The 72089-nt window shown below is 39.2% G+C and overlaps 2 protein-coding genes across 6 annotated transcripts; both read right to left on the bottom strand.

Annotated features, from left to right (window-relative positions):
- Positions 1-3084: 3084 nt before the first annotated feature.
- Positions 3085-11245, bottom strand: chrna9a (cholinergic receptor, nicotinic, alpha 9a). The gene is made up of 5 exons (XM_007889186.2): positions 11242-11245; positions 9821-9966; positions 8943-9097; positions 7858-8390; positions 3085-3734 (listed from the first exon to the last, which is right to left on the bottom strand). The coding sequence occupies exons 1-5, from the start codon at positions 11243-11245 to the stop codon at positions 3085-3087; spliced, it is 1488 nt and encodes a 495-aa protein (XP_007887377.1).
- A 36797-nt stretch (positions 11246-48042) lies between these two features.
- On the bottom strand, positions 48043-69566 carry rhoh (ras homolog family member H). Of its 5 annotated transcripts, XM_007889135.1 has the most exons (3): positions 69295-69566; positions 64402-64551; positions 48043-49364 (listed from the first exon to the last, which is right to left on the bottom strand). In XM_007889135.1, the coding sequence occupies exon 3, from the start codon at positions 49176-49178 to the stop codon at positions 48603-48605; it is 576 nt and encodes a 191-aa protein (XP_007887326.1). In that variant the 5' UTR covers positions 49179-49364; positions 64402-64551; positions 69295-69566; the 3' UTR covers positions 48043-48602. The 5 variants fall into 5 exon arrangements, with proteins under 5 accessions (XP_007887326.1, XP_007887325.1, XP_007887328.1 ...); XM_007889134.1 differs by lacking the exon at positions 64402-64551; XM_007889137.2 differs by lacking the exons at positions 64402-64551; positions 69295-69566 and adding an exon at positions 64312-64374.
- Between the last annotated feature and the right edge of the window lie 2523 nt (positions 69567-72089).

Below are 72089 nucleotides of genomic sequence, written 5' to 3'. Positions count from 1 at the left end.
TGCAGGCAATGCTGAAACTGAGAAATGAATATGCACACAACAGTGATGGTGCTCCTGCTGTAATGCATGGTGGATTGAACTAAATCATTTATAATCCTGTCAATACAAACAGATAGGCTTACAATTCAGACCAAACAGACAATATAGTCCATTAACAATGTAGTACATTAGTAATGACACCTTATGTTCGTTCCTTTCGATGTAGTTCTGAAATTGTTATTCGATCTTTGGCAGCAGTGTAACACTCTATCTCTTGGATGTTTTGGATGCATTCTTGTCACTTTCAAATGATTTATAAACTGATCAATTTGCAAAAATAGGAATAGGAAGCTTTTCAAAGCTAAAGTCTCATGGGAGTTGGAAATATTGTTCTTGTGGAAAAGATTATTCCAGTGTGTAAGGAATCAAGCAATAAAGAAGCTTTCTATATTTTATCATATGCTATTTATCAGTTACTCAAGTTCAGTCAAGCTATTCCATTTAGCAGCTTAAAATTACTTCACTAATTCAGCATGGTGTTTAAAAAATTGATGCATTTGTACCTTGAAAATTCTGCCACCATTTTGTCTTATAAGTATATAGTATGGCAGTATAGTTTGCTCGTAAACCTGCAGTTTATCCTATCAATTTAATCCAAAGAAACCTTTGTTGGGGAACTATTGAGAGATTCAGTGCAATCATGAGTCCAAATGTGAAGATTAGTATTTGACAATGATTCAACCGCATGAGCATTGTCACAATAATCCATTTATACATCTCATACACTGAAAGCAATGAAGGTTAGCAAACAAACAGCAAACAACCTCCATTGAATTTACACATCAGATAACAGAGTCTGAAGCCACAGGATAATGCCTTCATATCAAAAGATATCATCAGATGCACGTGCAATTGCCCTAGTTTTTTTAACCTACATGTTGCATTTATTTATTCAAACACATTTAAGTAAGAAATTTATTAATCAACACTTGATATGCTCTGTCAGGCCATGCCTAGACCATTATTTCCCTTTATCCCAGGAAGAGCCATACTTCACTATAATAATAATAATCTTTGCATTTGATATGGCGCCTTATAACATCATTGAGACGTCTCAAAGCACTTCACAGCATACACAGTAAAGTGCAATGAGTTCGTATTTCGTGGACAAAACGTAGCAGCCAATTGCACACAGTAATGTCTCAAAAATAGACATGGAGTGAATGAACAATTTTTGGTGAGGGATTGTTGGCCAGGACACCCAGAGAAACTCACTTTTCTTTTCGAAAAGTGCCATGGGATCCTTAATGTCCATCTGAATTCTGTGCCATCCATTTCTATGGTTCTGCATGTTGTTCCTACCTCTAAAACTGATGGGATCCAAGAGGTTCAAGATCAAAGTTGTGCTTCTTGAGGTTTTATTAGAAACACCATCAAATTGATAGACAAAGGTGCATTTATATAGAAATAGAGTAAAATGAACATTAAAATATTACCGAATAGAGAGAGAAGGAAAGAAAAAAATAATTAAACAAAAATGCAGGCAAGAAAATAATAAGAATAATAAGTGTTTCACTGAATATACTGAATGTGAAGTGAATTGGCTGTATATTTTGTGGGAAAAACGCAGCAGCCAATTGCGCACAGCAAAGTTCCCCAGTCATGGATTGAGTGACCAAATTATTATTATTATTTTTTGAAGGCAACATTACCCCTAGTCGACTATCAACTGAGTTCCAACTTACTGCTAGGTAAACAGAGGTGTGTGGGGTAAGGAAACTTGAGTAAGGTTTTGCCCTGTCCCATAATTGAACCCAGGTCCTCTCGCTTGAGAGGCGAGAGCTCTTACCAATACGTTACAGGACTCCACAAGAAGAAAAGTGCCCGTTTTATTTAAATGGATTTTAACATTTTAGTTTAATGTTGCTGTTACAATAATAAAACTACTTCTGACATCTGGTAGTTCTATTACTGTAGAATTAGAGGTGATATTGGCATCACATTGTGTGAACTGAAGAGTTTTTTTTAAAAATAGCCACTGCTGGGAAGCTGGGATTTCCCTGGATCAGTCAGCAGTGATGTTCATTGATTCTGATTCTACAGTCTGTGGCAACAGGTTCTCCTTCACATAACACAGTGACCACAGCCACTATATCGGATACACTGACCAAGTACACCTCTTGCAAATATAGGCAAACAACCCGAAAGGAAAGGAAAAATATTTTTATTTCACTGCACAAAATACAAGTTTGCCTTTCAACCCTAATTTAAATAATGTTTTTCAGGTCTCTTTATTCCGATGAGAGTAACTTTGTAATAATATGAGTTAAATCAGTCAATGATACCAGAGGATTTCATGAGACTACACAAACAGTGTGATGGCTGAAAGAGAGACACTAGGAATTTCCAACAAGTAACCAACTGTGGACAGCTAGAGAGGCACTGCGGCTATCATGGGAACAGAAATGATGAAAGTTAAAACCATGATTTGAATTAACTTGATGCATTTAAACGGGTATCAAACCCCAAATCCTCCCAAGAGGGTGGGAAAGAAACAATAGTTGATTAAAAACAAGCATTGCGAACATTACTTGGGAGCTGCAGTTATATTCATACAGAGCAGCTGCTGCTGAGAAAACTGCTCCTCCCAGATTGTTGTACGACATCAGTAATGTGTTCCTGCTCCTGCAAATTAGATTTGGGGATGTAATATTTTGGAAGACTTACTCTGCATCATGTAATAATGTAATAACCTGTATGTGCAGCTCCTGCTGGGTTTTACATATACATGTGTATGTATGGATTGTATGGTATGTGCATGTTTAGAATAGCCAAAATGATCTTTTTAGTGATGCATTAACTTGGTGCAGTGACCATTCCGAACCAGTTGCAATTGTAGAGTTTGTCACTTTCAAGCTTCACTTGCATCAATATTAAAATGTTACTGCAGAATAGCACAGTAGAAATAAACAGCATATAAAATCATATTCCACAGGTATTGTTTACACTATGCATTGTGCGTTTTTTGCACAAAGGTAACCCTTTTTATATTGCAAGGTAAGAAAAGATTATATTTAATACAGAACAGGAACAAATAAAATAAAGCTAGGTTGCCTTTCCTATGATCAGAAAGCTCATGAAAAACACCATTACAAAGAATATCCACATGAAGAATCGATCAATGACTTTGGCCACTTTCTTCCACTCTGCGGATTTAGCATTGGTCGCCTTTTGCTCTCTGAAGCAGTTAGCAATAAATTCAATATTTTTTGCCACTCTGCCTTGATGAAAGGAACAGATGCAGGGGGTCAGGTCAACATCTTCTTCACTGGCATAGCTGTCCGCAGCACCTCTGTTAGATTGGCCATTGGACTCTTTCTGATTGCAAACTGGACAGCGCTGTAGTGGTATCACAGACCGAGACTCTTCCTCCTTCAGTGTCATCGTGTTGCTATGGTATTCTTTGGAAAACTGTGCCTTTATTCTCATCTCCTGTTCCTTTCTAAACTTTGCATTTGTTTTAGAATTATTAATTTGCATCTTATAGTCCCGTTTTTCCTCTTTTTTTTGTGACATTGTGCAGTTTTCACCAATTTCATACACAAAAAACATCTTTGACATATATTGCAATATGATCACTTTTGCCCATTTTGGAACTGGTTTGGCATCTGGCCCACAGTGGTGAATATTCATGATGATAATGGTCAGCGCAGTGGAAGCAGTGATCATTGTCATCGTTGCTATATAGTATTTACCTGAATAATAATAATAAAGAAAAGGGACAAACATTGGAATAGGTTGTCATTTTGGAAGAAAAAATTCTTATAAGGTTAGGACGACAACTTTTTTTAGCATAATCGAAAACATTAGGAAGGATAGAATTGGAAAAGGGCATTTGGTCCTTCAAATACTTATTTGGTCTTTCAAATACTTTCCTTCTACTTTGCAAACTCTTCCCTTCACAAGCTGCAGATCATCCAAAACTCTGCAGGTCGTGTACTCTCACGCACCAGGCTCCGTGACCCCATCACTCCCACCCTCGCCCGATTCCACTGGCTCCCCATCTCTCAGAGGATCGAGTTCAAGAGTTCAAGATCCTCGTCCTCACCTTTAAGGCCATCCATGGCCTTGCTCCCCCCTACCTCTCTGACCTGCTGACTCCCTACCAACCTGCCCGCTCCCTCCGTTCAGCGGGTTCCGGCCTGCTCCGTGTCTCCCACCCGACCCGCCCTACCATCGGTGGCCGGGCTTTCAGCCTCTCTGCCCCCACACTCTGGAACTCCATCCCACGGTCCCTTCGCCTCGCTTCCTCCCTTGCCTCCTTCAAGGCCGGCCTCAAGACCCTTCTCTTCGATCGTGCCTTTGATCTCCCTCCCACCTCTGTGCCTTTCCTCACCCCTACCCCACCCCTCCCCCATGCTCGGGCCCCGACACCTGACTGTTCAGCACTTTGGGACGTCCTCTTGATGTGAAAGGCATTCTATAATTGTAATTTTGTTGTTGTTGTCATGCTTATGCTAAAATATATCTTACTGAGGACCATCAGTCCAGCTCAATCTTCTTTCATAGATAAATGTTTCAGTAAGATAAAGTTCTGTGAGATTTCTCAGATCCCCAGGGTAACCAAGAAAAAGCCCAGAAGTTTATAACCAATACTAGACACATTCCACAAGTCACATCTGTGATATCAGCCGTTCAGGAAACCAAGCCAATGCTATCCTTTAGGTCCAACTGCATAACCTTTGATCCCATTCTTAAACAAATATTTATTGAGTGCTTTTAAAAGGAGCTGATTGGCGTATTATTCATTTTTTTTAATGTGCGTACGGTATATTTTATATGCTAATGATAAGATCTTCCACCAGCTACGCTCATGAGTAACAAGTTTCCTCTCGAATCGCTAACTTTACTATAAATTGATGCCTCATTCTTTGACTGTTTTCAGCTCAAGAAGATAAAGGGCTCATTTTGCTTCCCGCTTTATTCCTTCCTTAAATCAATGGCCTGTTCCAATCCCAGTTCAAACTGATCCTATTTATTGTTGATGATTCTATGCCACAATCAACAAATTCCTTCAGATTGGACCGTCTCAAGTGCACACAACTGCATTCCCCTCGCAGTACAATAAGCAGCTCACTAAACGTTGATCTCCTCTATGTTCTTTCATACGGCAATGGAAATCTTGCTATTTTTCAATTCCTAGAAAACACGGAGTGAAATCATTCTTCTCAGTAAAGGTCTTGGTGTTTGATAATAACAACAACAAGATTCCATTTAATTGAGCGCCTTTCACGTCGGGAGGACGTCCCAAGGCGCTGAGTTTCCCTTTAAGTCCACAGCATCAGGCTTGGTAACTGCTGATCAACAGAAGTGTGTGTCCACAGTTTCTTCACAGCTACAAGTTTGACCAACAGCTACCACTTCTTGCCTTTGTTAACTTCACTCAACTCTTTTTTTCAGGCTAGAACTCTTAACTTTGCTATTAGTTCTGAAATGAACTCGCATAATAATAATAATAATAATAATAATAATCTTTGCAGTAGATATAGCGCCTTATCACGTCATTGAGACATCTCAAAGCACTTCAGAGAATATACTGTAAAATGAATCGGCTGTATATTTTGTGGACGAAACATAACACAAAAAAAATTGGTACTTCAATCCACGACTGTTTGTGGGACACTGCTGTGCGCAATTGGCTGCCATGTTTCACCCACAAAATATACAGTCAATTCACTTTAGAGTATATTCTGTGAAGCGCTTTGAGACGTCTTGAAGACGTGATAAGGTGCTTTATCAAAATCAAGGATTATTATTATTATCTCTTCCATTGTTAATACAGCCTCTAAGAAGCTTGCTTTACTCTTTTGTGCGAGGTCCTTCTTTATCCCTCAAAAATCTCTTGATTCTCTTAAAAGCCCAAGTCCATCCAAAATGTCAGTGCTGTTGCCCTTTCTGGGCAGCCTGTTCTAGCAGACCACACACAATTCTGGGCAGGGTACAAGAAATAGCTTGTCTGACAAGTCAGCTTTCTGTTATCTCTAACCTCCAACCTCTCTCTTTCACACCTGGGCTCTGCACAGGAAGTGGTATGGCTTAATTCAAGCTGACACAAAGAGAACTTTTAAACTTAAAATGTCAAGTTCAAAGAGTTCTTGAGTGGTCCACCAGGCTGCCCGTAAGATTGTAAATATTAATTATTAATGCAGTAAACTTCACGTAAGTCATATCATTTGGGAGCATACATTTACTACAGTGTTAATAAAGAGCTGTCAGGTCCAGTGTTCCTTTATTAATGTTAAACTTTTAACTGGCCTTCAGGCGTAGGTTTACTGGAGCTCTGAAGTTTATTAGTATGCATTCACAGACTGCATAACTTACAATTAGCCTAGGGTGAGATCTACATGAAGCCTGCAATGTAATCCTGTCTAATTAACTCACATCACTGTACTACAAGCACCACATCTACACTGTAACCACCATATAGAGATACTTTTTAAAATTCCTCCAAATACAGCTTTAAACACAATAATATAAATTCTATATAACAATTATACTGATAACACTTACATGCTAAACTAGAATATTGATGTATTAAAGCGATCCCTCAAATGGTATAAGAAATTGATTCAAAAACATATTTTGCCGCATAGCTATTTCATACATTTCTTTTCATTTCAGCAATGGGATTTACGGTTGAAGTTTGAGACTAAGAGGTCATGTTATAATGCTGAATACTATATTTTTACAGAATGTCAAAATGAGTGGTCAGTCATACAGTAAAACAACAACAAAAGTAACAACAACAACAAATTGCATTTATATGACACCTTTCACGTCAGGAGGACATCCCATTGCTTTTAAACTAAACATGACAAGTCATGGTAAATTACTGTAAATTAATCTTCTCAGTGCTCTATATGAACATAATACCACAAAATCCCTTTAGGATACTATGCATTTACATTTCACATGGAGCAGGTATCTTTTAGTTAACTTAATCCATTTTCAGTACATAGAAATCTATCCTCCCTTGGTGGTAAGTTACTGACCTTTGCCAGTAAGTGTTCATTATTCTCTGCTTGTCGACCTTTAACAGTATGTGCTTCTAATGCAGTTTCTACTAATGGGGTTAAAGTAAGCAGACTATTTAACTTGGATGAGTTGTGGTGGACTGCAGGACAAGAATAATAAATTCACATGCTTTGAGCTGGATTTCCTCCCCATCCCCAGAATAAGTCGATCAGTCACTCACAAATGTGAGTAGTTCTGAAGCAATTGATCCCTTTAAACCAAAGCTGGATCAATATCTGCTGGGAAAGGGAATTGAGTCTTATGGGGATATTAACACCTCTGCTTATAGGATCCTTGAAGTTAAGGGATCAATGATAGATCGTCCTGTGTGGGCTGTGGGTGAAATGGTCTTGACAAGCCAAAAATTGCCTTTTGTCATTGCAGATTTATCCTTACATTTGATATTGCACATTGTTATGATGTTTCAAAGTGCTTCATAAGATTACTGTAAAATGTATTGAATGTGTATTTTTAGGCAATAACAGCAACCAATTTGTGCACAGTGATGCCCCACAAACAGCCATGAAATGAATGACTAATTTTGCAAGGAGATTGTTTGCCAGGACACAGGATAAACTCCCTTCTCTTCTTGGAGAGTGCCTTGAAATCTTTAATATCCACCTGTACAGGCAGTTAGGACTCAGTTTAACATCTCATCCAAAGGGCAGCACCATAACAATGCAGCGCACCCCCAACACTGCATTGGAGTTTCAGCCTATTCTTCATGACTTCATGTTTTTCTAATGTTCTTATATTTGTGTCTAAATATAAGAGCATTGTTAAAATGGGAAGCAAGTCACTTACCAATCAGTGGGACGCTGTCTGAGGGAGGCATGCTTTCTGCAACCATCAACTGAAACACAGTCAGAGCCAGAAGCACAGTCACGCCCAGTGATACTTTCTCTCCAGAATCTGCTGACAGATAAAACCCTAAAGGAGCTAGGGATGAGATCATTACACAGGGGAGCAACAGGTTAAAAATGTAGAAGGACGACCTCCTTTTCAGGATTAATGTGTATGTGATATCTGGGTATGGATCCGAACAACATCCATAAATTATTACGTTCTTTGTGGCTGGCATCCCATGTACTTCCCATTCAACATTCTCCACAAAATCAGTCAGGTCTCCACTGTCGAGTGCATCATCGATGTCTACCTGGTTTCCATTGTACGTCCATGAGCCAAATGTGAGGTTGCACCTCTGATTATCAAATGGAAAATAAGAAACATCGACCACACACGAGCTCTTAGTAATCGCTGGTGAATCCCATGTTACCCTCCCATCATACCTCAGCACCACATTTGTCTCCATTGATTCTCCGGATTGATCATCTGCCCTGAAATAATAAGTCACCAAAAGTTAAGGCGTCTTCGGAAAAAAACAAAATCTTAACGGGTAAATGGGAAAATATTCAGCAACAGTTTTAAAACACATGTCAACAAGCAAACAGCAACCTACATTTTGAAAGAGTTGTTTTTTAATATAGCTGTTTCCTATCCCCTTCCATCTAGCTATTCTCAATTTCAGGAAGGGAAGTTTCTGAGAGGGGAAAGTGATAGCTATAGAGAGAGAGAAGGAGAGGGAGGAAGGGGAGAAGTACCAAAGGATGTTGAAAGAGCATAATTCCAAGGGGAAAGAGGGACATAGAAGAGTCAATCAACTGAATTATCGCATGATCCTAAAACGTGTTATAAACAGAGAGATCTGTACCCTCAATGGGGCTTCTTGGTAGTTTTACATGTTTAAGTTTTAACACTGCTGGGCAGAGCAGTGTGATCACTAACCTTGTACTTATTCAAAAAATTGTATCTTTAGCATCCATCTGAACTTTGGTTTAACTTAAACATTATGGCAATTGACAATGTGAATCAATGCCATTTTGACCTACTTATTATATAAGACAATGTCGGGTCTCCATAAGTAGGAACTAGGTATTCGGATGGAATCAAGCCCATCATATTTATCTCTGTCCCACGTAAGGAAAGCATCAAACCAAATTTGTCGAATCCACAGGTAAGCAGTCAGAATTTGGTTCCTTTCATCCTATGAGAATGAAAAAGTAAAATCACATAATTGAAGAGGATAATAGTTTAATCACTATTGAAATGCTTATTTTTTCATTACAGAATGTCCTCTTTCTTAAAGTCACATTATAATTTAAATGTTGCAAAGATATACGTCAGGGGAAGGGGGGAAATATCAAGTGCATTCTTTGCCACAACGTGGAACAAAATTTAACCTAAAATTAGGACCAAGTAAAATTTAGCCACCAACGTTTTCAAAACCTTTTAAATAGATAAGGAGCATTACATTGTGCAACAATGATGAATGACCACTGAAATAAAAAAAATTGCATGTTTTAGGTCAGGTGATATTGTTCCAGTAGAAAAAAAAATCAAACTTGTCCACTGACACCTTTCTCATCAGGAATACAGTATTGGTATCACAAAGGGACACCAACCCAGCATCATGCTTAAGAGTATCCAAACCAAACTACTGAAAGTTCCATATGTATGGCACTGTCTGGAATGGAGTATGTGGTGCAACCCCTCAACAGTGGACTGTGTTTACCAAATCCCACAAAGTTTAGGTGCTTATTGACAAGAGCTAAGATTTGGGGATTTCAAGCCTTGAACGGTTATAAATTCTAAAATAGAAATAGCTATTTGAATTAAGCTCAATTATATTCTTATAATTACATTTTGCATGCTTATACAGGCAAATTCGAAGGACACAGAGAGACAAAGACGTATAGGTGGATCTTACTATATCTTTAATTTGGGAGAGTGTGACCTTCAAAGTGACATTAAGCGCTCGATCCGTATCTTCTACAGGCCTGAGAGCATTCGTATAGTCCTCAAATAAGGTCTTCAATAGCAGATGAGCGTACCTTCCATCTGCTGATTCAGCTTCTGTTCATACAGCCAAGGTAGTCATTAGTTAATAATCATTTGAATAGAAAGAATACAAGTGAGCAGGAATAAAAGCATTTATTTTCATCACATTGTAGATCACCAACTACTACAAATATTGTGTCTACCAATTTGTTTGGAATCCTGGCAAGCCTGACTATGTATAGCCTCAAGTACAGTGAAAAATGATGTTTTGTCTGCCTTAACAGACTTCTCGCAGCACTTGAGTGTGTTAACTGATGTTTTGAACAGTGTACTAATACCACTAAGATAAAACTTACATCTTCCATTTTATAACAGACTCGCATATCTGCACTGCTCAAAATCCAAATTTTCTTCTATAATAATAAACCTTGCATTTAATAAAGTGTATTATCACATTGATGAAAAGTCTCAAAGCTCGTCACAGGATTTTATTGTAAGGCGAAATAGAGAAGAAATACATGTGAAATTGGTAATGTCTGTTGGATAAGCCAAAGTGTATAACACACTCTGTCAATGGAACAGGCAGAATGGTTGGCCTGGTGAACACAAAACCCATAAGCTCAAATTTAAATTGTTTAGCTTAAAAAAAATCGATTTTTTCACCCAAATTAATTTGGTACAGTAAGGAAAGGAATAAATATAAAATATATAGCCACCGAAACTCACAAAATATAATCATCAGTGTCTAGATTTAACAATTGACGCAATGAACCTGTAACAACAACAACAAGATTTCATTTATAGAGCGCCTTTCACGTCGGGAGGACGTCCCAAGGCGCTGGACAGTTGGGTCAGGACCCGAGCCTTGGGGGAAATGGTCAGGGTGAGGGGGGGGAAGGGAGGGAGCGAGGAGGGGTAGAGAGTCGAGAGGGGAGCTGAAGGCACGGTCAAAGAGAAAGGTCTTGAGACCGGCCTTGAAGGAGGAAAGGGAGGAGGCGGCGAAGGCACTGGGGATAGAGTTCCAGAGCCTCGGGGCTGAGAGGCTGAAGGCCCGGCCACCGATGGTAAGGTAAGAAACAAGCTGGGCAGCTTTGTATGAAAGCAAAGAGGGGTTTTAGTAGGGTTCAAGTTCTGTTTCTCTGCAGTCTAAATGTCTCTATTAACAGTTACTAATTTTTAATCAATTTCTCCTCTTCTACCAAGAAAAGTTTATTCATATTTATTATTTACTGTCCAAGTTGTGGAGTACAATTCAGTGAAGTCAAATGACTCACTTAAACCTAGGTACTGTGATAGAAAATTTAAAACACGCGGAGAGAGGATTCAGTAAAGAAACAAAGCCACCCTTACCCATGATGAAGAATGCGTTTAAAAGCAACTTTAATCCCATAAGACTTAGACACAGCTTCATGTTGGAAACCAGTGATCCTCAAGAGCAGAATGAAAGTCACACACCTGCAAAATGCAATCATGCAAACGTTACCAGCAATACATTATCCATATCACAGACAAGTCACAATGTGATGGTCAGCGATTTATTGGTATAAATACACTCTGGGTTAATGTAACGTTACCGCATGTGGAAACCAGCAGCGATCTCCGCAGCTTCACTCGAGCTTGCTGCAAGTGTTGAGCTGACTTTTCCAGTACACGTAGCTTCACGGGTTGAATGACACTACGCTGGAGGCTCACTCATCCAGAGAGTTTATTACATCGGGAGATTAAACATTAAAAGGATACTTCCCCAATGTGCCCATCACTGCCTGGTTCAGCTGCTACTATCACTGTGCATGCATTAATGAATAAATTAGTTAAGGATTCAGTGACAGGGAGTTTAACTGTGCCACCAAACAGGCTGGAGCTTTGGGGAGATATTCCACCTTAGTACAGAGTTTCATTATTTTCCTGGTATTCCAAATCATTGCGTAATTTGGCCAATTCTTAAAAAGCGGCCTTAAAATTGAATCGTTTTCCCAAAAGGTTTGTTGAAAAGCTACTGAAAACCATGTCAAAATTAATGCAGAATTTAAGAATTTAAGACCAAATTCTGCATGCACAGAACTGCTGAGATGATGGTAAAAGTCTACAGCAGGGTAATCTTTCTCCCCGCTCTAAATCAATATTAGTGCAAAATCCCTGCTTTATCTGCATTGCACACCAAATCCACACATTTGTGTTAAATGATGGAAAATTTGAACATTATGCTATTGAATTAGAATCATTGAATACTGTGTTGAGAATAACAAATTTACTTCACATCATAGAACCTTTGTAGGGAACCTTTATAGGGAGGGAGGGATATGGAGATCTTATTCATTCTGGGGAGGGTGAAGTGCCCAAAGTACTGGGAAGGTACTGTTTCAGTTGAGATGTTAAACAGGTCCCGTTCAGAAGGACATTAAAGACACCAGTCAAAAAGAGAATGGATTTCTCCCAGTGTCCTGACCAACAATCCAGATTAATTGATCATTCATCTCAAATGTCTGTGCATGGGAACTTGCTGCTACAATTACTTGTGAAGCATTTTGAGATGTTTCGAAATGTTAACGTATTTGCTTTCTTCTTAACACATTTTAAAATCCAAGAAATTGTTCAAAGTGAATGAATGAATGTCAGAGCATTGGTTAGACTTGGGTTTAGCACAGGAAAGGAATTAACACAATTAATCCTTTGATGCTTTGAAAACAATCTAAGTAGGCCAACAGAAGGAAATACTGTGGCTTGGTCTAGTATGTGTGGCATGCTAAATCTTCTATTGATAATTTGTGGATGTTGCTCCCTACTTAGTTTTATCTGATCTATTCACTTGGTAGCATTCTTTAATATTTTATACCATTAGTGGAATATTTGGTTCAGGATAAATAACTTTCTACCAGAAAACCACACTGCACACAGTATGTGATTTTGTCAAATGTTGGCGCCAAGCACTCTTGTCTTGATTCTGCTTCAGTAGGTTGTGGATTCATGCCCCGTATCAGGTCTTGAGCTCAATGTCTACATTCTAATCTGAGAGGTGAACTGGTTCCAAGGCCAGATGTTTGACAACAGGATGTCAGAATCAAGACAGCCCTCTGTGGCGATCTCGGTAGTCTAGTTCCTGACTGCCAAGTGGGTCCAGAGTATTCCAGGGCATTGCTGATGATGGACCAGCCAGTCTGGGTCATCAGCAGGACCTGGAAGAGCAGACCAGTCACTGGTGCAGGGTATCTTCCCACTCAGCTCCCATTAACCCTGCAAGCCAAAGCCCTAACAAGTAGAGTGGTCCTAGCTGGACAAGCAATAGAAAAGCTTGCCAGACAGTACGCTCAATGGGAAGCTTTGTGGTTTTAGCTGGATGGACTCCAGCAGTATCCCAACACACACTCTGGGGTCCCCAAGCCTTGGCTCTTGCCAACCTGTGCCTAATATTTTCTGGAATTAGGTAAGCAGGGTGTGTCCCTCCAGGGAGAGAGTGCGCATTACATTCCAACAATTTCCATGTGTAGGTGGGATGCATGAAATTCTCAGTTGGTTTGGATACCCTGAAGTATGGTGATGGGTTTATGTCTGTATCAGACACCTGGCTAACACCCCCACCCCCCACTCCCCCACTCCCCCCACCAAAACTTGCTGGAGGTGCCTTTCTTTGGATGAGATTGTTAAGATGAGGTCCTGTTTGCCAAGTAAATGTTAAATGTCTCCTGATATTATTCATGAACAGAAGTTAGTTTCTTCCATTGTCCTGACCAGCTCCTCCAGATTCATTCATTATACAACTTATAGTTATTTGTGGGGCTTTGCAGGTGCAAATTGCTGCTGAGTTTGCCTATAAAAAACAACTACAGCATTTTGGCTCGTGAGTCCGTGACGAAAGCATCGATTTAATAATAATAATAATCCTTGCATTTGATATAGTGTCTTATCACGTCTTCAAGACGTCTCAAAGCACTTCATTTACTAACTTAAGATAGTCAGTAAATGAGCAAATGGGGCGGTTCGGTGAATTTGTTTCACGTACAGAGTGGTTAGAATATGGAATACCCTGTGGTTGAGGCAGAATCTATATTCCAAGTTTTCAAAGGACACAAATGGACTGAATGACCCTCTTCTGTGCTGTAAATGTCTAAGCTTCTGTGGTTCCATTCGACAATAATTACTTCTACAAGTGCTTTTTGACATCGTAAAACACTATAAAAATGTAACATCTTTAGTATGAATGAACTTTATTGGCTTAGGGGAAGAAGGTAACAATAATAATCCTTGCATTTGACATAGCGCCTTATCACATCTTCGAGACGTTCTCAAAGCGCTTCACAGAATATACTGTAAAATGGATTGACTGTATATTTTGTGGGCGAAACGCGGCAACCAATTGCGCACAGCAGTGTCCCACAAACAGCCGTGGACTGAGTGACCAAATTATTATAACCTTCTTTAATACATTTGTGTGTAACACTCCAAGAAAAGATTATCTGCCATTTTCTTTAGATACTTGTCTGGGGAAACCTCAAGGTATATGTTTTTCCTGTTGTTAGTTTTAAAAATGCTTGTAAAAACTTTGCTGACCAAACGTATGGGTTGGATACTCAGCTACTAGAAGCCACAATTGCAGATGAGTCACCACCATTGGATTTAAGTTCTTAACCTAAAGCCGAATACCATTCTTAGGCAAACACCTGAGGGGCTAAACACAACACACAGTGTCTGTTAAGTGGCAAGTTACCCATTGAATCACTTCTCACATCACAACCACTTTCAGTTCTGACAATAGGTTGTTGACCTGAAACTTTAACTCATTTTCCTCCATAGATGCTACGTGACCTGCTGCGTGTTCCCAGCGACTTCTGTGGTTACACCAGATTTCCAGCATCTGTAGTACTTTGCCCTCAGCTTTGTCTGTCCTGAGTGAGAAGTATAATTTGCAACATTTCTTAACAATTCACATGCAATAATTATTGCAGATTTCACCCTATTGATTTCACCCACCTAATTCCTAATGACCCTCTATTCCGTTCTCCCTCTTGTATATATCAATTTTCTCTTAAATACATTGCTGCTTTCTGCTTGAACCATAGTGTCTGACAGTGAGTTCTCATTCTCTCTACCTGTTATGTAAAGAGGTTCCTCCTAAACTCTCCTTTAGATCTGCTAGTGGCTATCTTATATTTATTCCCCTTGTAATGGACTCGCCAACAAGAGGAAACAGCTCATTTTTGTTCAGTTTATCAAACAGTTTCATAATTTTAAACACCTTTATCAGGTGCCCTCTCAAACATCTCATCTCCAGAGATAAAAGCTCTAAATTGCCCAATCTTTCTTGATAGCTGTAGCCTCCTATCGCTGGGAATATCTTAGTAAATCTATGGTGCACTTGCTCCAAATCTGGATCCATATGTGCCATTTAGTCTTCTAATAATAATAATCCTTGTATTTGACATAACGCCTTATCACATGTTGGAGACGTCTCAAAGCGCTTCAAAGAATATACCATAAAGTCAATTGAATGTATATTTTGTGGACGAAACATAGCAGCCAATTGCTCACAGCAGTGAATCCCAAACAACAACAATAACAACTTGCATTTATATAGCACCCTTCACGCCAGACAGTATCTCGGAACGTTTAGACCCCAGAATGCTCCCTCTATCCTTTATTTGTATTATAAGATCTGCTTATGAAATAAAGATTCTCTAACTTTTCAGTTAGAAATTAAACTTTGTTGGAGACTCAGGGACACTATAAGTAGCGGTGATGTTAAGCATGTAGCACCCTGGTGTTCTACAAGTGTAATCATGGTAGAACGTGATACTCTTTGCAGAGATGACTGAATTATAAATGAACCTCACATTCTCACTTCAACAAAACAAAGTCACTTCTATCTCATTCCCTTAATGCAGTTTCTACTTGTTTACTATAGATCTTATCACTACCTGCCTGATGATACCATTACAAAAATTGATTAAATTACCTCCTCAAGAGTTGTATAAGAATTTGCAATGTGATATCCACTGTACATTAGTGAGACACTGGCTTGAGTGGCATATGTTGAAAGTTTATAGTTCTGCTTAGAAAGAATGCCGTGTATTTTATCTCTGGGTTTGGTTAATTAGTATTCACTTCACGTGCTTGGCAGAGGGTGATGCTGTCCATTAATACAGATTGAAAACAATGTGTACCAGTCTGTAAAACCAGAAAGGTTTCTTGTTTTATGCTGAAATGAGTGAAGGAGAAGCTGTGTTTTGCCTTAGTTAAAGTCTCTTTTTATGGGTTAAAAATTGTAATGTGTGCATTACTATCGGTGTTAATTATCATATCATTGACAAAATGTAGGTGTGGAATTGTCTTCTCTTTCAATTGGTTGGGCCCAAAGGCACCAGGGCAGCCATTTCACATACATTGTGCATACAAAGTGGAGTCACTGTTCCCAGATATGATCATAACTGATTTTTTTGTTGAGTTACTTCACTATTTGGATTTTTACCCCAGAAAAGCAATCTGCCATTCGACTAACAATCGGGTTCCATATACAGAGGCGTTTGGAGTAAGGAAACCTGCCTAAAGTTTCGCCCTACCCCAGAATCAAAGACGGTCCTCTCGCTTGGGAGGCAAGTTCTCTAATAAATACTCTACAGGACTCCACAGTACTTTAGGATAGACCAAGAAGTAGAACAAGAGGATTTAGTTTTGCATTGCAAAGGGCAATTTCAGGACAGAAGACAAGTGTTACATTGAACCAAGATAATTAACGACTGGAACAGATTACTAGGAAGGGTGGTTTAAGACAAGACACTGGACTCATTTAAAAAATAGTTTCATGTGTGATGGAAGCATGGTAAGGTATGTGTTGTGGGAGGATGAGATCAAATGGACTGAAGGACGTTTTTCTTCTAAACCAATCTTGTGTTCTTTAGTGATCCACTGACTCGGACCCAAATTTGATAAAAATGAAAAGTGATGCTTTCAATTCGCAACATTCCAATTTTCAGTGAAAAAGTACACTGAATTTCCTTGAACATCAAGTGCAGTGACTTTGACAGTGTGCATATACAGCTGGAAAATCCCATTCAAAGCACCCACTATCAAAGTCACTGCGCATTTTGAAAGTGAAATGTCACAAGGCCAAGAGCTTGCATATGCATACTCTCAAATGTTAGGATCAAATGATTGTGCACACTTGTTATTGTGAAGATAAAAAATCAAAGCCTGTTAGGGGTAAAGAAAATCTCATATGTACAATTTGTAGTTTGTAGTTGTTCTGTTCTCATTTGGATCCTGTTAGCACATTGTTCATACTAGATTCAATAATTGCACAGTAAATGAGCAAACCACATAAAAACAGATTTTCTGTCTCACATTGTAGGAGGGGCGATGTGGGCACAATGTTTCATCTAATGCACTGCACACAGTGGTACAATGCAAAGTGCAGCTTTTAACCTCATGTCCTAACCGCACAGCTGAAGTGGGAAGGTTAACAGAATAGAGTTCATACATATGGATTAAACCATCATGAATTTTAGATTCCTATTGAAATGGAGTTGATATTTGCAGGAAAATTTAACTTTTTAAGTGGAATCAGCAATTTGAATTAAAGCCTGAGGTTTAAAATTGTTCTCATCATACACCGAATGTCACGTAGGCAATAGGCACCCGAGTGCTCAGGTCAGTGGCAATTTTGTTAAACTGTACAAAAATAAATAGCTATATTTACTATAATAAATCAGTTTCAATCAGTATGTTCCCTACTTAAAGCGTTTTATCACTCTTTGTGTGTGTGTGTGCATGAGGCGGAGGATAATAATAATTATATTAAACCTTGGATTTGATAGAATGCCTTATCACATCGTCAAGACGTCTCAAAGCGCTTCACGGGATAAAGTGGTTCACTATAAAGTGGTGTGACTGTGTGCATTTTATGGAAGAATGGAGGTGAGAAAAAATTGTGTTGTGCCAAGGGAGATTTGAGGACATTTTTCTAAAACTAAAGTGGTGAAAAATGCGACACATTACAATCGTTACTGGTAATAAGTGAGTTTTTCACCACTAATTCTCAATCTCCAGCATACCAAGGCCAGTAAAATAAAAATCTATTTGAAATGACTAAGAGCCAAACCTTACTGTGTCAAGTGAGAGTAATGGAACATATTTCTGTCCCTCAGTATATCACAGTGGAGCACCAGTTACATTTCACTATTGGCTGCTTACTTCATAGAATGGAATCTTATAGCCCAGAAGGAGGCCATTCGGCCCATCGTGCCTGTGCTGGCTCTTTGAGAGAGCTATCAGTTAGTCCCACTCCCCGCTCTTACCCACAGCCCTGCAAATTTTTCCCTTTTAAGCGTCTAACCAATTCCCTTTTGAAAGCTATTATCGAATCTGATTCCACCACCCTTTCAGGCAGTGCATTCCAGACCGTAACAACACTTTGGGTAAAAAACTTCTCCTTGTCGCCCCTCTGGTTCTTTTGCCAATTCTCCTACATGCTTGTTAGCTGAAATTAGGCAACCTTAAGGCTGCAAGTTGCTGAGAGACGACAGCCCGGCTATCAGCCACAATCAAAACTTTGCACCGTTGTGTAGCCACTGTTGGACCTCACTTTTACCTCCTCAAGTGACATCCAGGAGACCTTTAAGGAGTAATCCTATGGGACTGAAAGGATTGTTCATTAAAAGAGCCAGCACAGACACAATGAGCCGAATGGCCCTCTTCAGTGCTGTAAATTTCCATGGTTCTATGGTTTTAACTAATGACAATGCTTTATACCAGTCATACGCACGTGGAACTCTCAGTATTCTCCCAGTGGATCAATTTCAAGATCTTCACTCTCACCTATAAATCCATCCACTCACTGTCACCTCTCTATCTCTCTGATATCCTCTGATCCTGGTGCCTATGTCTGTAACATGGTTGGACAGGAGTGACAAATTGCTATTCTGATATCTAAAGGAAATAGTAGGTTGTGTTTTCTCTCCATTTTGTGCTTTTTCTTTTCACAAACACCCAGACAAAGCTCAGCATCAAATCTTAAAGAACAAAATCTTAAATCTTAAACAATGTGTTTACATTCAGAGGCCTGTCGAGCACATTTCCTCCCTCCCTCAGCAATATCAATTTACTACATTCGAAACAAATTATTGTGCTTCATTGAATGCACTCCTTGTTTTGTTCTGCCAGTTTTTTATATATCCAAGGCTCGGTATCAACAACAAATTACATTTGTATAGCACCTTTCACATTGGGAGAACGTGATGCTATGAGGTCAGAGCTTCGAGATACTATCCCGTGAGAAAGGCGCTATATAAATACAGGTTGTTATTATTGCTATCTACCACGATTTATATGCAGAGAAGCTAAAGTTCAACAACAACAAATTGCATTTATATAGCGTCTTTCACATCTGGAGGACGTCCCAAAGCGCTAGACAGTTGAGGGTTTGCACCCGAGCTGGGGTGGATTTGGGAAGGGAGTAGTGGGGGCCAAAGGGGGGTGTTTTGGGAAGATGACCAAAAAACCTTTTTTTAAAAAATTTAGATAATGCCTCTTGTATCTGCTTACGGATATAAAAAAAAGTGTCGCAATTATCATTCATATGTTTTGCAATAAGATCGGTGCTGTAAATGGATCTTGTTGTACAATTAAAGCTTTTTATCTACCATTTGCTCAACTGCCAGAAAGCACACAGATGTTCCCACACGACACAAATACCACAGATCAGGAAAGCAGATAAGCTCAAAAGCTTTACTAATAGTGGGTTTGACTGACTGGCTTCCGTCAGAGCTGAACAGGCTAGAAAGATACTATGGTCACTACTTTTTCTAATTCTATTATAATTCTGTTCTATCAACATATTTCACCATGTAAATAGAGATGTTTTAAATATTAAAGTCACTTCACCTCGAATGTTTATCCTATTTAATTGGAAAGCTGAAATAAAACGTATAATTTTTACCATTTTAATTGTTAACTGCAAATTTATACATCTGACATATTATTATGCATAATATTATGCATATATGTCTTATTATATTGTTATATAATTCACACAAGACTCATATATTTTACATATCTGGATCAGTCATGGTACATTTAGGGCCACACAGTACAGGTATAGAATTTATATGTCCAGTGTGTAAAATAACATTTATATACACAAAAGCTCAGAAAATATCTGAGCGCTCATTAGCCATTTTAAGGACTTGCTTTTCTACGAATGAATGATTTTGAAGTGGTGGGGTACAAATTGTGATGTGTTAATTGTCACCGGTGATCATTATCGCATTATTGATAGCCAGTCAATAACTGAGGACAGAGAGTGAGCGTAAACTCCCCACTCCCCGAACCTGTCTTAATGATTGGGCCCAAAGTTGCCAGTGACAGCCAGTGGACGTGCCAGCAATAAACAAGTCAGGGCTAAGATCTTGTCCTGCAAACTGACAATCCCATCCTGTAGTCCACGAACGGCAGAGGATTCCTCTCACAGATATTGCATACATTATTGTTAATCTAAAACTCACTTCCTTTCTCAGACCACAGATTACAAACTGGTTAGTTCAACAATGGACACAGCCAGTTTGTTTAAATGCTAACCAAGAAAAACAGCAGGGACCATTTGAATGCAGAAGCTGTGTCGCCAACCAGCTCAATAAGAGGAACTTGTTTTATGAAAACGCATGAACACTCTGAGGGCGATAGTGTCTATATCATCAGTGTTTTTTTTTAATGTTTGTTATTAATGGTTTTGCTTTTTTTTCAAATCGTTCCCTGATGATTTTTCTAATCCAACAATAAATGTTCATGATTAAAGTGCTCCATTAGTTAGTACAGATACTGCATTTCCGCTACCATTTCTATCCCCCAAATAAAAGTGGTCATTCATTTCATGGCTGTTTGAAGGACATTGTTGTGACCAATTGGGTTGCCACGTTCTCCTATAAATACATAGTCGCAACTTTTCACAGTGAATCCTGTGAAGCACTTTGGACCATCCTCCCAACATGAAAGGTGCTACACAAATGCAAGGATTTTTTAAATTTGGTATCATAAGAGTCAAATGCACAATTTGTAACTTGGAGGACAAAGAATTATTAATTCATACCAAGCGTGTATTGTTTAGTCCATGAGACAATGACCATAATGTGCAGCTTTAAAGGCCTATTTTTTCTGTGAATATGGGCGTAATATACGATTTTCGCTGTTTAACCAGCTGTGTGCCTTTCAACCATGCACTGCAGAAATCACGTGTTACCCAGTAAATACTCACAATGGTAATAACAACTACAGAAATAATCCATGCTGTTATGATACAGAATTACTAAGTTGCACAATAAACTTGCTTTGTTTTCAATTACCATCTATTTTCCTAAGGCAAGTTTCCTTACTCCACACACCTTCGTTTACCAACAACAACTAGGAACCCTGTTGCTTAGTCGATTGACGGATCGCTTTCCGGGGGTAAAATTATTTACTTGTAGGCGACTTCTACCTGCACTTCACCCACTCTTGCTCTATCTCCGCTGACTTCTCCTCAGTCCGCTCCTCTCACAACCTCTCCCTCCGCATCCACTCTGCTATCCACGTCCACGGCCACCCTTTTGATCTGGTGATTATCCGGGGCCTCAGAGTCTCAGACATCACATCACCAACAAAGCCATCTCGGACCATTACTTCATCTACCTTAACTCCTCAACCTCTCCCCACCGCCATCCAACCCACTTCAATTTCCTACTGCCCCTGGAAAAAANTCTCCCCCCACTCGTCCCTTTCCGCTGCCCAGGAGTCATCTGAACTTCTCCCCCTTTGGGCTTCCTTCGGCAATGACCTATCCTTCTGGTCACTCTCTTCCACAACTCTCTCTCCACCACTCTCAATGTCCTTGCTCCCCTCACTTCCCGAACCGTCTCCTAATCACGCAAGTTCCCCATGTACACCAGCCACCTCCACACTCTCAAGACACAGGTGCGTGCCGCTGAATGCACCTTGCTCAAATCTGATTTAATGGTCCATCGGCAGATCTGGCTGGGCAACATCAAAACTTACCTCTCTGCCCTCGCCTCTGCTAAATCATCCTTCTGCTCCAAGATAATCTTGGAGGCCAAGGACAACCCCAGGCTCCTCTTCTCCACCACCAACCATCTCCTCCGACTATTCTCTCATGCTTCCACCATCCAACGCCAACTGCAAGGAGATGCTGGATTTCCTCGAGAATAAAATCGAGGGGATCTGATCAGCCACTTCAGACCTCCCAACCACTTCCCCCTCCCTACCTCCTCTCATCCTCCGGCCTTTACCCATCCCTTCCTCCACACCTTCGAATCTGTCTCCCCCTCCTCTCTCACCATCACTATAACCCGCATGAAACCGACCGCCTGCTCCCTCGACCCCATTCCTACCTCTCTCCTTACCTCCCAGCTCCACCTCCTCAAAGACCTCATCAACCTCTCCCTGTCCAATGGCACATTCCCACCCCCTTAAAAACAGCCGCCATCACCCCTATCCTCAAAAAATCTTCCCTGAACCCATCCCTGCACACTAACTGCCGCCCCATCTCCAATCTCCCATTCTTTTCCAAGATAACTGAACAAGTCATTGCTTCCCAGCTTCGCTCCTTGCTCTCCTGCCACTCCCTATACAAACGACTCCAATCAGGTTTCCGTGCCGCCCACAGTACAGAAACAGCCTCTGTTAAAGTGACAAATTACATTTTGTCCACCTGTGACCAGGGCTCCCTCAAGGCTCCGTCCTCCTGACGTGAAAGCCACTATACAAATGTAATTTGTTATTATTGTTGTTGTTGGTCACTCACTCAATTCATGACTAAATACACAGTCACTACATTTTAGAATATATTCTGTAATGTGCTTTGAGACGTCTCAATGACATGATAATGAGGTATATCAAATACAAGGATTATTATTATGGTTTGTCTCTATTACATATATAACTTAAATAGAGAAGACATCAATTGATATGCAATTTATCCAATGAACAGATTAATCATCACTTGTGTGTCAGATCTTCCCAATGGATTGATTTCAGAGCCGACAAATCTCTAACTGTTCTTAGGCTTCAAAATTCTTTTTAATATTTCAGATTAAATCATGCATAATTTTAGGGAATACTCACATTCAGTCTTAATTTCTAATCATAATAATTACAATCCTATAATGTCGAAACATTTCATAGAGCTTCACAGGAAATTTCTGTAAAATGTAGTAATTGATGATACTGCCCCACCCTTCACGCAGGACAATGTCTCGAAGCGCTTCATAATGACAGCGCCTGCCCCAGCTTGGCGTTAGGTTCTGCCACTGGTAAACACTCTGAGATGTGGGTGGGGGGGGTCAGGGTCAGTATGAGACACATTGTGAATGTCGGATTCAAGATTTCTAAATGCTTTTACAAATCATAAAATATTAGTCCCTTATGTCTCCTCAGATTGGATTGATCTCATTGATCTTTGCTTGTCAATTCTGCAACATTCCTAAATTACACCACTTAAAAGAAGAGATCATTTTTTATCGTCAGGAAAAGAAAAAGTAACCGGGTTAAAAAATGACTCATTGTTCATATTTTCATCCAGCTATTAATACGTTCTTTCTGTGTTCTACCTTAGCAATGCTTACCCAAAGCAATCATTATTCTTTGTGCAAACCATTTTATTCTCTTTTACATTTCCAAAGTACTGTAATCTTGACAGTTTCTTCTCTGAGCTAAAGAGTGTAGCAGGTGTTTCCTGTATAAGACAAGCATCTCCCTCTGTGGTCAGCCAGTTTGGTTCACTGATGTTGCACGAACAGTATGAATTCTTAACATTTATACATGAGCTGCGCTAAGCCACAGATCATAATTAAATATTCATGTGATCCTCTGGAAAAAAATTCCCAGCCTATGTTGAATGGAAACTGTAGATGAAAACACTTTCACAATTAAACTTTTGAGTGGTGAGCTCTTGTTGACTTGATTCCTCATTCCACAGAACTGTGCATCTCTGTACATGTCTGACGCACATTCATTCAAAGGCAACGTTTTGTAATAAGGATGGTGCAAGACTCACTTATTTTGCAAATAAAAAGGGAATTCTGAGAATATACCCTGTGTGACATTTCTAACACTGTTTTGTAATACCGTATCAATATAGGGAACCCCACAAATTTGTTGTATTTGAGATAGGGTCTAAACAATTCCCCCTCCCTTCTCCCAGGAGCGTCCCTTAGATGTTGGCAGTGTCACAAATGCTTCTATTCCCCCCACTCTCCCTCGAACAACTAGGTAATTGTATCATGAATATGCAGATATGCTAGCTGTAAAATTAAATAGATGAATTGTTATACATTATGTACTTTAGTGAACTATTTCTATAGTGTATATATATATTACCATATATTACTATCTTATTAGTGTACTATAGCGAATGTGCTGCTTCTACCTTACAGAATTAAAGGAATAACCAACATTATTTTCAGGTTAATTATAAATGAGTTAATGTATTTATAAGAAAGGAACAAAAAAGGGCCTTTTGACTTATTAAGCCTGTTCTTTTCAATGAATGTGCGAAGTATCCTATCCTGGATTCTGTGCGTAATTTATATATTAATATTTCCTGATCTCTAAAGTTTTACAAGGAAAGCTTCAGATTATTCTTTGTGCAAATCATTTTATTCTCTGTTACATTTTTGCATCCTCAGATATCTACTATTTCACTTCAAGGCTCTTTTTCACTTCATAGCTGTTTGTGGGACTTTGCTGTGCTGAATTAGCTGCTAAAAATCATCCACATTACACTTTACAGTAAAATCCTGTCAAGTGATTTGAGACATGGAAGGCTCTATATCAAATACAAGGATTATTATTATTATTAATTAAGTGGGGGGNTGATTTGGAAATCTCATTCATTGAGTCATAGAGGTGAAAAATGCAATGTTTCAGAATGGTCTCCTTGAAAACACTACAGTTTTCCATCTGTTCCTAAAGTTGTCACATTGACTTTGGCCTGATGATCGGATCCAAAGCTTATTTCATATAAATATTCATTTTTTTAGCAGTCTCAATTTCAAACTGCAGAGCTGGCATTTTTTCACAGGTACTCATTGTGGTAAACCAGTATCCCATAAAGCTGTTCAAAAATGCCACAATCAGCAATCAAAAACAACAATGTCGGGCTTGTAACCGAAATCTTCCAGCCCAGCAATTGTGCTAAAGTCAAGTAAGCGGGTTTTACACCTCAGGCATTGTTCTTTAGGAACAGGTAAACAATGCAATATTTCATAGCAGATAATTATCATATCCAATCTGTTATGAAACATTACATTTCTCTTCCATAGAATATTATAGTAAATAAGACAACTTCGCCTATCAACTCTGCGCTGGTGTTTTTCAATACCTGAGATACCCATTTTCCTTACTCTCTCCCCAAACCCAAGCGCTCTGAGATGCTACACTAGATGAAGGGCACTATATAATAATAATAAAAATACGTGCATTTGATATAATGCCTTATCATGTTGTTGAGATGTCCCAAAGCGCTTCACAGAATATATTGCAAAGTGGATTGACTGTGTATTTCGTGGGCGAAACATGGCAGCCAATTACGCACAGCCAAAATGTCTTGAATTGAGTGACCAAATTGTTTCTTTTGTAGAGGTTATTAGCCCTGGAAAGTGATCTGCCAATCAACTAACAGCCGGGTTCCTACTTCCTGCTGGGTAAACAGAGGCCTACGGAGTAAGGTTTCACCCTGCCCGGGAATTGATCCCGGGTCCTCTCGTGAGGGTAGCACCCTAACCACTAAGCTACGGAAACCCATATAAATGCAAATTGTTTTTGTTAATATTTTGCATATTCAAGCATCAGTCTAATCTCCTTTCATTTCAGCCATGAAGTGAATTAATAGATATATGACGATGGATATTCTTAATCTTAGCTTTAGAGATCAGGGAATAATTATGCTATCGATGATTGGACAAATCATACAGTAACCAAGGGGAATGAACTAACTGCACTAGACAAGAGGAAATAATTGGCAAACAAAAACGTTGAGCAACAATTGAAGATTTTTAAGCACAAGATAGAAAAGGTGCAGCAGAAATAAATTCCATTAAGAAATTATGTATATGTATATAACCAAATAATGGGATATTAATGGGATATAATATTAATTAATATTAAATTAATATTATATCAACTAATAATGGGATGCCATGGATTAACAAGGAGGTGAAGACTAAATTTGAGCTAAGAAAATAGCATTATAAAATGATCAGCATAGATAATGGAGAGGTAAACAGAAATGAATACATCAAACATGAAAAAGGTTAAAAAGACAATTAGGCAGGAAAAGAAGAACATTTAAGGAGAATACAGCAAAAAATGAAATAGCAAGGTGTTCTGTAGTCATGTTAAGAATAAATGAATGGTTAAATTAGCAATCATTAAGGAGAGAAGAGCTGACAGCAGATAATAAGGAAATGTTGAAAATCTTAAATGAATACTTTCCCTCAGTTTTCACAAAGGATACGGAAAATAAGCAAATAAGGAAGATTTGGTAAGAACATATGGCATATAAGAACAGATGTGGCAGGGTGTAAAATCACAACATAGGGAGAAAGGAAATACCAGATAAATTGCACAAGACTTGGCCTGATGGATTGCACCCAAGGATCCTTAAGGAAACCAGAGAGGAGATAGCTGAGGCTTTAGTATCTATATTTAAGAACTCTGTAGAGAAAGGAATTGTGATAGCTGACTGGTAATATCTAGTTAGAGCTAATCCAGGAAACTATAGGTCAGTTAGGTTTAACATTAGTTGTGGGCAAGGTATTGGAATTCATAATAAAGGATGAAGTAATTAGTCATCTGGGGAAGGAGGATACAATTAAAAGCAGCCAGAATGGATTTACGAAAGGGAGGTTATGTTTATGAACCTTATTAAATTCATGTAACCAATAAAGTAGACAAGGGAAATGCAAGGGTTAGGAATTGATGTTCCACCTGGATCCATGTTGGGATCACCTTCTGTTCACCATGTGCATAAATTGTAGAGGTGTTCAAAATTCTAAAAGGGTTTGACATAAATAGGCTGTTCCCACTTCTTGGTGAGTTCATAATCCGTGGACAAATGTGTAAGATAGCGATTAGGGGAATTAAAAGAGAATTTAAGAGTAACTACTTCAAGCAGACAGTGCTGAGAATGCAGAACTCACTACCCAAAGTGGTTGAATCAGATAGTATAGATGCTTTTAAAGTGAATGCTTTTAAGAGGGAGAAGGGAATTTTTTTTGGGGGGGACGGGGCTTAATAGAAGGATATGGGCGGGATTAAAAATAATAATAATCCTTTCATTTGACATAGCGCATTTCACCTCTTCTTAACGTCTCAAAGCGCTTCACAGAATATAATGTAAAGTGAATTGAATTTATATTTGTGGGTGAAACTCGGCAACCAATTGCGCACAGCAGTGTCCCAAAAACAGTCGTGGATTGAAGTGACCAATTTTATTATTGTTTTTTCTTGAGGGATTATTATCAGGCGTGTGGAGTAAGGAAACTTGCCCAAGGTTTCGCCCTGCAGGGAATCGAACCCAGGTCTCTCGCTTGCAAAGCGAGTGCTCTAACCACTGAGCTATAGGATTAAGGAATGGATAGAGAATCCTGTGGAGTATAAACATTGAGCAGAATTGCTTGTCCCTATGCTGTACAAGCTATCTAAATAGCCTACTCCTATGATGTGTGCAGAGTGTTCTGAGGATGAAGCAAGAAATATTAACTCTTAAATCTTTATTGCATTCAATAGTCCATTTGCTGTTATTGCACTCGTGGATAGATACAATAAAATATAATTTACGTGTGTAGAGTGCCTTTCGCATTGGGAGAAAACCTCAAAGTACTTGTAAATTGACACTCAGATGAAGAATGGATATGGGGCAACGAACCGTAAAACTCTTGCTACCTTGTCAATATCAAGACACATAACTTGCACCACAATAAAACCATAGAGGATTAGAATATTACACCACAGAAGTAGGTCATTGTTTGTATGCTGGCTCTCCACAATCTGATCAGACACATTCTCCTGCCTCTCAGAGGGCTGGTTGGGCCAAAATATCTCCTCATGCCTGAATAACATGAAAAAAAATAATTCTTGCATTTATCATGGTACTTTATCATGTAGTTGAGACGTCTCAAAGCGCTTCACATAATATATTGCTAAGTGGATTGTGTATTTTGTGGGTGAATACTGTTTGCGAGCAGAGAAATGGCATTTTTGGGTTTCTTCACATGATGCTGCCATCAGACTGGGTTACAGCAACAACTTGCACTTATTATAGCACCCTGCTCGCAGGGTAGCATCTCAGAGCCTTAAAAGTGGCGGAGCCTGGGGGATGGGGGCGCGGAGTGTGTGCGTCTGTGGGTCTGTCTGTATGTGTATGTCTTTTTGTGTGTATGTGTCTGTGTGACTGTGTGGGTACCTGTGTGTGTCAGCCCGGCTCAGTGTGTGTGTCTCTAACGGTTTCTCCTCCAGTCTCCGCACTGTCACATCTGGCGTCCCCCGGGCTTTGTCCTTGGCCCTCTCCTCTTTAATATCTACATGCTCCCCCTTGGTGATATCATCCGCGGACATGGGGTCAACTTCCACATGTATGCGGATGACACCCAACTCTATCTTTCTGCCTCCACCCTCAACTCCAGGACCACTGCTGTCCTGACAAACTGTCTGTCGGACATCAAGTCCTGAATGAGGGCAAATTTCCTACAGTTGAATGTGAACAAGACTGAGGCCCTCCTGATCGGCTCACGTCAGCGCCTCAGCACCTCAGGCTCTGGCAACATCAACCTCCATGGTTGCACACTTCAACTCACCAGCCAGTCAGGAACCAAGGTGTCTTATTCGACCCTCAACTGCCTTTTTTTCCCCACATTCAAGCCATGACCCGCTCTGCCTTCCCTCACCTCCGTAACATTGCCCGACTCCGCCACTACCTCACCCCTCAGGCCACTGAAACTCTTGTTCATGCCTTCATCACCTCCAGGCTCGACTATGCAAATGCCCTGCTTGTCGGCCTTCCCAACTCCTCCCTCCACAGCCTGCAGATAATAATAATAATATTCCTTGCATTTGATACAGTGCTTTTCACGTCGGGAGGACGTCCCAAAGCGCTTCACAGAATATACTGTAAAGTGAATTGATAATCCAGAACTCTGCAGCCCTGTCCTCTCCTGCACCAAACTCCATGACCCCATCTCCCCCGAGGAGTCCTGTAGCTCAGTGGTTAGAGCACTCGCTTTGCAAGTGAGAGACCTGAGTTCAATTCCAGGCAGGTCAGGGCGAAACCTTGGGCAAGTTTTCTTACTCCACACAGAGCCTAATAATAATCCCTCCAAAACCAAAAACAATAATAAATTGGTCATTTTCAATCCACGACTGTTTGTGGGACATTGCTGTGCGCAATTGGCTGCCGCGTTCGCCCACAAATATACAGTCAATTCACTTTACAGTGTGTTCTGTGAAGCGCTTTGGGACGTCCTCCCGACGTGAAAAGCGCTATATCAAATGCAAGGATTATTATTATTATTATTATTCTCACCCAACTCCATTGGCTCCCTATCCTTCAAAGGATCCAGTTCAAGATCCTGGTCCTCACATACAAAGCCCTCCATGGCCTCGCCCCACCCTACCTCTGCAACCTCCTAATCCCCTATCAACCCGTCCATTCCCTCCGCTCAGCCGGCTCTGGTCTGCTCCACGTCCCCCGACCCACCCACCCCACCATTGGCGGGAGAGCCTTCAGACACTCTGCCCCCAACCTCTGGAATTCCATCCCCAATCACTCTGCCTCACCCCCTCCTTAGCCTCCTTCAAGTTCTGCCTCAAAACCGTCCTCTTCGACCATGCCATCGGCCATCCCCCTTCCCCTCCCCTCCCTTCTCCCTCTCTGACCCCAGCTTGGGTCTGAAATGCTGTACACTGTCCAGCGCCTTGGGACGCCCTCCCGACGTGAAAGGCGCTATACAAATGTAATCTTGTTGTTGTTGTGTCAGCCCGGCTCAATGTGTGTGTGGGTTTATGTCTGAGTGCATGTTTGGGTGTGTGTGTGTTTCAGCCCAGCTAAGTGTGTGTGTGTCATTGTGTGTATCTGTGTGTGTGTTTCTGTGTATGTCTGTGTGTGTGTCTGTGCCTGTGTGTGTGTGAAGTGTAGTGATTGTGTGTTTTGTCTAAAAAGAGGTTCTCACTTTTAATATCAGACTATATAGAGGTGTCACTGTGTCTGTGTGTGTGTCTGTGTGCATGTATGTGTCTGACTCACTCTCTCTATCTCTCTCTCACAGGATACACTGTAAAGTTTAGTGACGGTGTGTTTTGTCTATATAGAGGTTCTCACTGTTAATATCAGATTATACAGAGGTGTCACTGTGTCTGTGTGTGCATCTGGGTGTGTGTGCATCTGTGTGTGTGTGTCTGTGTGTGTGTCAGCCCGCTCAGTGTATGTGTGTGTCGGTGTGTGTCTGTGAGCGTGTGTGTCTGTGTCTATGTGTGTGTGTCTGCTTATGTTTGTTTACGTCTGTGTGTCTGGATCTGTGTGTGTGTCTGAGTGTGCCAGCCTGGCTCAGTGCGTGTGTGCGTGTGTGTATGTGAGTCTGTCGTGTGTGTATGTGTCAACCCAGCTCAGTCTGTGTCTGTGGATGTCTATGTGTGTCCATGTGTTTTTGTGTGTCAGCATGGCTCAGTGTGTGTGAGTATGTGTCTGTATGTCTGTCTGTGTGTGTGTTTGTGTGTCAGCGTGTCAACCCAGATCAGTGTGTGTGTGTATGTGTCTCTGTGTGTGTCTGTGCCCGTATGTGTGTGTCCCCTCCTGTGCATGAGGAAGTAGAGACGGTGGAGGAGGTGGGCGTGGTCGGCTGTGTCAAATGCGGCAGAGAGATCCAGGAGGATGAGGAGGCAGAGGGAACCCTGGTCATAGATAGAGAGGACGTTGTTTGTGACTTTGATAAGTGCTATCTCTGTGCTGTGGGCAGGTCAAAAACTGCAGGGGCTTGAGGAGGGAGTGGAGGGAGAGGTGTGACTGAAGTTGACCTGCAACAATGCATTCCAGGACTTTGGCAAGAAAGGATGGGTTGGAAATGGGATGGTAGTGTGAGAGATTAGAGGGATTGAGGGTGGGTTTTTTGAGCAAGGGTGTGATAAGGGATAGTTAGAGCAATATCCCCTGAATAAGCTCAGAAAGGCAATTCTTTCCAGTTTAAAAATAAGCACTTTTTGCAGGCACAGAGACCAATTTTCAGGATGACAATTTAATTAAATTGATTTTATTTTGGTCAGCCGGGTGTCTGACCCAGAAAAATTTCAGAGATAGATAGTTGAAACAGAATGTGCACTCTTTCCCTGGAGGGATGCATCCTGTTTACCTAATTCCATAAAGTATTAGGCGCAGATTGGCAAGAGCCGAGGCTTGGAGACCCCAGAATGTGCACTGGGGTACTGCTGGAGTCTAACCAGCTAAAACTGCATAGCTTGTTACGATATCGCTGTATGGCAAACTTTCCCGCTGCTTGTCCAGCTAGGACTGCCCAACTCATTAGGGCTTTGGCTTGAAGGGTTAACAGTTGCTGAGTGGGATGACTCCCTGACCCCAGTGACTGATCTGCCCTTCCAGATCCTGCCGATGAGCCGATGTGCTGTTATCAGCAGTGCCCTGGAATACTGCCAAATTGATAACCTGTAAATTCACTCCTGAAGTGCTGATCCAACAGTGAGCTCACTAGGAAGGAATCCAAGGTGGCAACTCTCAACCATAACTCAGAAGTACAGTCAGGGCTGTATTTCAAAACACATGTTCACCTCATTCCTTAATTGACATAATTTCGACTCCCCGTATCTTCTGACACTGAATGCAAAGCAGCTATTTTGATCTGCAGTTATAAAGGGTTTTTTCTGCACCTGTACCTGAATATAAATGAGTGAACGGCACCAATTCCAGAGTTGGTGGGTGCCACAGCCAGATGTGGACTTCCTTTTCCACCTCTGGGAGAATCAACTAAACATGTTTCCCACTCACTGCCTCTGGTAAGATTGGAGATATTTATTTTGTGGGCCGTTAACCTTTTTTTTCTTGCAGACCTTTACAAACCCAATATCTATCATTGTAATATAAAATCTCAATCCATTGTCTTTAAAACCATTGGGTACAGTGAACTAACCTATGAACTTGTGGTTGTTTATTGTTGCTGCGAATTCAAACACATATTGTAAATGGGGTCAGTTCCAACACAAGCAGCTCTGCTATGTGTCCTAATATAAACATATCGTGAGTTACTGCGGTCAAAGAGGATTTTCTGAGAACAAGCACACTGAATTGCCTTCTCTAAATGCAAATAAATTGTTCAAGTAATTATTAAAACATGATGACTTTGAGATATCACAGTCCTTATTGATCATTTCAATTGCTTAAAGTCTAAAATCTGCAGTCAACTGAGACTTTTTACTGAGCTCCTGTGGGTCGGCAAGATGTATACTTACTTGGCTATTGTGAGGAGTCTTTATTGGTACTTCCTGCTATAAATACAATATCTTCAGCATTGTAGGTAACTCACCCCGCTAACAAGAGTAACATATAATAATAATCCTTTGCATTTGAAATAGCGCCTCATCAGGTCTTCGAGATGTCTCAAAGGGCTTTACAGAATATGCTGTAAAGTGAACTGACTGTATATTTTGTGGGCGAAACGCGGCAGCCAATTTCGCACAGCAGTGTAAGCAACTGTTTGGATAGTGGTGGTCCCAGCCACCGTTCTTTATTAATGAAGACATTTTTGACTGCTGACCTTCCCTACTCTCAGCCATAGGTCCAACAAGAACTGGAGCTCACTGACTCATTTGCCTGAAACCAGATCTAGAAGCAATGTACTGTAGTAATAGTCCCTGATTAATTACGTACAAAGCTGAACTAGGAATAACATCAGGTTGATCAGGATAGAAAGAGGTTAATATTTTGGAAGTGACCCTTCATCAGGCGTGTTTGGACTATTTTCTATTCTTGCAGACAAAACCCAGCCTCTGAATGTCTGCCAATTACAATCGTTCAGAGGTTGATGAGGAGTTGACAATTGTTAATAAAATGCCCCCTCGATGAAATGTAGCTGACGTTAAAAAAAAGAACCAGATTCAACAAGTTTAAACTCTTAATCTTGAAGTGAAACTGCATTTGCTGAATTACATCTTCACCAACTAAGGGACTGATTTTTATACGTATTTTAGTTTGGAATGTACATGTGGCATTATAACCCACTGCACTACAGTAACATCTTGCAAAGTACTTTGAGAAATCTTCAAAAAGGGGTGAGGATGATAACACATTATTATAGGGTACAAAGTAAATATTTCATGATTTGTTGTGTTCCACGTCGAAGATATTAGAATCATTTGTTGATTATGTACTTTTCACCAAGGTAAGGAGCTAACGTAAAGGTAATCTTTTAAGTAGTTCTAAACTGCAATAAAAACATTTGCTAAACAATTTTACCCAATCGCAGAATGAATGAAGGCAATATTAAGCGAATTGAGAGCCCAGAACCTTTTGCGTGAGATTAAGATTAAATTCTGAATTTAGATATTTACAATAATTGGTAAAAGAATCAGAGGGAGATGAGGAGAATTTTTTTTACGCAGCAAGCTGTTACAGTCTGGAATGCACTGCCTGAAACAGTAGTAGAAGCAGATTCAATAATAACTTTCAATAGGTACTTAGATAGGTATTTAAAAAGAACAATTTTGCAAGGCTATGATGAAAGAATGGGCGAGTGAGACTAGTTGGTAGCTCTTTCAAAACGCCGGCACAAGCACGATGGACTGAATAATAATAATAGACACATTCAATAGTTTATGCAACTGAAATAAGCTTGTAATGGAACTTCCTTGAATAGAAATAAACCACAGTGAATTTGGGGGTGGAGTGGGGGGAATTACAGATACGGTAACAGAGCTGAATAGGAAGTACTAATAGTCCCACTCTATTCAGAGTGTCTGGGCTGAGGGAGGTTTAGAGACCTTGTAGGATGTCAGTGAGAATACGATCAGATGAATTGGGAACCAGCACACCCACTGAGGGCCCCGAGTGTTTAAATTAGCTACGTACAAACTAAATGTCATCTGTACTCAATGAATCATTTGTAGAAAAGTAAAATCTTACTCCAGATGCGGTCGAGTTTTTATTTTATTGTTTATTGACAAATATTGTATATAACTTGGCCAAAAAATATTGAACAACCTTTCAGAATGAAATCCACATGTTAGCTGTGAAAGGGTTGGTTTTTATGACTGGAGCCTAATTTAAGTTGCTGGAATTATATTTTTGCTGGAAACCCACAAGTATAATATTGGCAGTCGGCCATGTAAGCCTGGGGGAATCCCTCTCATCCCAGCAGTTCAGTGCAAAATCAAAAGTGAACTAAGAAAGAAGTAGGTGAACAACATTGTTTGTTACGTTAGTTACAGTTATTTACGTTGTACCATTTATTTCTGTTCTATTCTGGCTATTCCAGCTATTATATTTTGAAATAATTATTACCACATTGATTAAAATATGCTCAAAATTGTCTTTTTGTGTGTAAATGTTTCTGTACACATGTAGAGCAGAGATAATATAATGATTTTGCTATGTTGATGTATTTAGAATACAACTAAACTAATGAACTGCAGTGCAATTTGAAATATATTCCTCACCCATGTAATAAATTGAAATGACAAAGGATATAATTATTTCAGGCCTCTTTGTATTTTTATGTCTGACTAAAATAATATTCTGTCACCAATTGAATTTAAAATTGGTTGGTGAATGTGCATCTTCATTGAATTGAACAAAGCGCCAATGGGTCGAGGTTTTGAAAAGGAGCAAGTCTTCACTCACACTTTGTTGCAAATCAAACAACAAATTTTTAGACAGACTTGGCATTTAAGAGGGCCTCCCTCTCATTGGGAAGACAGAAAAAGTTACTTTTCACATGTTGTGCAAAATACAACTGCAATCCTGACATTGTTAATAATGCGCTCATCATGTTATTGGAATCTTTTTATTCAGTCTAATAATTCCCAAATAGATTGACACCTGAAATTATTTCATTTTCATTTATATTTTAATATGTTAGGTTGCATGTTGTGCAAATACTACTGCAATCCTGACATTGTTAATAACATTAATTTGCAAGCTTCATGTTATTGGGAGCTAGGCACTTCTAATGGAATCTTTTTATTCAATCTAATAATTCCCAAAGAGGTTGACACCTGAAATTATTTTCATTTACATTTTAATATGTCATATTCACATTTCTTATGTTGTTTCAAGCACATAATCTTTTTTTAGCAATTTCCCCATTTCTAAATGTTCACCTACCCAGGACAATATACTAATTTTCAGGCTATTAACATTTTATTTAAAAAGTCCCTGAAGTCAATTGTATTACATTTGTGAAATAACACCTCAGTGAAGAAATCAGTTAAGTTTTAAAGAAATTTTAATGATTGTAAGTCTTAATTGTGCCTTCGACATGTTTTAAGCAAAGCAAATATTAATAAACATTAAAGATTCCAATCTGATTGTTGAAAACGGTATCGCAAGCATGTTTTATCCTATTATATTGCATAGACATCAGTTTCTTGGTATCTGCTGAACTGATGCTCAGATTGGTCAAAGATTATGATGCAAACTATAAACGCTTTTAAAAAAATAAGCAGACATTATTCCATATTAATTGAAGAGCAAAGTTAGAATGCAATGCAATCTTTTGACTTCATATAATGTTTTTGTTTTCATATACTTTGTTTTATAATATGAGTAACTGTTTTAAGAACAAATTAAATGTTCTTTGTTAGTCCAATAAAATATTGGAGCAAAGGTTGCAGTAATGTATCTAAAAATCTAATTTTGTCCAGAAATTGAGTTTGACCTGATAGAGGTACATCATTAATGGTAGTTACTAGTTACTGGACAGTACTGACAGTTTTAGGATGAAAATTAATTACAATAATCAGAATATAAAGCAAAACAAAAGTCAATAATTTGATGTAGAAATGTCTAAGCAACAACTTTAGAACATTGTGCCTTTATGCAGCGCAAATACAAACAGATCTTGTACTTTCTATTGAAAATATAATGCAATAGAAACTGTTGGCAAAAATATAGCATTACTAAAAGGTTTGCTCAAAAAAAGTACTCTAAAGATCAGAAATTCCCAAGGAAAGTCAAGTTTGTAAGATATTTGTTTATTATAATACAATACAAAATTACATTTGTATAGCGCTTTTCGTGTCAGGAGGATGTCCCATTACAATTCATAACTACTTAAAAGATATAATAAAGGATGACATTTTAAAAATAACTACAGCTTTAAACTTAATCACACGGTGGAACATACATCAGCAGAAAATGTAGCAAAACATTGGGAAGTATTGGGAAGTAGGAAAGGAATGTACCTCTAACTGAATCACAGGCAATGATGAAGCTGGTTCTTGCAAAGCTTACAAACAACTGATAAAGCACAGGAGCTTTATTTTTTACACACACACACATGCTACATATCATTCTCATTCACACCCATTGACATCTCTTTGATGCAAGTTGTTTTACTCATTTGAATTTGTAGTTTAAAACTAACTGGTTAAAAATAACCTTGTTGCCGAACTCTTGCAAAAATGTAAATGTCTGCATGCTTCAGGTTACTTTTGTTAACCATTTTAAAGCATTCAAAAACAACTATACTCAGAAGAAATTTCATATAATAACAGGATCTTATACAATTCACATTAACTTTTTAAATTGATATAATATTATTTATTATTATCATTTGTTGTGTTGCATTTTATTTTATGATTAATACAAGTCCACCCACTACAAACCTAATGATTTTGCTTTTTATTTCGGTTTCAGTAGAGCTTGCCAATTAGGCCAGTTCACCCAGTCGTCAGCTCTGCAACAGACTGAAGTATACATCAGTCGGGCCAGTGGGAATAAAATTATTCACAGCAAACACAACAAAATTATACAATTGATTCTTATTTTACACAATAACGACAGTAAAGCACGGATAAGTTACTACACACAATAAGCTTTGCATTCAGTGACATCTGCACCCGGATAAATACTTACAAGGAAGAGCTTCATTAAACACAAATATCATCCAAAAGTGCAGTGATATCACACAATTATCTTTCCAAATCTTTAACCCCTCATGACTTTTTAGATAACCGCATATTTTATATGTGAGATTTATTTCAAATAAAATTGTGCGAATAAAGAGATTGAGAGAGAAAGAGAGAGGCAATCTGTCATTTATCTCACAGAAGGAAGTTGTACGTAATCCGGGGGAGGGGAAGGGAGGTGGCGGTGAATTGATGTAGGTATGTGGTTTGCATGGGCTGCGGTGCAGGAGCAGGCTGCTGCCTGAAGGTTGTGTCAAATGTTTTTATCACCCTAAAAAGTTGAATGATCAATACTGAGGTGACTAGATATTTGTTAGGTCAGGGTATCAAGGGATATGGGGCCAAGGTAGGTAATTGGTGTTGAGGTACAAATCAGCCATGATCTAATAGCATGGCGGAACAGACTTGAGGAGCTGAATGGCCTCCTCCTGTTCCTATGTGTCTACATTCCTATCCCCATTACCTTTACAGTCTTTGCTTGACAGACTACCATTCTGCTCACATCAAAGCACTACTTTTCCACCAAGTTTCACACTTTGGAATCCATTGACTTATTTAGCCTGAGACAGTAAGTACTTATCAACATTAAAATCCCAAACAAGTACTGTAATAATAATCCTTGCATGGTATAGCAGGTTATTGCATCATTGAATTGTCTCAAAGCTCTTCACAGTGTAAAATATAGTGACTGTGTATTTTTAGGCCAACCCAGCAGCCAGTTATGTCCACAGCAATGTACCTCAGACAGCCATGAAGTGAATGACAAACTCCCTTCTCTTTTCGATAACGCAATGAGATCTTCAAAATCCATCGTTTTGGACCTCAGTTTAATGCCTCATACAAATGATGAAACCTCTAATAATGCAAAGTTTCCCCCAGCACTGCACTGGAGTGTTAGCCCAGACTCTGCACTCAAAGTCCTGATGTAGGACTTGAATCCACAACTTTCTGACTCAGAGGCCAAGACTGCTACTAACTGAGTTAGGCTAAAAGCGAGGCAATTCACCTTCAAATACATACATCACACTTTACAGAAAAATCCTATGCTCCTTTCATCTTTGTGGAGTTTGCCTCTACAATTCTAAAGGAGAGGTGGGCTCTTGCTGGATAATACTACTACGACGACTAATAATAATAATTCTTGCATTCAATATAGTGCTTTATCACGTCATTGAGACATCTCCAAGTGCTTCACAGCATATACTGTAAAGGGGATTGACTTTATATTTTGCGTGTTGAGTAGAAAATTTGCCTAAGGTTTCGCCCCTCCTGGATCCTCTCGCTTGCAAGGCAAGTGCTCTAATCAATATGCTACAGGACTCCATGAATAATAATCTCGCCAGTAACAGAATGGCATCAGAGGCCTCCACATGCTTAAAATATATTAGAATTTTCCATTTGCGGTCACCTCCACTGAATGAGATAAACCTGAATGTTTGGTAATTTTTGAGTAAAATTCCGCTGAGTGTTATGCACCTTTGGTAGGCCACAAATGTGGGGATTTCCCCATTATAATTATGCATTGCCAAAGGAAATTGTGCTCAACGTACCCCACTTTCGCCCGTCTTGTAATTAGTTCTACTAGCCTTATTTCAATAACAGCGATTGGGAAAATAATCTTTTTACACATGTGTGACGCATGTGTAATTCATGATTAATTGTCTAGTAATGGAAAGGCAAACTAGTAATGGAAAAATAGCATTAAGTTATTCTGTGATATTACTGTTTGGTACTTGCATGGTCAATATCATAAATCACTGTTTGTTGGACTGCTGGTGAGTAGATTTGTTTGTTTGTTGATCGAGCCAGTTACTTTTCTTTATCTCCATCAGAGAGCTGTCCATCTGCATCTGTGTATAATAAATTAAATAGAGCAACTTCATCCAAAAACCCATTTGTCTTTTATTTTATCTACAACACACAATAATGTCCATAGTTGTGTTTTCCACGACAAAGGGAGACTTCTCCACCCCTTGATGCAATGAAAATAATCTCCAATGTTTTCAGGAGAGCTATGAGCAAAGACCAGATAATAATAATCCTTGAATTGATATAACATCTGATCACGTCTTCGAGACATCTCAAAGTGCTTTACAGCATATACTGTAAAGTGTAGTGACTGTGTATTTTATGGACGAAACGCGACAGCCAATTGCGCAAAATACAAATGGGCTCTTCAGCCTTGAAAAGAGACACCTCAGGTGAGACCAATGCAGATGTACAAGATGTTATTGGCATTGAGGAAATAATCGGAGGGGAATAGTTTCAGATATGGTAAAGCACGAGTGTGTAAACGTTCAGGGTTGTGAAGGGCAATTTCAGGATAGACACCAGGAAGTATTTCTTCATGCTGAAGGTAATTAACTGCTAGATTACCAGGAAAGGTGGCTGAAACCAATAAATTGAAATGATTTAAGATCAGTATTGGGAAGGTAGGTATTCTGGAGGGATGAGATCAAATGAACTGAAGGACCTTTTTCATTCTCGTCTCCCTTAGGATCTTGCAAAAAAGGACCTTTAATTTTTGTTTTGTTCTTTGCACACTCTCAGACTTCCAGTAATAGATCCCAGTAAAATGCATCTGGTTGATCCTAGCCAGATGTCTTGATTTTTTAGTTGGGCTCAGTAAGGCATGATAGGCTACAGACATGCTGATGTTGGGTTAACACACGAGTGATGAGAGTCAACATACAAGATTAAAAGGATCCTTGAAAATAAGTCACATAAATTGTGAAGTGATGAATGGTTAAGCTAAAGTGCAACTGTGCTGGCAGACTCTGTTGCGAAACTCAGTATCTTACCAAGGCTTTAATAATAATAATAATCCTTGCATTTGATATAGCACTTTTCACGTCTTCTAGACAACTCAAAGCGCTTCACAAAATATACTGTAAAGTGAATTGACTGTATATTTGTGGGCCAAACATGGCAGTCAATTGCGCACAGCAGTGTCCCACAAACAGTCGTGGATTGAAAATGACCAATTTATTGTTTTGTTTTGGAGGGATTATTATTAGGCGTGTGGAGTAAGGGAACTTGACCAAGGTTTCGCCCTGCCTGGAATTGAGCCCAGGTGTCTCGCTTACAAGGCGAGTGCTCTAACCACTTTCATACAATAGTAGATAGCTTAGCTGATTGAAACTACATTGTAGCTGATTGTAGTTTTGATTAAGAAAAGGTTGATGATTCAGTGTAGTTTATTTGCATGGCTGTTATGTAACTGCTTCCTTTCCAGGCGCATGTTTACAAAGAGATCATTGTCCTTTTCCACTCACTCCCAAGGCTCAAAGTTTCACCTAATCTTTAGCCTGTAAGGTTATAACTGGTATGAAGAACTGTAGGAGTATTTACTTAGCACTCAGCTGCAACCCAACGTGAAAGCAACATCAGTCATGGAGTTAGTCGATGGCTTCTCCTTTCAGGGTATGCACAACATTCCTTGCAATTCTTTATTGAGACCTTTTTTGAGACCTAAAATTCCGCCTAGTCTTAGACGGTAAGATATTTAAAAATCTTAAAATATCTTAAAATGTCTGATTATACAGATTTGTGTGAAATTCTTGAATTCATTCTTAATTTGGAAGCTGGTTTTGTACAGTTGTTGAAAAGAACCAACTACCAAATTAAGACTAAATTCAATATCCACAATTCTGTCTATTCTTAAAATTTAAGACAAAAAGGTGAGATAGGATTTCAGACCTTTGGTTTCTTCTTTCTTATAATAATCCTTGCATTTGTATGATGTCTTTCACTTGAGGAACACATCTCAAAGCGCTTCACACCACTTACTGTAATACATAGTCACTGTGTATTGCAGACAAATGCGGCAGCCAATTTGCACAGAGCAATGGCCCATGAAGTGAATGGACAATTTTATCTGGGTGACTGTTGGCCAGTAAGAAAAGGCCATTGCACTATTTCAACTGTTGCACTTTATTAGCCACAGAATGTTTCCCACTGTTAGGAGACCTTTGCTTTGTAAACTGAGACTGTTGGCTCCATATTCAATATAACTGTGTTCATATTGCAGGGAGTTGTGTTTAGGATTTCTTTTACAGTCTGAAAATTGCTCATGTAGAGATTTCTTGTTCTCATATTGATAAGTATTAGAGAGAATCATAGAAATTACAGCACGGAGGGAGTCTGTTGGCCTTACCTGAATTTAGGTTAGTGTTAGTTTCTCCATTGGAGCTGTCTACTCTAATCCTAATAACCTGCCCTGTCCCTGCATCCTTTTGCTTTTTTTCTCTTTGAGTAATATCCAATTCAGTCTTAATTTTTTTGGTCAGCCAGGTGTCTGACACAAATGGAAAGAGTATCAAAAAATATAATAATAATAATAATAATAATAATCATCCTTGCATTTGATATAGCGCCTTATCACATCTTCGAAACTAAAGTGAATTAACTGTATATTTTGTGGACTAAACTTAACAGCTAATTGCGCACAGCAGTGTCCCATAAACAGTCGTGGATTGAATGACCAGGGAATATATATTTAAGGAATATATAAACCAGATTGAGAGTTGCTCAGTACACAAAAATATCTCTTTGCCTGCAGTGGATTGCAAATTCTTTCCCCAGATAGCCACACCCAAATCCTGATAAGTATTTGGCACAGGTTGGCAAGAACCAAGGCTTTCATAGAATAGCTGATACAATTTTGCTTCTGAAAACAGAATACCTGTGCAACAATACCACAATGCATGAACTCTAAAAGATAACCTGAATATATATTCAAGCTGTGTGGTTACTGTGCCGAAGACTACTGATATTATCTGTTCTCTTCATGAAGCAGGTGTACATGTCTAGTGAGACAGGAAGGGATACCCACTGTAACATACATATAGTGTACAGCTGAATCAGTCTGAGACAGACAAAAGCTATTTTGTGGTCTCCTTCGGAATTTTTTAGCCCCAGATAATCTATGTGGTGAAATGGACATGATCACTGGTTTACAGACAGAACTGCAATGATCTTACAACATATCAATCTTACACTTGTAGGATTAAAATTTTTTTTTTGTGAATAGGAAATGACACTAATGCAAAAAATGTTTTATTATTTAAGATTACTTGGTCGGCAACCTGTTTGTAGGTTGATCAGCCTCTGATCAGACAGGTCAACAATGTTTTGGGTAGAATCCTTCATAGCCGCACTGGATGCATTGCACAAGAGATTCATTGAGCCAATGAAGTATGTCTGTGCTCCTAATTGTGCGGCTATGAAGTGTATATGTATGAATATCAGATACTGACAAGATCAAACATTCCCCAAGAGTGGATGGTCCACTAACAATCACCATCTGTGCCAGGGAAGGGCTTTCCGGACAAGGTTTATTTCATTTATCTTATTCATTGATCTTACCTAGGCCAAGAAGTGTAGATAGGACATAATCCTGTGTAATAAGTGTTTCGTACGGATGTATATCTGGGAGTAGACAGCTTTGAGTAGGGAAGATAAGCAGGGTCCCTTTGGAGCTGAGCTGGCTTCAACGTAGCGGAATGTCAGAATTGAGGCCAGGTTAAGGAGCAGAATCTTTTTAGTCAGTGCTCTCAATGCAAGGTATGTTTTGTTTCTTTAGTTGGTAAAACCCCAGCCCCCAATAGGGGGTCTTCAAATCTTGGGTTTTTCCAACATGTGCCTAATTCTGCATGGAATTAGGTAAGCAGAGTGTGAAACTCCAAGTTGGGTTTGGATACTCTTAAGCATGGTGATGCGTTGTCACATGTATCAGCCCTTAGGATGTGTTTCAGTCCAAAAAGAAGCATATCTATCTTACTGTTTGTATCACTCTGATGTTCATAACCTGTGCATTGCAGGCAGGATAATCCAGTTTCTAAACGTGGAATGGGATAACAAGAACAACCTACATTTATAAAGCATAAACATAATGTCTTGAAAGAAGTAAGAATAATAAAGTGAATACTGTTATGTAGCAAAATGTTTGTTGCAGCACCATCCTGCAGAAGAAATTTGAATTTGAGGGTAAATTTAGACGACAAGAATAACCGGGAAAAAAACTCCATGTTGCTTTGGAACACTAATGTGAGAGGGAGGGGTCATCTGTACCATTCATTTGAATCATAGGACACACAGGTCTCAAATCAATGACTCAATGGGTTGATGATCTGGAAATAGATAATAAATAATAATCCCTCAATTAATATAACATGTGGTTGTGCAGTCAAATACGATGGCAGATTTACACCAGGTATTTCCCACAAATTTTTTTTTTGTCACCTGGTGTCTGAAACATGCATAAACCCATCACCATGCTTAAGAGTATCCAAACCAAACTGAGGTTTCTATACGTTCATGTCACCTACACATGGAAATTCCCCTGTGTCTTGAATGGAATGCGTGCTCTCAGGGAGGGATGCATCCTGCTTACCAAAATTCCAGAGAGTATTTGGAACGGTTGGCAAGAGCCAAAGCTTGGGAACCCCAGAGTGTGCGTTGGGGTAACTGCTGTGATCTAACCAGCTAAAACCGCATAGCTTGCGATTGAGAGCACTGTCTGGCAAGCTTCCTGCTGCTTGCACAGCTAGAACCACTACCCATTAGTGCTTTCGCTTCCAGGGTTAATAGGAGCTGAGTGTAAATAATCCTTGTTCCCAATGAAAATAATAATAATCCTTGAATTTGATATTCTGCCTTATCACATCATTGAAAGGTCTCAAATCACTTCACAAGATTTTACACAGTGACAGTGTGTTGTGTAGGTAAATGTGGCAGCCAACTTGCAGGCAGCACTGTCTGGCAAACAGCCATGAAGTGGATGATTGGATGGCCAGGACACCGATAGAAACTCTCTTCAAACTCATGCAACTGCAATGAGATGAAGTACCCAGATAAGAAGGAATATTGGCAAAGGAAAGTTATTTATTACACTTACAGTTATCAATTGGTCATCCTTGTCTATGTGACATATGGCCAATGGTGACATTGAGAAATAATAATAATAATCCTTGCATTTGATATAGTGCGTTATCATGTCATTGAGGCATCTCAAAGCACTTCACAGGATATGCTGTGAACGACAAAACAACAACTTGCACTTATATAGCATCCACCAGGCAGGGTAGCAACCACCACCATGACTCATATCCTCAGGGGAGGAAGGTTAAAGGAAAAAAGTAAGAGGTCAAATTAGAGAGAAACACATCAAAGGAAGAATCGTGAAGCAGAAAGATTACAAATATTCATATCTCTATTATTCTATTAGGGAAGAAGGTCATGAAGAAACCATAACACATAATTTACTGAAAAAACAGTAGATATGTGTTAAATTGATTGATAAGCACAACACGTTTCTTGTGGTTTCTTGAACTTGCTCCACAGAAGCTCAAGAACTGCATTAATTGGTACATTTGTTCCTTACGTCAGAAGCAGCTTATTAACTGATTTCCTGCCCAGAATCATAGAGCAGGGCTGAAACCCATACTAGGGGGGTTGTGGAGAAATGGTGAGGATTGTATCACTTCACAGTAGATGAACACACAGCAAAACAGTCAGAATTGAAGTTTGATAGCAATTTCGATTGATTTGGTGTCTGAAACAAAAGTGGAAAATAAGCAAAATCTGCCATGAAGAAGGTTTAGATATGTTTTCAGAAACACTTGCAATACGTTTATTTCAAGCGTTTCTGACAATAACCAATAGCCCTGAAACATCTAGAATATGTTAAAGAGCAATGTGACATTGATACAATGTGTTTGTGGAAAAAAATCATCCTTGCATTTGATATAGTGCCGTTCACATCAGTAGGCATCTCAAAGTGCTTCACAGGATATATTAACAAGTGCGGTGACTGCATAATTTGTAAGCAAGAGAGGTAACTCGGCTAATTATTCTCACCGATTTAAACCAACCTCAACCAGGTTATGATACCTTCTCATAATGTTTATCATGATTTTATTTTGGACTGACTGTATAAAGTATTGAAGAAATGATATGAAATTATAATAATAGACCTTGAATTCCATATAGCTCCTTATCACCTCACTAAAACATCCCAAAGTACTTCACAAAATTATTGTAAAGTCCAGTGACTTTAGGCGAATGCAGCAACTAAGTTGCATAGAGCAGTGTCCCATAAATAGCCATGAGATGAATGACTCATTATTATCTGAGGAATTCTTGGCCCAAGACATCAGGAGGAACTCCCTTCTCTTTTCAAATAGGGTCATAGGATCTTTAACGTCCACCTGAACAGCCAATGGGACCATGCTTTAATGTCTCATCTGAACGTCAACACCTCTGACATTATAACATACCCCAGAATTGATTTGGAGCATTAGCCTGGATTACGAGCTCAAATTGCAGATGTGGAGCTTGAACCCACAATCTTCTGACTTCGAGGCAAGCGTGCTACCAACTGAGCTCAGCTGGAACCAGGCTGGCAACAATTCATACATGTCCACATAAACTTTTGAAGGTAGTTGATCAGAAAGCTGAAACAACTTTCAAGAAAACTATTTTGTGAATCAGCATATAGAAAAGGATAATTTTGGCTTATATTAATATAAATAATAATATGATAATTTTTGCATTTGACAAAGCGCCTTATATTGTCGAGATGTTTCAAAGCACTACAGGACTTTACTGTGAAGAGTAGTGACTGTGTACCTTTTCACTGTGTACACACCAATTCCTCTACAAAAATAGATCACATCAGGGCAGACATCATGCAAATCACTGTGATGTTCTTTCAGTTCATTAATTAAGAAAGCCCCACATATCAACAACAACTTGCATTTATATCGCACCTTTCATGTGTTGTAGTGTGTTGGAGTATTAGCATGGGCACAGCTTACTGCCAAGTCAGGGAGAGGGGAGGTGACCATAGGCACAGTCCAAGAGGAAGGCCTTCAGGAATGATCAGAAGATGGGCATCTGGGGGGAAGGTAGAGGGATTGAGGCACAGAGTTCCAGAGTTTGGGGCATAGTGCCTGAAAGCACAGGTTCGATGTGGGGAGGTGGGGGGCGTGGGGGAGCGCGGGAGTGTACGAGGGACATGCAGGAGTCCAGTTTCAGCTGAGTGAGGGGAGGTAGAGGAGTGGGGTGCAGCAGGTTGGTCAGGTAGGGAGTTGTTAGGGCATGAACCACAACTCATTTGTAAGTGAGCGTGAGGATTTTTAAATCGGGCTGTTCTGGAATTAGGATCCAGTGGAAACTGCCAAGGGCTGGATGCGGACTTTAGTACAGTTGAAGATATGAGTAGCAGAGATTTAATCAATTGGAGATGAACACCATACACTGGAAGAATTCCCCACATATCAGATACCATGTTCATTGACTATCTTCCTTGTAACTGACCTTTAGTAATTCTGAGTCATTTCTCCAGTGATGACTTTTGGGTAATTACTGACAAGTGTCTGTTTCTATTGGCAAATGCAACATCCAATTTGTGCATAATAAGGTCCTATAAACAGCTCTGAGATATTAACTAATTTTAGCTGAAGGACTGGTAGCCTGAACACTGGGAGAAACTCTCATTTTGTTTGAATAAAATGACATCATTGTTATCTAGAAGATCTATTTCAAGAGCAATAAGATGATTACAAATTATCAGTATTTTATTCCTACTTTCTATATAATTTTTACTCGAACTTCAGTCACAGTTATTGCTTTTTCTCAGATCAAGCTATTCTCTGAGGAATAGGTCAAATTGTAATGACATAAAGATGTTTACCTATAATAATTTCAATCCTCATCAGTTATGCAGTATTAATCTTCTATGTTGGCAACAGTATCTGTTCCTTATTCTAAAAATATTATCAATCAGTTGATAGCATTATTGTTCAACATCTTGTTATCAGCATCAACTCAACCTTTAACTCCGAAGCAAATTATACAAAGCAGCAAATAATATGTTTGTTCAAGAAACTGTAAGCTATTGAACATGATGGAAATTTGGTGCAAGATTTGGAAGAAATGTCAATTTTAGGCACTGACCAATTTCCACTGAGTTCCACCTTTACCATTCTGATATCAGCAAATCCAATAGCTTCACTGGTTCCATTCTGCAATCATTATTTGGTAACAAAGAACATTTTTTCCCTGGATCATCCTGTGTGGGTTTACCTACGAAGAAATGTCAATAGTTGCTCGTGACATGTCTTGATGTGATATGGTACTGTAAAAATACAATCTTCTGTTTTCAAAGTTGTCCAAATATACAACCAAAACAAAAAAAAACATGGGACGTGCTCTGGTTTCAATTTGGAAGAAAGGGTTCTGAGTATGCATTCAAATTTGATCTCAGGTTGAGGCCCTAAAATAGTAGTGAGAAATTGCATGGTTATCAAATGCCACCTTTAAAGTCCTTTTTTTGATTAATCCAGTCTTGAAATTCATAAACAATGTTTTTGTTCATTGAGTCTTATTGAAAAAGTCTCCAAGCATCTCCTCCTCCTTACATTTGATACAGTGCCTATAATGTTGAAATGTTTCAAGGCATGTAAGAGTAATTACTGTCAAGTGTAGTGATTGTGTATTTGTAGGTGAAAACGACAGCCAATTCTACACAGCGGAGATCCTACAAAAAGCCAGGAAGTTAATGACCAAGTTTATCTGGAGAATTATAATAATAATATTCCTTGCATTTGATATAGTGTATCATATAGACCTCTCAGCACATCATAGGATTTACTGTAAAGTGACTGTATTTGTAGCTGAATGTAGCTGAAATAGCCATGACGTGAGTGACTAATTTTATCAAGTGAGCCAGGCTGACACCCTGTGAACACAAGGTGAAACTTACTTCTGTTTTCAAATTATGAATTCTTGAACATCCACCTCAACAGACAGCATCATCCAAGGATGCTGGGATCCCCCATCCGTGCACTGGAGTCAGAACCTACCCCATAAGCTCACAAATTCCAATGTGAAGCTTGAACCCACTGTCTTCTCAGCCAGAGGCAAGAGTCCTTCCAACTGAGTCAGGTTGACTTTTCAATGAAACAAAACGTGCAACATTCTCCAATTGTTAAAAAGCCAGTTAATTTATTGATTAGCAGTTGTCAAACTGGTAAACTAACACAAAACGGCATTTTACAACATGTACATGTGGTTCACCAGACATTGGTGAATATAAAATAGAACTAAGTATAAAGTTATTAAATATCATAGATAATAAAAGATATGACTGCTGAATATTCTTTTCCTGTGTCTGCAGTACAATTGATATACTCTACAAAAGTACAAAATTGCAGTCAATTACCAAATCTTAAAAGATCCAGCTAGGTTGGAGACAGAAGCAATTCATACTATATACAGTTAGCAATATGCAACACAGTCCGTTGCCTTGTGTCCTTAGTGAACAAACTCCTGAGAGTCCACAGCTGCCAAATTGCGTTGTGTTAACATTCTTGGAGGAAGCGTCAGTTCCATAATAATGAATGAAAGCCGTATTCATAAGGATACAAAGGCATGGGGGAGAACAGGAGCACAACTGTCCACATGGCACTGTGACCAGCTTGAAAACGATTTGTTGTCAGCTTCTTTAGTATTTGGTGAAAAACATATTAAAGACAGTCATACAGGAGTCATGTTATTACACACCTATTCAAGGGTATAAAGTCTCTAATCCTCCTCCTGCTTTGCTTGTTGATGTGGCTGAAAGCAGTTCTCACTGCACGTTCAAACACTTCTTGCACCCCTCTGTTGTGAAGTGCTGAGCACTCCATGTAACTCTGTGCGTCGATGTCTTTTGCCAGCTTCCTCCCATCAACTGTGGTGATGGTACGGGACGTTCCCATAGCACGATAGTCTGTCTGAGTGGCGACAACCACAACTGGAGTATTAGGTAAATAGTATCTGACTTCTGGCATCCATTTGTTCTTAACATTCAGGTATGACAAAGGGTTTCCCACAGAGTAGCATATTAATACCACATCGGCCTGCTGGTAGGAAAGAGGACGAATCCCTGTGAATGAATCGTTTCCTGACGTGTCCCAGAGTCCCAAACTGATCTGAGTTCCGTCCATAAATACGTCCACCCCAGTGTTGTCATAAACTGTGGGTCTGTAGGCATCAAGGAACGACTCTGATGTAAACCGCACCAACAATGATGTCTTCCCAACTTTTATATCGCCCACAAGAACACATTTTATGGAACTCATGGTGCCGCCAATAAAAATGCCAAGTTTTTATACAAAGCAGGTCCCAAGTAGTGAGTGCTGCATAAAGCTTTACAATAGCTCCAGTCGTAGTGTCTTGAAAGAACTGATCTCCCTTCTCAGTGCAGAAGTCGTCTACAAAAGAGTTGATGCTCTTACAGTACGCTCCACCCAAGATTTTTTCTCACACTGTTAAAACAAGAAGAAAACATTAAGAAACCACTCAGAGCTTTGGTGCACATTCAGTAAAATACCACAACAATAACACATTTGGTTCCTTAAATACATCCTTCCTTAAATTGTCACAATGTTAAAACTAGGAAGAAAGTCATTCGCATTATAAAACATTTAGCAATTTCTGTAGATTTCTACCTTTATCAATCACTCGGCTGTTACTGCTTTCCACTGCAGGCTTTCTGAATAATCTTCAACACTGTAGCTGGTGCTCTGTTTCTAACATTGATGCTCTGCAGTTGGATTCACAGTTCTACATATATATAGTTTTTCCTTCCTGTTTCCCATAGGGACAGTCAGTGGTAGTGCAGTTCTTGAAATTCAAAATGACGTACCACTTCTAGTGATATTTGTCAACTTACTTCCTCTCAAGTCTGAAGGGATTGCGTTTTTCACTTTTCACAGTAAAAGGACGTATGATGGGACTCTACAGATACACAAGGAGGAAAGGTACAGATCCCAGAACAAATCATTCAAAATGAAACTGCGGCTGATTTTTTTTCACACAGCTAGATGTCCGATACATACAGAAACCATCACCATGCTTAAAGAGTATCCCAACCAGACTGAAAATTCCACTTAGGTATGCTACCCACACATTGAAAATTCATCGTGTCTGTTAAATTAAATTTGCCGAGGAAAGTGATTTGGGTAAGCAGGTTACATCCCTCCATGGAGAAAGTGCGCATTCCGTTCCAGACACAAGGACAGAATTTATCTGTTGTCTGCTGTGTTTTTGTTCAACATTAAATCTACTTTTACCCACAAAACACACAGTGGCTCCACTTTACAGTATATCTTGTTAAGCTCTTCAAGACATCCTCCTAATTTGAAACGCACCAATCAAATATAAGGAGAATTATTAAATGACTGTGGGTGGGGGGAGGTGGGGGGGCACAGAACTTACTTCCAACCTGCGGTGAATGTTATCATCCTCTCTCTGCTTTTTAGCTTGGTCGACGCCATTTTGTTTTGATTTTTAATTAAGCGACAGCTATAGTTTTGAAATTCTGGCCTTGAAATGATTTCTGATGGTTTCAAATTGATATTTCAGCCATTACCTGGTGAGAAAGATCAACATGGACACTCTCGCCAGCCCCGGAATACACTTTCCTGATGAAGCCCGACACGAGGCCTGGCCATAGATCTTTTGGTTGCCACCTCTGAGCCGATGTAGAATGATGTACAATATAAACTGTTGTGATAGCCCCAGAGGATCTGTGCTGCCTGCAGTGAGATACGAAGTATGGCACTGAATGGGGTATCACCTCCCACATCCTGTGCTGATAGTCCATGTGACACAAATGCAGGTGTCTCTCACCACAAGACCTAAAAGAACCATCTGCACTGCCTCACTGCTCCACGAGAGTACTTTTGTATACTTTCTCTCTATCTTATGTATCAAAGATGAGTCATATCTCTGGCAACTCACCCTTGTTGCTGGTGAAATTTGGAAAAGTGTTCCTGCTTCACAAAAATAAATCTGGAAACATGTCCGGTTCCTCTTGTCAGTAACGTTAACGAAATGGCATTGTTCAAATATATTATATTCCCAGCAATTGCAATACTCATGTCTGTCACGAGATGTGTTAGAAGTGGTCAAATTCTACTGTGGTTTGTTTCTGTGTACTGTGGCTTCGGGTGGGGACCAAGGGGAAGTAACTAGTTTTTTTAAGGGTTACTTTAAAAAAAATAGGGTTCCTACAACAGTTTCAAATATCTATTCTTTTTAAAAACATTTCACACAAGACATTAATAGGGCAGTTCGCCATTTGTCAATATCAAGGAAAATCACTTGCCCTCTACAGTGAGTACATTTACCAAAGATCAGCGAACCATCTCTTACTTCTCAACCAGAAAATAAAACAAATTCATGGTCCAGAGAAAAGAAAGAAATGGACCTTCCATCAAACATCCCCGAATGCAGGCCTTGTACTCTATAATACTATAGTAATAGAGTAAAGTATAGTACAAATATGTGCAGACTGACCAATCTGTAAACTCCACCAGCATCACACTTAATCCACAACTTTCTCTTCTTATGTAAAGATTGTAAGGAATTAAAAAGAATCAAGGCCATTCAAACCCAGGTTAATTCCCGGGCAGAGCGAAACCTTAGTTGGGCAAGTTTCCTTACTCCACATGTCTCTATTTACCTAGCAGTAAATAGGAACCCAGTTATTAGTCGATTGGCAGATTGCTCTCTGGGGGTAATAAGCCCTTCAAAAATAAATAAATGAAATAATGATAATAGTTTGGACACTCAATCCACAACTGTTTGTATAACACTGCTGCGCACAATTGGCTGCTGAGCTTCACCCTCAAAATGTAGTCAGTTCCCTTTACAGTATATCCTGTGAAGCACTTTGAGACATCTAGAAGACGTGATAAGGCGCTATATCAAATGGAAGGAATATTTTTATAAACCTAAGTCTGGCCAATTCCCTCCCTTGGGACAATGTGAACGGAGCTGTCCTTATTACAGTTCACAAAATTAACAATAATCTTTGAATTTGAAATGATCATGTTGAAACGTCTCAAAGAACTTCATAGTAGGTTGTAAGTACTGAATGTACTGTAACTTGGAATAATTTTGTTTCCAAAGTGTAATCACAGTCTTGATTTACTATTTTTCTGCGAATTCTGGTACAATAATGAGCTACGTTGTGCCTGAATAAATTATTAGTCATATTCCCAACATTGCTACAGAGCATCGATGTGTCATTGTGCTGTGATCATGCTGCAACTTTCAGCCGTTAGAAAAAAAGGCTGTGGTTATCAGCACTGTCGTGTGGAGGAGTGACTGAGGATGTTACTGATATGTTCCGGGGCTTTTTCCTCATTTCCATTTAGCTCAAAGATTCAATTTCTAAAAAAGAAGTAATACATTTCTCACCATCCTTGTCTTACCAAGTCATACTGTATTTTTTATTTTGCAAATCAAATATTTACAAATTTTGTTCAGAATATTACATCTCATATCCTGCAAAGGTATAAATAATCACTAGCAATAGGCCCCAAAGCAACATCACCTCATAAGTGTGCAAGTACACAGTTCAAGTTGTACCCAACAAATAACATAACTAAAGAATGTTCATAAGGTGTGTTCATCATCCCTATCAAGACTTGTAGGTTGCTTCGGTTTGGAAGAGTCGTTTTTGTATGCTTTTAGATTTTTTTGTAAAGATAAAATATTGCACCCAGACTAGTCCCAGTAGTTCTTCTCGATATTAATGTAAAAAACATATGCATTATAAACGCCATTTTGTCTCATAACATATAGAAGCAGGAGTAGGCCATTCGGCCCTTCGAGCCTGCCCCGCCATTCAATCATGGCTGATCTTCTAATCTAACTCCAGCTAATAACCTATCCCTGCCTTATCCCCATATCCCTTAATACCTTTTACAATAAGAGATCTATCTATCTCAGTCTTGAATATGTTCAAGGACTGAGCGTCAACAGCCCTTTGGAGTAGCGAGTTCCATACATGCTCCTGGAGTCAACTCTTATATCACCTTCCTGAGTGTACATTAACAAATCTAAATATACAATCACATCCTTAATGTACTGTTCGGTTTCTTGGTTCCTCCCACTGGATGTATTTTACAGCATTTCATAACACAGCCCTTTTGATAATTATCAATTTAGCCAAAATTAGACAAATTATGAGATGAATTAGACGAGCCAGGGCTCTTCAGTCGTGAAAGGAGATGTCTTAGAGGAAAGCTTATTAGAGGTACATAACATTTTAAATAATAATATAATAATAATCCTTGCATTTGATACAGTGCTTTTCACGTCTTCCAGACTTCTCACATGCGAGAGACCTGGGTTCGATCCCAGGCAGGGCGAAACCTTGGGCAAGTTTCCTTACGCCACACGCCTAATAATAATCCCTCAAGAAAAAATAAATAAACAATAATTTGGTCACTCAATCCACGACTCTTTGTGGGACGCTGCTGTGTGCAATTGGCTGCCGCGTTTCACTCACAAATATACAGTCAATTCACTTTGCAGTATATTCTGTGAAGCGCTTTGAGACGTCTAGAAGATGTGAAAAGCGCTACATCTTTATTATTGTTATTCTAAATGGGCTGGATGATCTGGTTCGTACGAACATGATCTTTGTGAATTTCTCATGATCACAAGAAACGGATCAAAAATTGTATTCCCAGGTCATAGACAATATTGGATTTCCATATTTTGGAAGAGCAGAAATGTTGAATGTTTCTCATGTGAAGCCTGTATTTGTGCAGTAACAGTCAAAGCACATAAGACAAAGGCTTGGAGGTGTTTTAAGAGAGTTCTTGTTCAAAACAGGTGCTCTTCTAAGAGGATTTTGAAGGTGGCGGTTTGAGCCCTAATTCATTTTTAAGCAATAGTGGGACGGGCAAGGCGGGAGACATGAAGCAGGCCGGAGCCCGCTGAGTCGAGGGATCAGGCAGGTTGGTAGGGGGTTAGGAGGTCACAGCAGTAGCGGGAAGCGAGGCCATGGAGGGCTTTGAAGGTGAGGACCAGGATCTTGAACTGTATCCTCTGTGTGATGGGAAGCCAGTGGAGTCGGGTGAGGATGGAGGTGATAGGGTCACGGAGCCTAGTGCGGGAGAGTACACGAGCTGCAGAGTTCTGGATGATCTGCAGCGATGCAAACGAGGTTGGCAGAAGAGAGGATGAGACCAGGACACTAAAGCATATTAAAGCATACTAAACTGAATAGGCTCAAAGTCTTTTTAAAATTATACTGTTTATTATCAATTCATCAAAAACACAGTTTTTTAATTGAGTCAATTTTTCGGATCCACGACTCTTCGTCAGAACTGGACCCGAAACGTTGACTCACTTTCCTTCTCCATAGATGCTGCCTGACCTGCTGAGTGTTCCCAGTCACTTCAGTTTTTTAATTGTTATTGCTGTGTTAATGTAAAATCTGGACTTGTATAATCTAATATATTATGAGTTTTTTTAACATAAAGATTCTCATCTGAAAATTGTTTCAAAATCTGTCTAGCCAGAAATGGATTGAGAATAGACAGAATCGAGCTGGACAGATTCGAGCTACCAATGTGAAACTAGAGCTGGATATTATGGTGAAGTGTAGTGGTTAATAATACGCAACAATTTATATTAGGCAATAACTTGTTGCAATTCTAATAAAGGCAGGTCTGCAATGTGAAATTGCTGAGTTTCAAAACATGAATGAAAACAAGCGCCATTGGCTCCTTTTCGCAGAATAGACCGATTTCTTAATCGTCACCGAAAAATCGCTTCATGCCTTGACACTTCCCCACCTCTCCAACCTGCTCACATTCCACTCCTCCACTCCACTCCAATCCCCTCCCTCGGTCAGTTTGGACCTTCTACATATCCTCCCACCCCTTGGCTCCAACATTGGTGACCGTGCCTTCATCCCAAACTTTGGGAACTCCCTGTCTCAATCCTTCTGTCTTGCCTGCTCAAGATGATTTCCTAAGAGTGGACTGGAAGAATATAATATGAATACCAGACTCTTCCCAAGTGGGAGAATAGGAGTCAAGCAAAGACCAAGTTTCTTTTCCCTGTCCTCTCGCCCTCTCCCACTCCCCCAGTGCTGCACTTCATTATCAGCCTAGTGCTGTTAAAAAGTACCACAAGATAATACACAATCCTAATTCAACCACCACATATGTTGTAACCTATTTACACAACTCAGGGCGTATCTCTGCAGCAATTACATTCCCACTATCTGTCAGTGCCCTCATATACAAATACAATTTGTTGTTACACAAAGCAAAGATTCCTGTTCTTATGTACCTAATAAACAATTTTAAACTAAAATTGATTCCCTGAAAATCTCCTTACTTCATCAAATGTTTGCTCACAAAATATACATAGTCACACAACTTTACAATGTATCCTGTAAAGCGCTTTGAGCGTGTGATACAGTGCTAAATCAAATGGAAGGATTATTGTTATTATTATTATTATAAGCACAAATGCTTACTTGTGTATCGACCCAAAGTGTGACGGCTGATATAATTGGGAACTCTTTAATTAAGATATGGTTATAAGCATCTAACAAGCAATCTAAATTAAATGGTATATGTTGGGCAAGTTTCCTTACCCCCCACGGCTCTGTTTACCTAGCAGTAAGTAGGAACCCTGTTGTTAGTCGATTGGCGGATCGCTTTTCCGGGGATAATAATTCCTTCAAAAACACATATAAGAAATTGGTCACTCAATCCACAACTGTTTTGGACACTGTTGTGCACAATTGTCTGCCACATTTTGCCCACAAAATATACACTTTAATTACTGTAAAGTTAATTCACTTTACTGTATATTCTGTGAAGCGCTTTGAGAAGTCTTGAAGACGTGATAAGGCGCTATATTAAATGCAAGAATTATTATTATTATATTTCCTGCGATAATGACTTAGCAATACTACCAAGGCCACAATTATTTTCTTCTCTGTTTTTGACAACTTTATCATCAAGTACTTTGCCTACACAACCTGTTGACATGACATTAAAGCGACATGTTAAAAACATGAGGAACAATATTAAAGAAAGCTTCTGATTCCTCACAATTTCCATGGCTTCCACTGTGAAACCGTACACTCTGATAATGATGTTCCACAGGAACTGTAGAAAGTTTACACCACAGAAGGAATCCAAAAAGTCTGTCATATCTGTACTGATACCTGCATTTCCAATAGAGCTATTTATTCTAATGCCATTCCCCAAGTCCTGTTAATATTATTTTCCTCAGGTGTTATAAAAGTAATAGTCCTTGCATTTGCTATAGCATCTTATGTTGTTGTGACGACTCAAAAAACTTCACAGGATATACTGTACAATGTAGTGGACAGTGTATTTGTAGGTGGACTAGATAGCCAATTTGCACACAGTAATAACCACAAACAGCATTAAATAAATGACCATTTTTTTTATTTTGGAGGATTGTTGCCCAAGAACCAGGAGAAACTTCATATAGTGGATTGTCGATCACCTAAGCAGGATCCAATTCCCTTTAACATGTTGTGGAGTGGGCATTGCAAATTCCAATCACCTCTTATGTGAAAAAAACTTCCACATGTCCCTCACTTCTTCAATTTGAACCTTGATTCTAATGGCAGTAAGGGATTTCTATAGTAAAACTTCACAAGTCTCACCACAACACAATGGGCCTAATGTGCAATATGGGCAAATGGAATTCAATGTGGTAATGGTAAATATTGAACTTATGTAAAAATTGAAGCTGTTGAAATTGTCCTAATTGTAAACTGCTAACCTGAAAGAGAGAAACTCAACAGCAAAAAGGTCAGACAGCGAAATATTATTGCCTCTGAGCAAGTGCGCATAATGACACTATTCAAAAAGAGAAGGGAGCTTCTCCCGGTGTCCTGGCCAACAAATCCCCCAAATAAAATTGGTCACTCACTCCATGGCTGTTTTGGGACATCGCTGGATACAGATTGGCTGCTCTGTTTGCCTACAGAATGGCCAGTCACGCCACTTTACATTACAACCTGTGATACCCCCTTTAAGACCGCCACACAACGTGAAAGGTGCTATATCAAATCCAAGGATTATTATTAATGTAATTTACTGAGATACACCAGATTACTTCACTTACACAATTGTGATCACGCCCAGGTACCCAGGACACATTCTGTTTTTGTTGACAGAGTAAGAGCATTGTTGAAAAAATCAGGAAAATTCAGAGGACAATCAAAACTTCTGAATATGCTGTACCCTTCATACCAGCTTGCAAAATTAAAAGGGGAGTTCATCAAATACTTTAATTAAAATATCACTATTTTTGATGAAATTCACATTGCTTGTGAAGCTTAAAGAAGCAAACCTCTCTTCTAATCCTGGCTGTTTCCCATTTGTTATATCGCTTACTGTTATAGTGCTCTAGCATGAATCCTAAAACAATTCTATGGAAGAATATAGTAATGTGCAACAGCAGGGAAAACCACAGCTCAAGAATGAAAACTTCTCACAGCAGGAATAAATCATGCTTTAGTGCACCTCACAACATACAGTATTGGATTTACAACTTTTTTTAAATTGTTTTTTAAGATACTGGATTGATAGTACAGTATGTGGTATTCCTGGAACTAACTGCTGTACTGTAGAGTTCAGCAGAGATAACAGATTTCAGTACACCATAGAGAATATCAGGCACTTGTCAGTGAGAGACATAACTACCCAGTGCTCAGTGGTTCAACAGATAAGTGTAGAGGAAAGCAGAGTGCACAAAGAGAATACGAGATTAAAGCAACAGACACATCAATCCAAGGCATTTTGAAAGAAGTATTGAAAGTAGACGGAAGCGCAGCCCTGATGGCTTTTTATGCATAATTATTTGGGGAACTGTAGATCATCAACAACAATAACAAATTACGTTTGTATAGCAGCTTTCACTATTCCAAGGTGCTGGATCACACTGCTTCTAGGACTCAGTAGTTTGCTATGATCCCAGATCGGGATCTACCTTCCTCTGATCAGTAACAACAATGTTATCACGAGATTTACATAAGAACATAAGAATTTGCTAGGCGGAAGAAGACCAAGATCCATCTAGTTTGCCTTCCACCATTCTGGCAATTGCTTGATGTGTTGTGTCCCAAACTACACACTGTATCCCCAAATATTATTTTCTGGTATTATTTTCTTGTATTACTTTACAATGAGGTACTGAAAGATAATCATTTAAACCATTAGCATAAAAAATACCAGAGTATCTGCCGCAATGCCTTTTGTTATGGGTATCTATGCTGAACCTACATTGCAGGTGGCTGTTGAGTATTTTCCAAGCAAAACAGAAACCACAAAGATTTTCAGTTACTGGACAGCCTGTCTCATGGGTGTAAAGTGCCATCTTGCAGCTGGGGAAATGCGATTTTCATTTCCACAGTTGACAGCCCACAACAATGTTACAGTGTGTTTTATTAAACATCACCAGGCACTGAAACATCTGGCAACAGAAAGCTTAACTTTTTACCCATTGTTTGTAATCTATTTCAATCTAACTTTTTGTTTCCTCGTCACAAAGCCTAAGTGGAGGGCCAAGGCCCACAGTGCAGAATCCCATCAGGGCTGAAAAGATAAATCATATGACTTTTCATCAGAGGCTGTCAGCATATTTCAGCAGTTCTTTCATTCTCAGCCACAATTACCACTTGCAAATTATTGCAATTATCTCTAAAATTATATTACACCTGATACACTCCATATATCACATCAACGAGTGCAGATACATTTAGGAAATGTAACCCATAGTCTAGAAAATAATCAGCTTTTCTGTACTGAAAAAAGGGTTGGATCATGAATTATACTTTAACCTTACATACATACCATTGCAGCTATGTCTATGTCACTTTAAATGTCAAATAAATTAACTGGGTTTAAAGGATCTTTAAACCATGATGATGGATATTTTAATGAATAGTACTACAGGTGACTAAATTTTAATGCGGCAAATTTATAATCCGTGGAAAACACATATTAAAACAATATTTTGTAGGAAAATAATAGATATTTCCTATGGAAACCTGTGAATGAAAAAGCTGTACACCTAACAAATCCCATTAATTCTTCTCAACAAAAAATTTTAGAATTCCAAATATGACACTAATATTCACGCGACTCTTTGTTTTAACATAACATAACATGTAGGAGCAGGAGTAGGCCATTCGGCCCTTCGAGCCTGCCCCGCCATTCAATCATGGCTGATCTTCTAATCTAACTCCAGCTAATAACCTAACCCTGCCTTATCCCCATATCCCTTAATCCCTTTTGCAATAAAGCATTCCACATTTATCTTGGACCTGCTTGACACTGAATGAGCTAAGAGCACAGCCTTGCCATTAAGTACAGTATTAGATAAATCCTCTTTCCTCCAAGCTATCTGGTTGCACCTGTCTCAGTCTTTTTAGAACATAATTTTGCTATGCAACAGATTACTGAGCACTGAAGAAAAATTGCAAGTCTTAAGAGAGAGAAAGACTGAAAACAGAACTAAGCTAGGAAAACGGTAGGATGGGAATTCTGGAAGGAAGACATCAAATGGACCAAAGGGCTTTCTTCGTCAGAACCAATCTTGCGATAACAAAGCAGCTGGTATAGTAGTTAAAGTTTTGAATTTTCTTATTTTCAATAGATTTTTGGTAAGCACCTGAGATCTTTATTATTATTTTTTACCCCCACACAACAACTTTGGGGAAGAGAAACACAGTGTCTAGCTGAATCTCTCACTATATTGTGTTAACTTTTTGGTCTTAGCATCTACACTACACAGTCATAGTTTCCAAACAAAATACATTCACTACACTTTGCAGTAAATCCTATCAAGTGCTTTGACACATCTCAACAACATGATAAGCCACTATATCAAATCCAAGGATTATTGTCATTATTATTTTTATCTAGTTGTATTTTGACTAACCAATAATTTTGTTTCTATTATATTATTTGGGTAAATTGCTCAAAATATTTAATAAATAAGATTTTCTCCATGTTTCTTCTCGATACAGTGTACCTTTCACTAATTTCTATTGCTATTCTTAGTCTTCTTGTTTGATCTACTTTGAAATATTTATCTCATTTATTTCAGCTGAAGCAGTTAAATCTATGTCAATTAACAATCAAAAATAACTTGAATATAAAGTTAGGATTAGGAGGGCAAGTGCAATATGTTCAAAATGAACTGATCAAGCACTCTTAGAGCATAAGTGAGTGGGGGAGAAATGTCTGTAAGGGTGGTAGCTTTGAGACGTCTTAACAGCGTGATAAGGTGCTACATCAAATGCAAGGATTATTATTAATAATAATCTTTGTATTTGACATAGAGCCTTTCACGTCTCAAATCGCTTCACAGAATTCACTGTAGAGTATTAACTGTGTAGGCAAACGCAGCAGCCAATTTGCGCAAAATAATGTCCCGCAAACAGTTTACAGCCATGAGGTGTATGGCCAATTTTACCTTGGGAATTGTTGGCCAATTTTACCTTGGGAATTGTTGGCCAATTTTACCTTGGGAATTGTTGGCCAAGACAATGGGAGAAACTCCCTTCTCTTTTCAAGTAGCACCACGGCAATTTCAACATGCTTCTGAACAGGCAGACAGGACCTTAAAACGGCAACGTAAAACAATGGCAAATTGTTAGAAAATAAAATCAGAGACACTCGCTCGAATGGATTATATTGGTTCTTTAATACTCAGAATCCCAATGGGTTAATTGCCCGCAGGCACGGCCAACTATCTACTAGTTACGATCGTACCGAACACATAATTTCTGCAAGTACCACAGCCACCGTCCCAACTATTTACTAGTTATGGTCGTACTGGACTCAAACACGTCAACTGCCGAGTGTACTAATTCAGAGTATCCTGCCGACTACGCCAAATCTGTTAAGGAAATAAAATCAGTCATAATCCGTTTGCAACCAGATATCAGACTGTTTTATTATTATTCGTTCGTTATTCCCCAATATCCCGATGGGTCAGACCAAAGGCCGGTACAATCAACAGATCTTATAACAGAATACCACTGTAGATATCTCGAGTTCAACACTGTGTCTTTAGAGCACACAAGCTTGATTCTTCAGGCTTTCAGTTTTCTTGCTTACAGCTTTCAATCTTTCATCTGATATCCTCAGTCTTAATGTTTCTGGCTCTCAGTCTTCCATCTCCCGTACCCTTGTCTCTGCAGCCCGGGATGGCCCCATCTCCTGTACCCTTGTCTCCGCGACCCGGAATGGCCCCATCTCCCGTACTTGTCTCCGCAGCCCGGGACGGCCCCATCGCCCGTACCCTTGTCTCCGCGACCCGGGATGGCCCCACCCCCCGTACTTGTCTCCGCAGCCCGGGACGGCCCCATCGCCCGTACCCTTGTCTCCGCGACCCGGGACGGCTCCATCTCCCGTACTTGTCTCCGTGACCCGGGATGGTCCCGTACACAAAGTTATCGGAACTCTTTACCGATGTTCGTCCAATCATGGTGCGGACTTTAGATCACCTGTCGAAATCCTGCACGTGAACACCTCATGGGGTGTACGTGCCTCACACACATACACATTGTCCTTAAGACCCCTGTTATCTGATCTAATTGTCTAAAATAGAGGATTGATCAGTTTAGGGCTGTATCTGGTGCTCATTATGTTGTGGTGTGGGATCATTAGTACATTCCTTTTAAGTGACTGGTTATTTCTTATCAGTATCCCGGGATGGTACCAAGGCCCTCTAGTTTAAGCAACTTGCTCATTAGTTGCTATTCTTGAGGGTTGCCTTCTGTCGCTCGGCCCTGTCAGAATCTAACGACTTATTGTTAAGTCGAGATCCTGTGTCGACCGGTACCTTGGACCGTTACCTCTGTGGGCTTGTTGTCATTTACTGATAAGAGGTGACCCTCTGCCCTTTTCCAAAGCTGTCCGTTATTCTTTCAAAAACAGAGAAAACCAGATGTGTCCTATCCCATGACAGTCAGTCCAGTTGCCCCCCACACTTAACTTAAAAGTTAACCCATTCACAACATCTATTATGATTCTAGCATTATACAAAAAGTGTAAATTCTAACAAAATGTACCATAATAATAACATTCCTTGCATTTAAAAAGGCACCTTTCACGTCAGGCGGACATCCCAAAGTACCCTGCAGGAATTACTGGAAAATGTAGACACTGTCTGTTTGGCGTGTAAACATAAGCAAAAATCCAAATACTACATTGTACAGATTCCATTATTTGCACCGTTCAAAACAACATTTGCTATAAACTGACAGTGAACTTCATGCGCCACAACTTGTTTTGAGAATATAAGTGAAGGGCAGAGCCCCACAGTATAGCATAACACCTAGGGAGAAAAGAAATTACAAAGAAAAAGATACATCAATAAGTGGCTAAAGTTGCTGTGTGCAAATTAACTGCTGCGCTTTGCCAACAAAATACAGTCCACTACTTCACGGTATATCCCGTGAAGCTCTTTTAGATGTCCTCCTGACATGAAAGGTGCTATAGCAGATGTAAGGGTTATTATTATTAAAGGGCACCAAGCCTAGATAATAAAATCCTATAAATTGTATGACAACAGAAGACTGAGGGAAGTAAGTAATTCCAGTTGTCTGATCCTGGAAAGGAATGAGTTTGAATAGGAATTAGTGCGATGATGATGCAGGGAGGAGAAAGCTTGTGGGAAACGTATTTGAGCCTAGGTTGAACAAGAGAATTTGGAGGAGGACTGTAGTGACCACATTAGTATTGATGAAATAGAGGTAACTACTTATGAGCTGCTCATGATGAAAAGCCCTTAGAGAGAAAGGCCTTCACACACAATACCAATGACAAACTTACACAGTACACACAGTGAATGAGAGTTTCTGCATTTTAGGCATGATCCTTGTGATCACACAGTCTATAAAATGTTAGCCTAACTCCACTTGGAGTTTCAGTTCAACAATCAATCCTGCCTGATCCCATGGCACAATTCAAAAAGGAGTTTTTCTCACTGTCCCACCACAATCCCCCTGGTAAAATTGTTCATTCACTTTATGGCTGTTTGTGGGAAATTGCTGTACGCAAATTATCTGCCGGGTTCGCCTACATATGCAGTGAACCTTGTGAATCTCTTTGAGACGTCCTGTCAACATGCAAGGCACTAAATACAATGCAAGGATTATTATTATTATTAATTTAGTCTAACAGGTCTGCCTGCAAGGAGTTCTTCCTGGCTGACCATTAAACGGGGAGAGGAAGTGGGAGGGGGTCAAACATCCCACCTATCACTGCAATCTATTTTTTTCTTATAGAAATACTCAGTAAATTAACACCAGTGAAGATTTACATAGGTAACATTTATGAACTAACACAATCATATGTAAATATGTATAAACTTAAAAATAGTCGTAATAACTACATTTCCAAAAAAAAATGTGTTCTGCTCTCCCCGAGCCTCTGTGAGTTTGATATTTAATCACATACAGACTAGGAAGGTTTCAGAGTTAATACTTCATCTGTTCTAAGTTAGCTAGGGGAGAGACTAGAGGAGGGCACACAACTGGCTTTGGTGCTGCCAATACATTGGGATGAGGGGGTAGGGGAAGAGAGTGAACTCAGTTAAGAACATAGAATTTGCTAGGCAAAAGACCAAGGTCCTTCCAGTTTGCCTTCCACCATGATATGTTGTGTACCAAACTATATATTGTATACCGAGGTATTATTTCCTAACAGAAATCTATCTAATTTGTTCTTAGATCAACACTTTCTGCTTCTGCCGTCTCCCTAAGGAGCCTGTTCCATATGTTTACTACTTGCTCACTGCAGCAGTATTTCCACAGATTTATTCTAAATTTACCCACCTTCAATCGCAGGCTGTTCCTTAACATAAGGAAGTTAGAGGTAAGGAAGTTACACTTCTCTTTATCATTATTTAGTAGCGTCTCCTGCTAGAAATGTAGATATCAGGGAAGGACATGACAGGTTCAGCTGTTCACCATCGCCCGCCACGAGTCACCAACCTTCATAGAACCAAAGAACCATAGAAATGTAGAGCACAGAAGAAGGCCATTCAGCCTTTGTGTCTGTGTCGGCTCCTTAAGAGCAAATAGAGGAAAATGAACTTCAAAATAGAAAATACCTCAATAAGAAAAATCGTAATGGGTTAGTCTTCCTGATTTTTTTAGTATCTTGGTGCTCACCATTTTCAGAATTGTACCTGTTAGAAAAGTACTGAGCATATCTAAAGGAATTACTTCAGCACAGGCAGGGATGAGGGTCTCAAATGACAATCAAAGGTTCTCCTTGGTCTATTTACATTTGTCCTCTGGATGTGAAAGATTCTTTTAATCAGTGTTATTTAATAAACAGGGGAGTACTGCTCATGTGAGCAACAAGAAAAAGAATGTGACTATTTATTTACCCAAACAGTGCGCTCTCCCCCACTGCCCCATCATGCAAGTGTTCATCTTCACTGAGGCAAAGGATTTACTTAAGTTGGTAGCACTCTCACCTCTGAAGTTAGAAGATTGGGAGTTCAAGCCCGATATTGGGACTTAGAATTCAGAGTCAAGGCTGACAATCCTACGCCATGCTGGAGGTATAACTGCGCTATTGGAGGTGCCGTCCTTCGGATGAGACATTAAACCAAGGTCCAGTCTGCCTGTTGAGATAGACGTTAAAAGATCTCATGGCACTATTTGAAAAGAGAAGGGAGTTTCTCCCAGTGTTCTCACTAACAATCTTCCAAATAAAATTTGAGACATCCTTCTGATGTGAAAGGTGCTATATTATATTTTATATTACATTATAGCTATTGTTTGAGGAACAAACTGAATAAAATAGTGAATACAATTTAACAAGATCAGTTTGAAAAAGAGAAAAATGTTGGAACAAGCAGATAAAATACTGTAAATAGTTTTTTGTCCTATTCACTGAATAGGAAATGTTTGTATGCAACACTGAATGTTAATGTTAAACATAACTTCATAAAACTATGAATATACTTATATAGTGCCTTTCACATAGGGGGAATGTCTCAAAAGCGTTTTACAAACACGCAGCAACCTAGTCGCATGAAGTTAACTCACACTGAACAAATTTATTTCAGGACACTAGTAAACATTTCCTGACATTATAAAAAAAATTATTTTAGTGTATGCAAAGTGTTTTTGCCCCTCCCTCTACAAAATGTATATTTTTAATTCTACATTTATCTCGTCATGCTTGCTTAAGAAAGAGTGTGCAAGTTTACATTGTTTTATTGCATCGGAATGTCTCAATGAGCTTCAAATGTTATTACTGTTAAGTGTTTATTTTTTTGCTCCCAGGTATTTACACCAGCAAATTCCCTCAAAAGGCCATGAAGTGAATTCCCAATTTAACTGGAGGATTGATGGCCAAACCACTGGGAGAACTCTCTTCCCTTTTCAAATAGTTCAATGGGATCTTTACCATCAACCTAATCAGGCAGGCGGCACCTCAGTTTAATGTCTCAGCTGAAAGATGGCAGCTCCGACAATGCAGGGCTCCTCTACTACGGCACTGGTGTGTCAGCCCAGCTCCCATCACACCCGCCTTGACCAAGAGGCTAAAATGCTACCAACTGAGCCAAATTGAAACTGAGCTTGGTGATGTCCACTGAAGAGCCTTTCTTCATTCTGCTCTTAAATTTTGGCATCCTCGCCTCCCATTCAGGACACCAGTCCAGCTCAGACATGACACTTTGGCCGGGGCCAGATATTCCAAACTCACAGCAATTGCTTTTATTTTTTAATTATTTTATACCGTACAATACCAACAAAGATTCATGAGGTAAAGAGGACGATAGAGAGAATCTAAAGCATCCTGGAGTTTTTCAACTTGGCGTATCGCCATAAAAGTTAACAGTCAGTTAACGGAGCTGCTTGCCTCACAATTAGGTACCCTTAATTAGAACTAAATAGAAAGATTATATAGATGCATACACAATAATAATAATAATCCTTGCATTTGATATAGCGCTTTTCACGTCTTCTCGACATCTCAAAGCGCTTCAAGGAATATGCTGTAAAGTGAATTGACCGTATATTTGTGGGCGAAATGCGGCAGCTAATTGAATACAGCAGTGTCCCACAAACAGTCATGGATTGAAAATGACCAATTTATTATTGTTTTGTTTTGGAGGGATTATTATTAGGCGTGTGGAGTAAGGGAACTTGCCCAAGGTTTCGCCCTGCAGGGAATTGAATCCAGGTGTCTCGCTTGCAAGGCGAGTGCTCTAACCACTGAGCTACAGGACTCCTTTACATGAGAGAGAAGCTAATAAAGGGGTATGGGAGAGGGAATTTGGAGGGGTGAAGGCTCATGTGGGAGTAAAAATACGGAACAGTGGGGGGGAGGAAAATTTTCTTATTGCACTCCTTCAGAATTGATGCTGAAAAACAAGTGCCAATTCTTGTTTTCTAGTGCAACAAAGAAAAAAGGAAATGAAAGTCGCACACAAATAAAGCTGAAAACAGGAGGAAAGAAGCAGCAAAATGAGTGAAAAAGTGAGGAAACACAGGAATATTTTTTAAATAAAAAAAATAGAAAACAGGTCCGAAACAAAATAAACAGATTAAAGAGTAAACTAAAACCGGCAGTAATTGAACAGTTTTCCCCTCCTCCTGAAAAGGTGATTTTCTGATGCCACTTGAACATATAAAAAGTAGTTTTTGCGTGGGTCTTTCCTTCCATATGAAAGATCAACGATAGTTATTGTGTGCTCACTGTATGTTTGTAACTTGCAGGGCTACAGGGAATAGGCAGGTAACTGGGACTGGATGGATTGTCCTTTTCAAAGACCAGCACAAATGCAATGGGCCGAATGGCTGTAAATTTATGTTTTTATACTGAGTGGATATATTTGTAGAAAATGAAGGCCTTCTTCACAACAGATGTTACTTTCATCTGTTATCAACAAACCAATATCCTGTCACATATCCATGTACCCACAAGAAATGAACTTTTTTGTTTAGCTATTCCCCCCCGCACAACCCCCACCCTCAAAAAATGCACACCTCATACACTTTAAACCCTTTTAACTCCCTTTCAACTAGATGGAAAAAGTGTTTATTATAGGCGGCAAAATAATGCGACACCCACGTATCAAGTGCTTATGCAGCGCCCGTGGAATTTTGTACGTAATATAAACCACCTCCACCCATACAATGTAGATTAAAAATTACCAACAAACCGGATAAATAGACCGAGCGTCTTTACGTAACTAGTTACTTTCCTCCCAATGACTTGTATTACGGGAAAATTATACCATTAAATCATCAAGAGGTAGTCTAAAACTGATTTTCTTCCCTCTCTGAGACCTTTTCAGTTTATTTACAGCTCGAGGGCACTATTAAACTTAAAATTAATTTCCAATCTTCAGTCAAACAATTTCTCCTGTTTCTTTTTAATTCCAAAAACCGAAGCACTAAAACAAAGCATTGCAGTTTTCAATTGTTTCCCTGTACTGCCTTTTACTCAGCCTCAAATCCATGTTCAAAGGTAACAGCCTGGAATGTAATTTGTATCATTATTACAGTCTTTAAATGTGTCGCTGTACTCACTCCACTGACAATAAAAAATATTATATAATTGTTCTTGGTCAAAAAAGACGCAGTAATATTTAATTCCTACCACTGCTTGTTATCTAGACGTTGATGTTTTATTCTGTGTGGTGTAACGGTTGAATAAAATTCTCAGTACAGTGTAGAAAAGCAAAACTTAATATGTCACATTACTTTATGGGAAAGTGCTGCTGTGTGCAATTTAGGAATTCAACTTTTTAATTTTAAGAATACTTTCCTCAAAATAATGAAGGTGTAGTCATAATGTTATGTATAAATAAGTTACACAAAATCAATCCTTCATTGAAAACTAGTGCTGTCTTAAGAACTACTTCATCTGATATCTAATGGGTTGCCACACCCATATCATATATTAAAATGTGCTGTTACACTTCACCGTCCTTGATCCATGGAAGTCACTATCAACTGAAAAAATCAAAGCTCCTGTCCTTTCGGCTTGGATGCGCTTTGGCCTCACTGTTTTTGAAGGACACCCTAAATATTAAACCAGCTTGCGTTCATTTCACAATAAATTATTTTATGCTGTTCTTCATCAAAATAAGCAATATTAAAATGACGTTTCAGGCAGCTCAATGCTGTTTATAATAAAGCTCTACTTGTTGTCAAACTTTGATCAGTACTTTCATTTTAACAGCCCTGTAGCTCTTTTGAACACAATTACTTCCAAAGCGTTGCTTGCATTGGGCAACATATTTGCAATGAAATACAAACTGTATGACAATAGTTACACTACCAAAGTGCTCTGGGACGTTATTGAAGAGTTCCGGGACACTACTCGGCACGAAGGCCTCTATATAAATGCAAGTTGTTGTTGACTATATTTTATAATAATAATCCTTGCATTTGATATAATGTCTTATCACATCTTTGAGGCTCCTCAAAGCACTTCACAGAGTACACTATACAGTGAATTGACAGTATATTTTGTGGGCTTGCGGTGGATCAGTCGTAAAAAGGGAGTGCTCGCCTTCTTTATATAAATCATAATTACCAGAAAATGTGTACATATTGTACATGTACAGTACAAGTACATGATTGTTCCAACTCAATCTCTATCATTCTGTATTGTTTATAACTAAACTTCCTCAGAAGATTTACCTTCTGCTGATTATGATAAACTCTATATTGTTACAGACCTCGATCTGCAGCCAAGTAACTCACACCCAATTTGTGAAGCGTTTCCATGTAACAAAGATTATTCCCTTTCCACTTGGTAACTTTTTAAACTTTGTTTTCTCACTTGGTGTTAAATGTTTCTGGACTGAGACCCCTTTGATGATTGAGTTTAACCGAAATGGAAGAAGATCGGAAGCAATTTACAGATGAAAACGTGTCAAGCAGTTCAAGACATTTAAGAGGCAAGTCTCACAATTTGCTCTGAAAATTGGATCAGTTAAATGGCTATACATTTTTATTTTAACATCAGATCAAGGTGCAAAAAGCATCTGGATTGTCAGCCGAACCTTGTTACCATCACAAATTCTACCCTCTTAAATCACAGCAGAAAGATTGCATTAGTTCACAAAGACATTCAATGATTTTATACATAATATTCAGAACTGGATTGAGTTAAATTATATTGTTCTCTCCTTTCATTCAGTAACGAAGCTGAAGCTGTTTTCAAACGACATTTGGAAAGGAGTCAGAGCAAAGCTGAGATAAGAATCCTTTGTTTGATTCTAGAAATTGCTTTTAGAAAATTAAAGGAACTGTTTTGCCTTTTCGGAATTTGAGCCGAATCATTCCCTTTCTATGAGAGTTTACACGATGTTAAGTTGGATGAAAGAAAGTGGGCTTACCTCTTGAACGCTATCAGATCGGTTGAATTACTTTGTGCTGCCCGGCTCGTTCACCGTCTAATGAATCACGGAAGTTTAATTCTTCCCAGTGAGACAGAAACTGTGCAAAATGTCAGTCTGACTTTACGTAGCTTTGAACCAACCCACCCCTCACCCCAACACCACACAAAGTAATAATCCTCAGTTGTGAGCAGGCTTCCTCAAAAAGAAAACCCCAAGGACAGCATGTCCACTCTCGGTAAGCATCAGGAAAAGAAATACCAAGTCAGTCTGCAGCTTTCTACTAAAATTTTTGGTGCAACATCCTGTCAATAAGCTTCAAACCACAAGTATGTCCTGTCAAGTGCTTTGTGAGCGAGTGCTTAGCACCACCGAAACATTGGGGTCACAGATTTGTAGATTTTGGCACAGTGACACAGACACGATGGGCTATATTTCTCCTTTTGTGCTGAAAGTTTCTCTAGTTTACATTGTTTAGACTGAATTAGAGGACACAACCATTTGTCAATTGGAAAATCAATCTCCTTGACAATTCAATACTATAAAAGTGTCCACTTTGCTCTCAACAGTTAAATTTTTTATTGCATGTCAGCTTCTCTGTAAAATTCTCCAGCATAAGATATTTACTTGAGGAACAATATACAATCACCGTTGAAAAGAACTTTGTTATGGTGCTGGGAAAGTTAGCTAAAATATATAGATGTGACTGCTCCCAGTGACACAATGAAACTACTTTTTTCTTTGGATTTCTTCCGCAGGCATCAATGTTGCCACAAACCCAAAATTAATTTCCTTATGGTTGACGTATTAGTAAAAAAAACTGTATGATGATGTATCAGTGAATTATTATCATAAGTGATCACTAGGGAAATTTGGATGGAAAAGGCTCTTTGGCCTATTTGATCTCATGTTTCCAAAATACCCACTCTACCATCCTTCCATTACAGTATCAAGCTGTTTTTTTAAAAAAATAAGCTCTGTGTCCTGGCCTTACCCACCCCTCCTGGCAATCTGTTTCAGTCATTAATTTCCTCTGAGTAAAGAAAAATGTCCTGGTATCTATCCTGAAATTGAATTTTCCAACTGTAAACCTGTACCCTCTTGTTCTACTGTCTTGTATATGAGTGTAATTTTCTCTTCGATCTTTTTAATCTTGGGTGATGTTCTGTATTAAGGGTTTTGTCCCATCACCTAGATTTCGCAACAGAAACAAAATGTCTTCAATAACTTAATATTCTAGTCGGTACATTAATCAACAAGATTTTCTCTAGGTGTACTAGCTAAAAATCACCTAAATAAGATTGATCATTCACGGCTATCTGTGGGACATTGCAGAGCACAAACTGACCACAAATGTTTGCCTACAAATACACACTTCATAGTAAAAATCCTGTTAAGCATTTTGAGATACCTCGACAAAGTGATAAGTTTAAACATGTGATGTGTGTATGCCTGCTGGATAGGTATTTATGTGTATATGATGGGTAGGTATGATGTGTGTGTTTGTGTGTGTATATGGTGTATAGGTATGTATGGATTTATGATGTTCTGGTTTGTGTATCTGTGCACATGGTGTAAAGGCATGTGTGTATGTGTTTATGGTATTTAGGTGTGTGACTGCGTGGTGTATAGGTATGTATATGTGTGTTTGTGGTTTCATTATTGCAAACAACAGAGATGTGGAAAGCCCCTGGGGCCAGAACTGATACCACTTCATATACTCATTCTGCTGAGTCGATAATGGCATGAGCATATAACCAAATAGTATCAGCAAAATAGGCCAGCAGCAAAGACATCTAACATTCAGGCTCAGCACCTGGCCTCGACTACCATTAACTAGCTGCATGCTCAGATCATAACAGGTACCAAAAGGTACCATGCATTTGTGTGACGCCGTTGGACACCACCAATTATAGCATATGGCACCATCATTGGTTTTGTATATGTGCGGAAGCAAAGCAGCAATAATTTAAACTAAACCCCTGGACAGTTCCAGCCCCACTGACACTAACATCTCTTGGGCAGAGCACACTGTATAGTCCATCGGCATTGTCCAAATCTGCTCTCAGTCTCATTAAAAAAAAACTTTTTTTTTTGGTCAGCCGGGTGTCTAACACAAGGAGAAACCATCACCAAACTTAAGAATATCCAAATCAGATTGAGAGCTCCATATATGTATGCGACCCACACATGGAAATTTCCCTATATCTGGAATGTAAACTCTCTCCCTGCTTACAAGGTGTGGTGAACAGTCACACTCAAATCTCAAGCTTGTCTTTCATTCTCACTATTGTCAGTCTTACATTTTGCCCACACAATACAAGCATTTGTATTTTTTAAAATAGAAAGTACTTTTCCCTCCAATCATTAATTTTGTTCAGTAAATTAAGTCACAATTCAAATTACTGTATGTTTCTCTTGCAAACATAGTACAGCATATAGTATCTTACCGCATATCTAGCCAGCAAAGTTTTCAATTGATTTGAATCTGCAACAAGTATTATTTCTAATTTTATGAACCAGCAGTATTCTAATGTTTACATGCCCAAATAAATGTAGAAACAGAAGTTTTGCTTGAGGAAAATTCTCAACATCATGGAAATTACTCAATAAAGAAGTCACTTGAAAATGCGGAAACAACTATGGGTGATGACACATTTTATTGTGAAAAGGCTTTACAACAACAACTTAGATTTATATAGCGCCCTCCATGCCGGACGGCGTCTCAGAGCACTTCACAGTAACGGATCCCGGGGCTGAGCCAGGGGGAGGGTGAGGAAGGTGACCAAAGGCGC

Source organism: Callorhinchus milii, unplaced genomic scaffold (genome assembly GCF_018977255.1).
Source record: "Callorhinchus milii isolate IMCB2004 unplaced genomic scaffold, IMCB_Cmil_1.0 Scaffold1, whole genome shotgun sequence".
In the NCBI taxonomy this organism is placed as follows: domain Eukaryota; kingdom Metazoa; phylum Chordata; class Chondrichthyes; order Chimaeriformes; family Callorhinchidae; genus Callorhinchus; species Callorhinchus milii.
The sequence above is the reverse complement of the archived record's forward strand: the minus strand, read 5'-3'. Positions and strand labels throughout refer to the sequence as shown.

Excerpts from the sequence above, each read along its gene's own strand:
- chrna9a (XM_007889186.2), bottom strand. Across the intron at positions 8,391-8,942 it reads GACATTGTCTTATATAATAA|GGCAGATGATCAATCCGGAG; the intron begins GTAGGTCAAAAT and ends TTATTATTTCAG. Across the intron at positions 3,735-7,857 it reads AGACAGCGTCCCACTGATTG|GTAAATACTATATAGCAACG; the intron begins GTAAGTGACTTG and ends ATTATTATTCAG.
- rhoh (XM_007889135.1), bottom strand. The coding sequence starts at position 49,178 with ATGAGTTCCATAAAATGTGTTCTTGTGGGCGATATAAAAGTTGGGAAG.